The sequence below is a fragment of the Barbus barbus genome, assembly GCF_936440315.1.
Source record: "Barbus barbus genome assembly, chromosome: 13".
Taxonomy (NCBI): domain Eukaryota; kingdom Metazoa; phylum Chordata; class Actinopteri; order Cypriniformes; family Cyprinidae; genus Barbus; species Barbus barbus.
Window position 1 is genome coordinate 32,732,303 of NC_136741.1, and position 62,698 is coordinate 32,795,000.

Below are 62,698 nucleotides of genomic sequence, written 5' to 3' on the forward strand. Positions count from 1 at the left end.
CTTATGGGGGGTCCCTAATGCCTTATGGGGGGTCCCGGATCCCCCCAGCCCCCCTTCAATTCGAGCAGTGGTTTCGCCTCAGGACTAAATAAAGCAGTCGCAGTAAAGAACAGATTCTATAAGAGCTGAACTGAACACACATCATTCCGGCCCTTAACCCAAACTGACTTAGATCGCATGTCAAACCGGGGTTTTTTTTTTGATAAATGTTTAAGTGTTACAGAAAATAATTATAACAGACATACATCAATAAGAACAAATTACACCTTCCACTCCCTCTGCATCACATAGGTACAATCACAAATAGTCTAATAAAAATAATTACAAAAACTCCACAAAGCAAATATAGTGTAAAGACATTAATCATGTCACTTTAAGAAGTCCTTAATTTTAGATATTGCCCTTATCCAAGCTGAAATAGTTTTTTGAGTGGCACCGTGCATCCTAGCCACTGATAGCTCCATGTTTACAATGTCCAGGAAGGAATACATCCAGTGTGACCAAGCTAAAGAATGTGGAGGTTGCCAACGCAGGGCAAGCATTTTCTTAGCTGCAGTTAATCCAGAGAATAACATTTTTTTTCTGAGACCTAGAGAAACTGAAAGATGAGTCATCATTTAAAAGCAAAAGCTTAGGACAGCATGATATATCGACTTCCAGTATGTCCTTCAGAGTCTTAGATACCTGTTTCCAGAAATGATTGACTTCAGGGCAATCCCAAAACATATGTCTATAAGTGCCTATAGAGTTTCCTGAGCAGAAATTACAATTGGAAGATGAAGAAAGCTTCAATCGTTTCCTAGGAGTGAGAAGCATCCTATGAACCATTTTGTAGTGAATTAATTGATAATTAGTATTTTTTTTAAACAATTTTAAGATTGGCCCATATTGAATCCCAACAGATATTATCAATGCTGTCTTCTGTATCCGTAGGATATAAATCTCTGTGCCAGATGTCCAAAATTGGTAAGGGTTTAGGAGGCTTCCAAAAACAACAAATACAATGAAGACACTATACCTTTCGTGCTTGCTTCTATTGTCAGGGTTTTGTGCACACTAAGACAAGAAATATTAGTTCCCCGTGGAACCCCATATGCTCTCATTGCAGATCTCGGGCGCAAATAAAAGAAAAAGGAGGTCCCTGGTAGATTATAGAGAGGGCCAGGATTCAACCAAGCTATAAGAGGTCATAAAATAAATGCCCATTGATAAAACTTAAAAGTTCGGTACCGCAAGACCACCCGCATCTTTGCAACGTTGTAGTTGCATATTTTATACGAGGAGATTTGCCATTCTAAATGAATTTAGATGTTAATGTTTGAAGTTTGGACCAGTAATCTGTGGGTGGTGAAAGCGGTATAGAAGAGAAAAAATTAATGCGAGGTAGAACGTCCATTTTAATAACAGAATTTCAAGCTTGTAAAGATAATGGTAGCATTGACCAACGAGTCATGCTAATTTTTTAAAGCTATTGTGTGCAAAGACAAAGAAATCGCAACACCCAGATATCTAAAGCTAGATACTCCCGGTATACCAGTTGGGAGAGTAGACTGAGAGGATAGATTATTTAAATGCATTCATGCAGATTTAGTCCAATTAATCGTATATCCAGAGAGTAAGCTAAAAGAATTAAACACAGAAAGAACATGTGGAATTGAGTTAGCTGCGTCACTGACATACAGTAGGATGTCGTCTGCGTATAAAGATATCCAATGTGAAGTATTACAAAAAGTAATAGGTCTCACCATAGTGTTTTGACAGATTTTCTGTGCAAGAGGCTCAAGACATAAGGCGAACAACAATGGAGAGAGAGGGCATCCCTGACGAGTGCCATGTGAGATGAAAAATTGTGAAGAACAAATGCCACCTGTCATAACCATTGCAGAAGGATTAGCATATAGAGCTTTAATCATATTAATATAGTCACTACCTGAGCTAAAGTGTTCCAGTACTGTCCAAAGATATTGCCACTCCAGCTTGTCGAAGGCTTTTTCAGCATCTAAAGTGTGACACATGGTAAGTCAAGTCCACTAGCTGCATGTATAATATGCAATAAACAACAGACATTATCTGCTGCCAGTCATGATCTGATGAAACCAGTTTGATCATTGTGCACCAGTTTAGTCATAAGTATCTAAACAGGAAGCTAAAACTTTGGCATACAGTTTAACATCACTGTTTAGAAGAGACAATGGTCTATGATTTCCACATTGAGTTAAATCTTTGTCAGCTTTCGGTAACAGAGTGATAATGGCCATATTATCACTATTATTGAAAGAACCCTTACCAACAGAATGAAGAATCATATTTAACAACGGCTGTCCAAGTTCATCCCATAGTTCAGGAGGCGGCATTCATTAGCATTCTGGTGCTGGTTAATAGATTAAAATGTGAGTGGGAGATGAAGAAAGAATGTGTCGCTCCACGCTTCAGACTGCATGGGAGGAGGACTAGTCAACTTAGACTCGCTTTTAAATAATTACCAGCAACCCTGATAATGGGAGAGTGACTCGCACCACGCAGGCAGAGCTTTCAGATGAGAAGACGGACAATATAAGAGCAGAAAGTGGGAAGGGATCTGTCATCTCTCCATCTTCACGTACACTAGCATAGACTGCTCTCTGAGTGTGATTTCTATAGATTGTTCCTGTGAGATTCTGGTTTTGCTGCTGTGATGGACACAGGGCTCCTAACACGGCTGAAGTGTGTGTGTGTGTGTGTGTGTGTGTGTGTGTGTGTGGGTGAGTGTTTGCGTGCATACGGCCCGTGGGTGTCTGCGTGGGCGACTGTGTAGGCATCATGTGAACCTGACTCACGGTTCAGTCTGCTGTAGAGGCAAAACAACACAATAAACACACAATCGCTGAAGCATTGCTCTGATTGGACCAGAAAAACAACTCAACAAATTTTTGAGTGACACAATTACAATAAACATGCTAGCCACAAAAACGGGCAAATACATATTTTATTTCATGTTTTGCGTGATTGTTTTAAAGTTATGACCAAAATTAACATTCCTTAGAAAAGAATGAAGAAAAAGACATTGCTTCTTTCGTTATCATTCCTATTAGTAGTAGATGTGCTAGCAATGTAATGTTACTTCTGTTTTACTCAAATTAACAATTTAATAATTATTATTTTTTATAACTGATTCGTACTGATATTAATGACTTGAATGCTTGGTGTTTTTTAATATGACCCTGTTTTGTATTTTTTGCGGGGTCTGACAGTGGCAGCTTTGTCGGTTTGGGTGAGTGTGTTTGAGTGAGGAATTATACAGGATTGTGTGGGCGTTCACTGGCTGGAAGCCCATCGCTGCCTCGCTGTAGAGAATGAGAGCTGGCGATGCTCTTGCTTTATTCATCCCAACAAACTACTGACACGCAGAGAACAGGAGAAACGATGTTCAGAATTCACCTCGCTGACACGAGCTGCCGGTTTACATCGGCTGGAGACTGAATCTGTCCCTCTGCTGGTGCGGTCTGTGAGGCTCAGAGCTGTTTTCACTGCTTTCACAGCTCAGAGGGGCTGCTGTGCTGAGTGGGAGGCTTGTCGTCTCGTGCCTTTGTCGCACCGTGACCTTGACTGGCAGAAAGCTTCAGGATCTAAAAGATTCCTGCAGAAACCATGGCAACCCGAGTAGAGTAAATGATGAGATGCAGCTCAGGAGGACAAACGCTGGTCCAAAACCCGTCCAGACCCAGTGCTGGGCTTCCTTCAGAGTGGCTGCGTCCTTGCCCGTCACTGATCCCAAAAAGAAAGCTCTAGAGCTCATGAGCGAGAAACTTGCGCAGTGTGGAATCAATCAGGTCAGAAAATAACGGCTCGGGAACTTTCCCTGCCGTCGGTCAGAACCGCAAGTCCGTTTGGAGACGTTCGACCTCTCTGTCGCCAGGCAACTGCTTACTGATACAAACGTGCTTACGGAGATTCCCTGTCGTTATGTTTCTAAATGTCATATCTGGTGACGGCCCAAATTCAGCATGACACTGATCAGATGCTGACGGTCAGCTGCAACCGCTCTGGAGCGATTTAGTGTCTGTACGACTCGCATATTGCTGATTGTAAAAGAGCTTTTCTGGTGTGTTTTCCCCTCAAGGTTACTGGATTGAGGGCAGCAGCGAGCGTCTCTCCGGTGGAGTGTGTGGTCTGTGAGGAGACTCTGACTGTAATGGAGGCCTTGACATCATTCTCTCACTTTCACCGTTCTTTCTAGTCACAGCGTTTGTGAGCTTCGCCTGTGCTGCAGCAGCTGCATCTGCGTCTCTTCTTCTGACTCACGCACGAGTGGGCGTCTCTCTCTTCTGCCGGTCTCCCTGCTGTGCACACACCTCCTCACACCGCGCTCCTCCTCACACCACGCACCTCCTCACACTTCATACCTCTGCATGCCGCATACCACACTCCTCCTCATGCTGCTCACCTCCTCATGCCGCACACTTCCTCACACTATGCACCTCTTCACTCCACACACCTCCTCACACCATGCACCTCTTCACTCCACACACCTCCTCACACCATGCACCTCCACACACCTCCTCACACCATGCACCCTTTCACATCGCACACCTCGTCACACCACGCACCTCCTCACACCGCACACCTCCTCACACCATGCACCTCTTCACGCCACACACCTCCTCACACCATGCATCTCTTCACGCCGTACACATCCTCACACCATGCACCTTTTCATGCCACACACATCCTCATACTATGCACCCTTTCACACCGCACACCTCCTCACATCGCACACCTCCTCACACCGCACACCTCACACCGCGCACCTCTTCACACTGCAAACCTTCTCACACCTCCTCACATCGCACACCTCCTCACACCGCAAACCTCCTCACACCACGCACCTCCTCACATCGCACACCTCCTCACACCACGCACCTCCTCACACCGCACACCTCCTCACACTATGCACCTCTTCACTCCACACACCTCACACCATGCACCTCTTCACGCCACACACCTCCTCACACCATGCACCTCTTCACGCCACACACCTCCTCACACCATGCACCTCTTCACGCCGTACACATCCTCACACCATGCACCTTTTCATGCCACACACATCCTCATACTATGCACCCTTTCACACCGCACACCTCCTCACATCGCACACCTCCTCACACCGCACACCTCACACCGCGCACCTCTTCACACTGCAAACCTTCTCACACCTCCTCACATCGCACACCTCCTCACACCGCACACCTCACATCGCGCACCTCTTCACACTGCAAACCTTCTCACACCTCCTCACATCGCACACCTCCTCACACCACGCACCTCTTCACGCTGCACACTTCCTCACGCCGCACACCTCCTCACACCGCACACCTCCTCACGCCACACACCTCCTCACATCACATCACACCACACCTCACATCGCACACCTCCTCACACCACGCACCTCCTCACATCACACCACACACCTCCTCACACCACGCACCTCCTCACATCACACCACACACCTTCTCACATCGCACACCTCCTCACACCACGCACCTCCTCACATCACATCTCCTCACATTGCACACCTCCTCACATCGCACGCCACCTCATGCCACACACCTCCACACACCACGCACCTCCTCATGCCACGTCCTGTTCCGGCATTGACAGAGAAGGAGGACAGCAGCTGGAGCTCTCTCCATCTTTCTTTATTCTGTATCTCTCACTCACTCAGAAGCATCCACGAGCACGGTGAGATTGGTGCGCTGAAGAGGGTTGTGAATATCAGCGTGTCATTTGAATATTCCGGCAAGATCCGATGCTGATGAATAGTCATGATTTACCACATCTGCAAACTGAAACACAGACACCATCAAAGCCACTGTGGAGCGAATCGCTCGTGTGTGCATCTGGGTTTGCGTGTTCGGATGCTCTCGTGAAACACAGAAACTTGATGTTTAATGTCTTGAAAACAGTTGAGAAGGATGATGCGTTTGAAATAAAAACAGACCCCAGCGTCCGTCCTGTTGACCAAGTTCATGTTCAGTGCTGTTTCTCTCAAGGGTCTTTTCCTGTCAAACCATTGTGCGTTTGTTGTTCCTTCATTTCTTCAGAGTGTCTCAGGCTTAACCCACATCACAAGAAGCACAAACTTCATTTCCTGGTAGCTTTTATTTGTTACCGTGAAGCACAATCCATCTGTTGTGTCTGTTGAAGTTTACAGGTAATAAACTGCTACTGGATTGAGTAACGGGGGCTGGAGCCCTAAAACCCTCTCAGGACCTGATTGAGACCAGCGGCTGTCCTGGAGCAGTGAACACTTATTAGTGAATGACAGATGTAAAAGAGCTTACAGTGAACACTAGATCATTTCATAGTCAATCATTTAATCATTTTAAATAGAATTTGAATGTTCATCTCTCGCTCTCGATGTGCCTTCTGCTGCGATACGAATCGATAAACACTCGTATATATGCTGACATGCCCCGCTAAATTGATTTGTGTTTATTTTTACTGGCAGTAGAGTGACCTCATGAAGGGTCAGCTGTTGCATCTTGGGATTGCTGTGTTTTTAGTTTCGTATGTTAAACGAATGGAGGCTGAGAGCGGTTTGAGCCAGAACTTTTGCCAGGAATGGTGCTGTTACCACGGCAACAAATGGAGCGCTTAAGCAAAGAGAGCTTGAAGAGTTCTTCACTAACCCATCCAGAACCAGATCCTGTGTGTGTGTGTGTGTGTTAGCTGCAGTTTGGGTCCAAATGTGTTTCCAGTTAAATCTGACCTTACCCCCTCCAGGGTCTTCTGTTGGAACATTAAAAATGCAGAAAGTTAGTGTTTGAGTTCGCCTGTGGTGTGTCTTCATTTAGATAGGTGTGTGTGTGTGTGTGTATGTGTGTGTCTGTCATTAATTAGCAGTGTGAAATGAGTGTGGGCAGTAAATTGTGTGTTAGGGAGGTCGCACTGGCACTCAGCGGTGAGTTGGGTTGTAATGCGCGCTGACACACATCTGGATTGTTTGTTTAGACTAATTGGACAGAAAAAAAACACTGATCTGGAGAGAGTAATTTGACTGATTGTTCATCATTTGTTGTTTGTCTTTTAATTTCAGCAATGAGCTCTGAGGCCTTTGAGTGGTTCTTTTTTCACCTTTTCGGAAACTTTAGCAGATATTTATTTCTGAGAAAGCTCTTGAAGATGATGATGATGAGTCATTGGTAAATCATCGGCGAGGTCATTAATGGCCTATTTGAGATGCAACAGCTTCATAAAAACAGGACAAATATATGACGAATATGAAGTGAAATTAAATATATGATAATATATATGAACTGAATGTGGAAAGTTGCAAAATTTTTCTTTTAGTGTTATTTTTCAGTCTGCGGTCATTGTGTTATGTGCTCATTTGTAACGTTTTGTCTCCACTGAAATACTAACCATAGACTAAAGGTGTGTTATGAGGACACTTTTGGTGTCCCTGTAATTCAAAAGGCTTATAATTCATTGTTTGTTTTTTTTATCTAAAAATGCACAAAGTTTCCTGTAAGGGGTAGGTTTAGGTGTAGGGTGATAGAAAATACAGTTTGTATAGTATAAAAACAGTTACGCCTATGGAGATGTAGAAGAGGCCAGCGGGTAAGCGCTGTGCAGGTAAAACCTCACTCCCCTGATCTCAAGAGGCACTCTAGCGACTGATGCTAGAGGCCGTGGCCTTTACCCTCCTTGTCAAGTCAAGTCACCTTTATTTATATAGCGCTTTTAACAATGTAAATTGTGTCAAAGCAACTGCACAATATCAAAAAAGGAAAATAGTGTGTCAATAATGTAAAATTAAAAGATTTAAAAAAAAGATTTTCAGTTAAAAGCATTTCATTATTGAACTCAGTGATGTCATCATCCAGCTCATTTCAGTTTAAATAGTGTCTTTGCAATCAGGTCGACGATATCGCTGCAAATGAAGTGTCCCCAACTAAGCAAGCCAGAGGCGACAGCAGCAAGGAACCAAAACTCCTTCGGTGACAGAATGGAGAAAAAAACCTTGGGAGAAACCAGGCTCAGTCGGGGGGCCAGTTCTCCTCTGGCCAAATTCCAGTGGTCTTTCCCGATGGCTGTCTAAGTGGCGAGGTCCTCACTGGGGATCTGTCTCTGGCGCTCATCTCGGTGTCCTGGTCTCCGCTGACGTTCAGGGCTGTAGAGGTTGTCTCTGGGTGCGGATCCACCATCTGATCCGGACATGGACTGAGAAACGGAATAGAAACAGACAAATATTAGCGTAGATGCCATTCTTCTTATGATGTAACGAGTACATCGTGTTATGGGGAGTGTTCCCGGTTCCGGTTGATCTAATTAATGCAGCCTAACAATCCTTTAATGGATTTGAATAATAGAAGTGTATTAGTGTGTTATGTGTAAACCCGGTTAAAGAAATGTGTCTTTAATCTAGATTTAAACTGACAAAGTGTGTCTGCCTCCTGAACAGTGTTAGGTAGATTGTTCCAGAGTTCGGGTGCTAAATAAGAAAAGGATCTGCCGCCCGCAGGCGATTTTGATATTCTAGGTATTATCAAATGGCCAGAGTTTTGAGATCGCAGCAGACGTGAAGGACTATAATGTGATAAGAGCTCGCTCAAGTACTGAGGAGCTAAGCCATTCAGGGCTTTATAAGTAATTAACAAGATTTTAAAATCTATACGATGTTTGATAGGGAGCCAGTGCAGTGTTGACAGAACCGGGCTAATATGGTCGTACTTCCTGGTTCTAGTAAGAACTCTAGCTGCTGCATTTTGGACCAGCTGTAGTTTGTTGATCAAGCGTGCAGAACAACCACCCAATGAAGCATTACAATAGTCTAACCTTGAGGTCATAAACGCATTAATTAGTATTTCTGCATTTGACGTTGAGAGCATAGGTCGCAATTTAGATATGTTTGAGATGGAAAAACGCAGTTTTTCAGATGCTAGAAACATGGCTTTCAAATGAAAGATTGCTATCAGACAGCACACCTAGGTTCCTAACTGATGAAGAAGAATTGACAGAGCAGCCGTCAAGTGTTAGATAGTGTTCTAGGTTATTACGTGGGGTTTTTAGGTCTGATAATTAACACCTGTTTTTTCAGAATTTAGCAGTAAGAAGTTACTCGTCATCCAGTTTTTTATATCGACTATGCATTCCGTTAGTTTCTCAATTTGGTGTGTTTCACCGGGCCACGAAGAAATATAGAGCTGAGTATCATCAGCATAACAGTGAAAGCTAACACTATGTCTCCTGATAATATCTCCCAAGGGTAACATGTAAAGCGTGAAAAGAGCCTTGAGGTACTCCGTACTGCACTTGTGATCGATATGATACCTCTTCATTCACTGCTACGAACTGATGGTGTTCAGATAAGTACGATTTGAACCATGCTAAGGCACTTGCACTAATGCCAACAAAGTGTTCTAGTCTATTTAAAAGACTGTTGTGGTCGATAGTGTCGAATGCAGCGCTAAGATCCAGTAGCACTAATAAAGAGATACAACCACGATCAGATGATAGAAGCAGGTCATTAGTAACTCTAATGAGAGCAGTCTCAGTACTGTGATACGGTCTAAATCCTGACTAGAATTCCTCACAAATACTATTTTTCTCTAAGAAGGAATATAATTGCCAGGATACTACATTTTCTACTATCTTTGACAGAAAAGGGAGATTTGAGCTCGGTCTGTAATTAACTAAATCTTTGGGGTCAAGTTGTGTTTTTTTAATGAGAGGCTTAAATTAAGAGCTGGGGGTGAAAACCTTTGAACAGAATGAAGATGTCCAAATTTTTCTTATTTTGTAGAAATATAATTTTTTTTCCATTTAGTTCTGCCCTTCGGAAGCAACAGAAGCTACTTGCATGTTTCCTGGAAGACAAATGAAGTACAATTTACCTTGATCTTCAAATTCAAAAAGTTTTCACCCCCGGCTCTTAATGCATCGTGTTTCCTTCTGGAGCATCAGTGAATGTTTGAACCTTTTTTAATTGTTGTGTTTGAGTCCCTCAATCATCCTCAGTGTGAAAAGGTGGATCTCAAAATTGGATTGGATTGGATTCAATTTATTGTCATTGCACATGTAGGTACAAGGCAACGAAATGCAATAGAGAAGAAGAGATACAGCATAACATGAGGAAAGAGAGGAGAAAAAAAGTGTCTTCCCACTACGTCCTTGGAAGAGGGTGCAGTGAGAGAACAGACAAAAAACCTCAGCATAAAGCACAGTCAACACAGAAACATAACTTGCATAGTAATCCTAGTTCAGACGAAACAGCCATCCGGCCAGCAGCCATTGCAGCACCAATCCACGGACCCGTTAACACCTGACAGGATGAAGCGACGAAGGCGTGGGATGGGGGTAGGGAGGTGTATGAGTGTGTGTATGTGTAAGTTCGTGTGTATGTGTAAGTTCGTGTGCCTAGAGATCCGCCACGCTGGCACTCCAGACAAGTTGTCTCAGTCCGCAGATTGTATTGCCATGGAAACGACCTTGGCCGGAACCCAAACGCTCGAGGGGGGAGGGAAGAAAGAGCGTCTCTCTGCAGTATTCATCCGGGGAGTTAGATTCCAGAACAACCTTGCCAAGCTGTCTGTTGTTTTGGGAAGCCGAAAGAGATAAGATTGTTTGGTCTTTGGGCGAAAAGCTGCCTTTTAATTTCACAGCTTATTCTCATTGTCCATTCTGATCTCCTTGTCCATCAATTTTACTTTCCAAAGCCGAGAGCTTATCTGTGATCGAATCCATATTGCGGTTAATAGTCTCTGTTTCAGAGTTGACCGCTGCCAACTGCTTCAATCATGACGGGCAGCCTTGTGAGGTTTTGGACAGCTTTTCCCGTCTCCTGAATTCTCCGATAACAGGGTAACACCTAATCCAAACAGCAGAAACCCAGTTATCATGGTTCCGAATAGGTAGATGTCTTCAATGTCCTCCACGGAAAGAGCCGCCAGACACACGACCCGCCACCTCTCCCATGCGTCCATCGTGTAGCCAGCTGCGAAAGTCCCAGCAGGACACTTGGGTTCTCCCGATCCCAAGATGGTGTCAATTGCATTAAGAGACCAGTTGATCAGATCCATAATTTCGGTTTTGTAGAATATTGCGGAGAAAGTCTCTTCAGTGTCAGACAAGGACAAGACAGGAGAGAGCAAGCAGGGGTGATAAGGGCAGGGAGGGAAGAAAAATGCGACCGCCTTCGATGAGAGCCAAACGAGAAAAAATCATACAATTACTGCTGGAAAGGGTTCAAATATGCAAAAGATGCTGGAAAACTGAAGATTCTGCAGGACCTGGAGGATTTTTCTGAAGAACAGTGCTTAGTTGAACTGTTCAGAACAAACAAGGGACTCAAACACAACCATCACAAAACAAAAACACAGTCGTAGATCATCCAGGTAACCACACACAGTAGTAAGAACCAAGGGTTCCCAAACTTTTGAAGGGGGTTATTTTAATAATTTCAAAATAACATGCATTTTGTATGATCTCTCTTATTTTGTTAAAATTATTCACATTTTCACAGATTCTGCAAGGGGTTCCCAAACGTTTGCATGCCACTGTAGAAGGAATGTGCAAAACGTTGTACTGGGTATTCACATAGCAGCAATACGAGGTAGGAAAAAATTATGAATAACTTATTGATATAGTGATATTTACATGGAGTCAAGTGATGTTATGACACAGAGTTAGAGTTTAGGAGCCTGATGGCCTGGGGGAAGAAGCTCCTCCTAAGTCTCTCAGTTTTTGCCATCAGGCTACGGAAGCGCTTACCAGATGGAAGCAAAGTGAATAGCTGGTTACCAGGGTGATTAGAGTCCTTGATGATTTTAACAGCTCTATTTTTGCAGCGTTTGAGGTAGATGTCCTGTAGAGAGGGGAGAGCAGACCCTGAGATGCGCTCAGCTAAGCGCACAACTCTCTGTAGTGCTTTGCAGTCCTGATTGGAGCTGTTTCCATACCACACTGAGATGCACTGAGTCAATACACTTTCTATGGTCCCTGAATAGAAAGTTTTCAGGATTGCTGGTGAGACCCTGAATTTCCTCAGCTGTCGCAGATGGTACAGTCTTTGCCTGGCTTTCTTAACCTGTGTTTGGATGTGTGTAGTCCAAGTCAGGTTCTCAGAGATGTTTACACCGAGGTACTTGAAGTTACTCACCCTCTCCACAGGGGTCCCACTGATCATAAGAGGAGTGTAGGGCTGCTGCTGTCTCTTCCTAAAGTCCACAATCAGCTCTTTAGTTTTGCTCACATTCAGAGAGAGACAGTTGTCCTGGCACCATGATGTGAGTCTCTCTACCTCATCCAAGTATGTGGTCTCATCATTGTTGGAAATGAGGCCCAGAACCACAGTATCATCAGCGAATTTGATAATAGATGTGGAGCTGTGAGAGGACAGAGTAGCTGTTCTAAATAAACTGTTAATGATCTGTCAATCATTGCAAGCCACAGGTGTTACAGTTTCAAGCTCCAGTGTTTCATAATTTTGGTCTATAGAATTTTTTACGTGGAGTTCAGGGCCTTACAGATGGTGGAGATGCTTTGAGTCCTGAAGTTTCTGTTCATTTGACATGAATGTGCGTTTGTTCATTGCTTCCAGGCGAGGGCAGCAGAGTTTTTCTAAAAGCCTGATTAAACAGTGGAGTCCACAATGTCATGACTGGCTGCATTAACAATGGCTTATACACCTCTCAGTAATTATAATCCAGAAAGAACGTGGACAGTCTCTTTATTGACATGTTTATAGTTGTTAATCCATCATTTGAGTCCATGTAAACCCTGGCTAGAAAAGAGAAAAATAATAAAGCCTGCCAGTGTTGGTGTGATGGAGATGTGGCACGTCCACATTAGTTTGAAGTGATTATGACTGAATTACATTATTATTATGACGATGAACCCTGACAGCAGTCAGGAGAATCTGCATCTCTGTCAGGAAAGCCATTTAGACAGGTTTCACTGCTTCTTCAGTAATTATCCTGTTGATTTTAAATTGTATAAATTGCTTTAAGGAATCATGTTTCAGCCGTTACCTGTTCAGATATTTTAACTATTTATTGACGTGATTTTGAAGTTCTTTGTCTTCGTACATTTATGAAGAACAATAACTTCATCCACCGAGTGTCCTGCAGCCGCGACGTCAAAAACCAGAAGACTAATTCTCCACAGGTTCCTCTGGATCATCTTATGGGTTTTTCAGTTTTCTAGTAAAACAAGGTCTGTGGTAAATCTAAATGGACAATATTTCGATGTCGTTCTCTATGATGTAAAATTATACATCCGTAAAGAAATGTTAATCTTTAAAAAAACTTATATTTGTAATAAGTGACTTTGGAGTGTGTGTGTGCAGTTTTACCACAGACCTTGTTTTAATAAGAAAATCTCAAGGGAACAAAGAGAATAAGTTTTCTGGTGTTTGATGTCACGGCTGCGTCGCTCTATTTGGTGAAAAGTTTTTATTTGTTTTGAAGTTTCACACATTCTGTTCTCCTGCATTTGTTTTAACCCATATACAGTTATTTATTAACCCATATGAAGTTATTAAGTTAGTTGAATCTACTTGTCTGTAATGCATCTATGACAGTACTATGACAGTACTCAACTCTTTTCTGTTTGCAGGGCACAAGAATGAAGTCTACATCACGAGAACAGCGGTGCCACATCCAAAGCAGACAGAACTGATACAAATCTGCAGAATATTTTATTTCCTTGATCATTCTGAAAAACTTTTTTTTTTTTAATGGGCCTTTAATTACGTGTATATCATGTGATTACTTGAACATAGTTTTTAAAATCTTCACACTGATCCTCAGTGTCAGCTGTGTCACGTCTGTTTAGTTTCCTAATTCGCCGATTAGTCACCAGAAGAGACGGACGGCAGCTCGCGTAAGTGTTTTGAATAGCTTGGTCGCAGTTCTGTTGTATAGAAGAGACTGTAGATGGTTCGCACTCTGAAAAACTAGACAAAGTCTTTTACAAAAAGAATCAAATATTTTAATAGAGCAAGAGCAGACGTTTCAGCCATCCAGCTATTCTCAATGCTCATAATGAATCAACACCAGACATGCAGTCAATTAGTACTCAGTAGGTAATCAGGGAACAAGTAACATGTGCAATGTGAGGAGCTTCAGCCCAGACCCAGAGAGCAGGTAGAAACACAATCCCTTTTATAGAAAAGTTAACAATGTTAATCTCTTAAAAAGGAAATATTTACAGAAAACATGAATAGTTTATCTCTTCATTCATCCCTTTCGGGAAAAGACTGTTGAGTTCAAAAATCCAAAAAGATTCTCTCTGTAGCAGTTTTTTATCTAAATCACCACCTCTCCTTTTAGACAAAACTCTTTCAATGCCCAGGAATTTCAGGTCAGAAATTGCATGCTTAGCTAGTTGAAAATGTTGGGAAACAGACGAAGTTGCATCACATCTCCTAATTGCACTCAAATGTTCCAAAATTCTCGTTCGTAAAGCCCTGATGGTTTTGCCTACATACAACAAAGGGCAAGGGCATATCAAAATGTACACCACGTGAGTAGATTTACATGTGATCAATTGCTTGATTTTATATATCTTACGTGTGTGTGGATGTGTGAAAGACTGGAGTTTAAGGTAATGTGAACAAGAAGTGCATCTTTTGCATGGGAAATTACCCTGGGCATTAGAAAGAGTACTAGAGGGAGGCGTGGCAATATCAGCATGGACCAGCCTATCTCTTAGGTTAGGGCTTCTAGAAAAGACACAAAGAGGCACATTTTGAAAAAGCCCATTCAGTTGATGATCACTTTTAATTATATGCCAGTGAGAATTAACAATATTTCTAATTTCTCTGCTCAAAGGACTATAAGTCAGTTTTAGAATGCAGCGGCTCTCATTTTGTTTGGAAACCACATTGGACGAATGTGTACCAGAGGCACGTACTTTGTTTAGTGCTGTATCAAGCCAACTGTTGGGATATCCCCTAGAGTTAAAATCTCTGTATAGAAGTCTTGCTTTTACCTCAAAGTCATTTTTGTCAGAACAGATACGATGCAATCTGGTGAACTGACTGAAAGGCAGACCACGTTTCAGAGATGTAGGGTGAGCACTTGTGGCATAAAGTAAGCTGTTTTTCTCTGTGTCTTTCCTATATAAAGAAGAAACAATATGTCCATCAATAACAGAAATACAGGTGTCTAAAAAGTTCACACTAGTGGCACTCACTGTATAGGTGTACTTAATAGAAGGTCTTAAGCAATTCATGTATAAGACAAAAAGTTCAAATTCAGATAAAGAACCATGAAAAATCACAAAACAGTCATCAATGTATCTCTTGAACAAAATTATCTTCTCCAAGAAAGGATTGTTATTGAACACATACTGTTCTTCCAAAAAACCAAGGTATAGATTGGCATAGTCAGGGGCCATAGTGGCACCCATAGCTGTGCCACTGATCTGAAGGTAATATTGATGTTCAAACAAGAAATAGTTTTTAGTGAGCACTAATTCAGACATATCTACAATGAATTTAGTAGGTAGACCATCATCATTAGTCCGAAGATCAAGAAAATACTTTAAGGCAGTCAAACCATCAGTGTGAGGAATGTTAGTATACAAAGAAGTTACATCCATAGTAGCAAGCAAAACATCCTGACCTAGATGACCAATCTGAGACAGACATTTAAGAAAGTCAGATGTGTCCTTGAGATAACTAGGAAGTAAAGTAACCAAAGGTCTGAGAATAAAGTCTACATAGTTAGAAAGAGGTTCAGTAAGACTATTATTACCTGCAACAATTGGGCGACCTGGTGGATTAGATAAATTTTTATGAACCTTAGGCAAAATATAGAAAGCTGGTCTAGTTGGGGTACGATTGAACAAGTATTGGAATTCTCGTTCAGAGATAAGAGAAGAGGAGTGAGCTTGCTGGAGGAATAGTTCTATTTCCTTTTGAAATCTACTAGTAGGATCAGTGAGCAAAGTTCTATAAGTCAGATCTTGTAATTGTCTTAGAACCTCCTGATCGTACAGAGTTTTAGGCATAATTACTAGACCACCTCCCTTATCAGCTGGCTTTACCACAATGTTTTTATCTTTACAAAGTTTGTCAAGGGCCTGTCTTTCAGAAAATGTCAAATTATTAATACCATAGTGAGGATGAGGATTGCTAAAAAGCTGCTCAACATCACGTTCAACAAGTCTACAGAAAGTATCCAATGAGGGGTTAAAGGTGGGAGGGCAAAAAGTACTTGTTGGTTTAAATTTACCTCGCTCATGTTTGTTATAAATCTGAGAAGAGGTAGTGGTAGTGTCCTTATAATAGGTCTTCAATCTCAGATTGCGAAAAAATTTAAACAGTTCTATTTTGGTAACAAAAGAATCAGCAGGTTTACTAGGGACAAAACTCAAACCCTTATTGAGAAGGCTTACTTCGTCTGGATGTAGGGTGTTGCCTGTGAGGTTGAAGATTAAGTTATCTTTTTCCGGCTCTGCTTCCTCACCATAGATATGGGTTTGCTGCCTGGTCTTGCTGCCTCGTCGACCTCGACGCGTCTTCTTAGGTGTGAGCGTGTGACACTTTGGAGGCTGTCGGTGTCGCTGGACTGTCCTCCTAAAAAATCACCCTCAACACTAGACGCTGAGGTTCTGTTCAGCGTTCTAGTTGTTTAAATTATTTACTTGCTATTAGGAAGGAATAGTTAGTTTCCTGCCTATTTCTACTCTGCATTTTCGTTGGTTTCTGTTTGATTGCACTTACTGGTAATTAGAATAATTTGCGCCTCAGCTGAGAACGAGCCTGTGTGATTGTGCAAAGTGTTAGTTTCGTCTTGAGCTATTAGCAATCCTACCTTATTGGCTGTGGGCTGATCAGAAGCCGGCCATAGCTGTTTTCACTCTAGTTTCTTAGACTGTATTTATTTGATGTCAGAGCGCTAACGCGGAAAAGTCAGCGGAAACGTTCAGCGTCCTTGTGTGAAGACCAACGAGTGTAAAGACAGACGACTTTTTCCTGCGCGACTTTGACCGAGCAACGACACCGAGCACACACTTAAGTATCGTTTTTATCTTCCCTCACACTTTCCTATCCTCTATCCTTCCACCTCTATCATGTTTCCAAACCATTCCGGTTCTCTCACAACCTCGCTCTAAAAACACACGCAGAAGGTTACGTAACCCTGCTAACCTGCGCACTCTACATCTTCCACTGCACCTCTTTCTTTCTCTGTAGGTCTTTGGAATTGCCAGTCAGCTGTCAACAAAGCCGACTTCATTTCTGCATTTTCCTTACATTCCACACTTAGCATCCTGGGCTTGACTGAGACCTGGATTTGTCCAGAAGACTCGGCAACCCCAGCTATAGCAAATAACGCAGTCTCTAACCCCAGAGACTGCGCTATTCTCAGTCACTGAAGCCCTGTGAACTGCAAAGGCTGATTCCAAATCGTCAGTCCTAATTCTGCTGGATCTTTCTGCTGCTTTTGACACTGTCAATCATCAGATTCTCCTGTCTTCCACTTCGCTGGTTTGAATCCTATCTCACCGGTTGATCCTTCAGGGTGGCCTGGGGAGGGGAGGTATCCAAACCACATCAACTGGTCACTGGAGTTCCTCAGGGATCGGTTCTTGGACCCTTCCTCTTCTCCACATACACTACATCGCTGGGTCCCATCATACATGCACATGGCTTCTCCTATCACTGCTACGCCGATGACACACAGCTCTATCTCTCTTTTCAACCAGATGACCCAACGGTAGCTGCACGGATCTCAGGCTGCCTGGCGGACATCTCGGCATGGATGAAAGAACATCACTTACAGCTCAACCTGGCAAAGACGGAACTACTGGTCTTCCCTGCCACTCCGACTCTACGGCATGACTTCACGATTCAGTTAGGCTCATCAATGATTACCTCATCAACTTCGGTCAGAAATCTTGGTGTAATCTTTGATGACCAGCTGACCTTCAAAGAGCACATTGCAAAGACTGCTCGATCCTGCAGGTTTGCACTACACAACATCAGAAAGATCAGGCCCTTTCTGACAGAGCATGCTGTGCAACTTCTTGTCCAGGCCCTTGTTGTTTCTAGACTGGACTACTGCAATGCTCTTCTGGCTGGTCTGCCATCAAACACAATCAAACCTCTACAAATGATACAGAATGCAGCGGCACGACTGATCTTCAACGAGCCCAAAAGAGCGCATGTTACACCTCTCTTCATCTCCTTGCACTGGCTACCAGTGGCAGCTCGCATCCAGTTCAAGACACTGATGCTTGCGTACAGAACTACCACAGGCTCTGCACCCTCCTACTTCCACTCACTATTACGAACCTACATCCCCTCCAGAAGTTTGAGATCTGCTAGTGAGCGACGCCTTGTGGTACCATCACAGAGAGGCTCAAAATCACTCTCCAGAACATTCTCGTTCACCATTCCTGGCTGGTGGAATAATCTTCCCACCCCTATCCGGAACGCCGGATCCCTGGCAATCTTCAAGCAACAACTGAAAACTCATCTCTTTCGGCAGTACTTGACTTCATCCTAAACTTACAATTTTCCCTCTATCTTTCTATCCACTTACTAGCTTGTACTTATTTGAACAATGACTGAGACTTGGTGTTACGAGCACTTCCTCTGTCTGACTGCCTCTTCAAGATTAATCGCTTTTTGTATTCCCCAATTGTAAGTCGCTTTGGATAAAAGCATCTGCCAAATGTCTAAATGTAAATGTACTTCGTTCACTTCGGCCCTGTGTGTTTCTGCTCTTTATCGTCACACACCGAAGCGCTTTAGTGCTGCTGTCTCACATCATGTGTGTTTACATACTGTCCTTGTGTGTGTAACGGAAGCCTAATCAGAGACGGAGGTAAACAAACAGGTATTTACTGAACTATATGGATACTGGCATAAGAGGTGAGTAGAAAAGAAGATGATCAGCACAGTTTAGCTGAGAGGAGACGCTCGAGGAGCACAGGAGGAGAAGGGGAATCCACAGAAGACGTCTAGCCTCCAAAGATCAGGTGAGAGAATGAGTCCTCGACACACTGGAGACCAGACATGATGGTGTGGGAAGTGTGAGGAGATGAGGAACAGGTGTGGCGTTAGAACTCGTGAGATTCTGATCTTTGTTGGTGATTCCGTGACAAGTTGTATATTACAGTAATAATAATAACAGGCATCTAAAAATGTGGTTCACATGATTTACACGTGAGATGGAGGTTCTGCTTTAGGGGCTTTTGTGTCTTTGGTGTCTAATGCTTTCATTTGATTGATTGATGTGATGGAGGTACATTCATCAGCACTGATCTGATTATCGCCTTATTTCATGAAATCATTCACAGAACCCACAGATGTGTGATTGAGATTAAAACTGAATTAGATGCCAGACTAGAACAGGGTTTAACATAAACCCTACAACACATTTGTCAATCAGTGGGACTGAACTCAAGACTTTTGTAATCCTGATTGCTTCAGGCGTGAAGGTTGTGATCCTAAATTCTTTGGATTGGATGATTAGGCTCAGTCTAAACTTTACAACGTTCCAGGGGCCTCATTTATAAAGTGTGCGTACGCTTAAATCCACACTGGCACTCATATTTATAAAGACAGTCTTTGACGTGGAAAAGTGCTTAGCGTCACGTCAGGGTCTGAGCAGACGTACGCACTTTTAATTGTCAGAGTATTGCATTTTTTTTTTAAAATATAAGCTGCTGTTGCAGCTCGCTGTTCTGAATTATGATGATTGGTGATATTTTTTGTTAATGACATTAATTAGGAGTCGTTTACAAGCAGAGAGCTGAAACCATTGTTGCGTGCAAGTTCAAGACTGTTTGCGGGTCATAGATTTCACATCTGAAAGAGACACGTACACGCTTTTCCTGTTCGTACGTTCATTCTATGAATCAAACGTACACATATTTGAGATATGATCATAAGATCAAATTTAGGATGGTTTCTGCGCAAAATTTGATAAATGAGGCCCCTGGTGTAAGGTTCACCCAACGAAGATATCCAATGGTGGCTGAAGGTTTCAGTCTTTTCAGTGCGCAAATTTAGGTTAAAATGCTAATTATTATTGATCATTCATAGGATCATTTATCTAAACATTTGATTATTCTCTTTAACTCTTTAATCTTATTCCTATAACACTTTGAGTCTTGTCCTGGCCAGTATACGAATCTCATACTCTCAAACTCGTCAGTCTTGGTCATTAGAGGCGATTGAGTAATTTTCCAGACGTGCCATACTTTGCTCATTATAAAATATATTATCTGGCTACAGAATCACACTGATCGTCTTGCAAGATTTCCTTAAGAACTCAGACCAAGACAAACATCTTCCAAATGGAGACAGGAACTAACAATTGGAATTTGCATTGATCAAGTAGAGTTTACACCTTTTAAAGGACAGATGGTAATTTGCATAAAAGACACTGGGAAATGGCACACCTGCTAAAGTAAACAAATTATCTCTAAACTCTTAGGATCTGTATTCCCTTTCAGTCTACTTCTAGTAAGATTGAGACCATTGTAGCAGTCGTCCTGAGACAATTCAAATGTTGCCAAACATGACTGAATATCACTTGCATTCATGTAACCTAACCCTGTATAATTCTATTGACCATTCTGAGTGAAGAGCGATGGGTGCGAGGGAAGGACTGGTGAGAAGGGACTTTTCTTACTACATCTCTCAGTGAGATGTCGAAACGAATGGCCATATCTCAGATCATCAAAGTGTCTTAGGCTCTTCAAGTCTTACACTGTTGCCTGTTAAACCTTTCATTTCATGGCACGTTTAGTCTGAAATTACAGCTTCAACTAGACTGAGGTCATGAACAGAATAGATTGAGTAAATGAAGATACCTGAGCTCATGAATCAGACCACTGCCAGTTTCAAAGTCCTCCAAATGAGCCCAGTCAAAAATAAATGACGTCAATAGACAAATTAAATAGTTAAAAATATAATTCCAAATCAATTACAAAAATTAGCTAAAGCAACAAACTTTGTGAACATTGTCACAGCTTTATTTTATTTAAATTTGTAAATGAAGGTTAACATCTGTTTGTGTTGAGGAGCATGCTTGGTTTGTCACGCTGAACCCGTGTCGTGATGAACTACGATTGCCTTTGTTTCTCCATCTACAACTTTACTCAAAACTGACAAAATTGTGGGACTTTTAGTATTTAGTGAAGTGTGTGAATAAAATAACACTAAAACAAACCATGCGTATTAAAGTTTTTTTTTTTTTTTTTGCAGATGGAAACAATTGAAATGCTTTGGATTAATTTGTTTTATTTCAATTACAGTCATGAAAATAACTTTCACCAAAAAAAAAAAACTGAAAATCACTGACCATCAATCAAGTGCATTTAGCAGGTTAGTTCCACAGACAGCTGATTGTTATATACTCCTAAACTGTCATAAAAAACAGGTTTTGTATATTTGAGACCAGCGTGTGCTGCTTAGAAATATTACATCCATGCACACAGAACAGACGTGAATGACAGATTTTCATATTCATATATTTAGGTTTCCTTTCATATACAAATCTGCTATGAACAAAAAATGGAAATACACAATCAGTCATCGTGATTGAATGGTTGAAAACCCATGAACGTCATAAAGTGTTCATGTTTAAAGTACATGGTACCAAATATAACGCAAATAATGGAACTCAAATCCACTAGCACAAATAATAAGCAAAGTCAAGTGAAACGTGCAAATATCTGAAATTTCAGGTCAAAAGAAAAAAGTAAAACTGTACAAAACAGGAATGACTAAATTGCTAAAATCTCAAAAATAATCAGTAACTGAACTAAAAAATCTGAGGATTTTAACAGTTGACAAGAGTTGCCAAGTAAGACGAACTAACTGGATTCTTTTAGAGATGAAGCTGTTGTGGTGAGATGAGGCTCAAGGTTCGTTAGAGAAGGCAAATAAAAAAGATTTTGCATGCATATTTGTATTGATCTTGTAGGTACCGCCTCATGCTTAGGGGTTACCAACATTAGCAAGATGCAACTTCCTTTTTACAAGGTGTGTTTGGCTCAAGAGGAACACAAGCTCATTTGGTACACGGTCGTCTCTTGTCTGGTTCTTTCCCATTCAGTGCACAAAACCCGTTCACATCCACCCTGGTCTTGTAATCCGTATCAAACGCCGTGGTTAAAGGAAGGTGAAATAAGATGCAAACTCATGCTTTGGTCAGACCTTCTGATCTCCGGTTCAGTCTGGGTTTCCTGTAAAGCACATGCCAGTCAGTAACCCTGCCTTCAGCTACACTGCGTGATGAGCCACTGTTACACATCACGGGAGCATCAGACCGTTTCTGCTGTGTTTGTACAGCACATTGGACAAAAAAAACCAAACCAAAGGAGAGTCGGTCATCTCAAGACAATGTGTGTTTAGGACTAAAGCATGAACGCTGTCCAAGTAAACATGCTGAAAAGGTTTTCTCTTCTCCAAACAGTCGACCCACTGGAATTATGGGACATTACTGACTTAAGGCAAAGTTCCTCAGAGTTCATTCGTAGTTCAAGTGGTCTCCAAGGCACTCCCTCTCTGAGAAACATCTGTAAAGTGGCGCTGTTGAGTCAAACGCTTCAGTGCTCAAGGTGTGAAGTACTAAACAAACAGGGTTTCCGGAGCCTGTGGAGGGTTTGTTGGACCCCGGTTTTCCATCCGTCCCTCTGTCAGAACGATCCGGCTGACGTCTGCGACGAGGTGCGAGCATCGAGCCAATGGGACAGAAATCTCCAGAAACAAACGTCTCAAGCGACTTCAGCACGAGCGCGTTGCGTTGGGGCCACAGTGCTAGCGGGCTACAGTGCTAACGTGGGGAGTTAGCCTTTGCCCTGACGTCTCTCTCTGCTCAGCGAGGATCTCCGTCAGACGAGACCAAGGCAAACAGACGCAGAGACCCAGAAGAGCTCAGAGCTCTGGGAAAACGCTCGTCCCCTACATCGGCGGCTCCTCTTCCATGGGTTCATCCTCCGTTCTGAGCAGAAACACAGCAAAGCTGCTCACAAAACTGAACCAAAGGAAAGACGGAGCATAGAAAGAAGGGAAAGCGGCTGTACCTTTTCTCCATGGCTGCGACAGATAAAGAAGCCATTGCCGTCACCGTCTCGTTCTCCTCAGAGTCGCCCCTCTGAGCTTCCAGCAGAGACAAACCTGTGCTGGACGCGAACCGCTGGACGGAGCACCAGTACTGACCTAAACACAGAGAACAGGACACACAATCAGCTCCACAGGACCCTTCCAGCGTCAGTTCAGCTCGACTGACATCGTCCTGAAGTTTGTATAACAAGCCAAATTCAGAGTTCAGCATGGCGTCGATCACGGCTCTGATTCCCAGGGTTCTGAGAACATGTACAGCATATCTCAACCTCAAACTGTTCCGGATAATGGGGTCTGAACATAAAATAAAAAATATTCACACAGAGAAGAGGTCAGTAAGTGATTCTATCACACTAGCGCTAACGGTCAAACCGTATTTTATAGGGAGGCAGGGATATTGGATTTCTGCTGATAATTTTCAACTCATTTTGGCCGATGCCGACATAATATATTAACAACATATTTATCATTACATTTATTTAACAACATATACATCGTTATATATTAACCACATTAACCAAAATTACAAATAATTATTTATAGTTTTTAACAATAACTTATTTGTTAGAATTAAATAAACAATAATAATGTTTTTTTATAATGGCAGTACATTGGAGCTTTGAAAATAACTATAAATAAACTATATTTTAAATAACTGCATTTTTTTTTCCAGAAAGATGGAGTGGTAATCTTAACATTTTATTTTAAGATTTAACATTTGTAGATGGTCTAAAGCAAAAGAGTTGTAAAATTCTGAAAATAATTTTGAGCTCATTTGTTTAAAAAATATAATATTACACATTAATGAATAAATCCGTATATAAAATTTAAGTGTCATGTTTGTGATTTTTTTTGTTTTGTTTGTTCATAGAAGCTATAGCTTCTGACCTTTAAATCAAAACATACTCATGATTTTATGACATCAATTACTGCTTTATTTAATCAGAAACAGTCTAAATATTATTTGTGTATTATGCTTTCATTTTATTAGAAGTAGGCCAACAGCGCCCCCTACGACTCCTTACCAAACGGGCGTTAGGACCCAGGGGAGGCTATTACTGTTTACTCTATCACACACCGAACACATTCTGTTCTGCATTCTCAGTTTAAATGCAGCGACCCCAAACAGTGAATCTAGTCATCATTCAGGCAAAACTTTGCTTCAAGAATGAGCCACACTGCTGACGTGATCTAATCACTAGCACACCCTGAGCACATGTGAGTTACCTTATTCCTCTTACCTTATTCCGCTCTCATTTACATTTAAAGCCATTATCGACTGATTCCGATATCGGTTCGATATTATCGTGCATCCCTAGTATTTTAATTTAGTTTGTTTTGCCCTGTAGACGTCCACTCTTGAGACATACTGAACCTGGAACAATATTTGACAGGAGTAAATGACTCTTCTTGAAAAGAAATGAAGATCTGAATGACTCACTGTGATTTTCTAGGACTTTCTCTATGGAGCTCACAGCGTTTTCATTGGGTCTCTGCTTCAGGACGTCTGCAGAAAGCGGCTCTAGCTGTTCAACACACAAACACAAGCAATCAAACTCCACTCTATCGGTAACAATAAGTCGCCTTATGCAAATGAAAACTTACAACGCAAGGGATGATGGGAACTCATTTACCTCTATCCCCAGCAGTGCTGAGACACAGGCCTCTGACGCGTCACATATGGCCCTGAGGTCATGACCTCCCTCCAGCGCCAGCACCACTCGACCCCCGGCCAACCCCATCAGCTGTTTAGTCAGGTGACCCAAACCTGTCACAACCCCATGGCTTTTACTGAAACCCTCCAAATAACGAATACAGCCGGACACAAGTGAGTTCATAGTAAAGAGGCGGCGCTTACATTTGGAGGTGAGTTTATATCCTCCCAGTGGAGGAGTGTGTCCTTCCACAGCATCAAACCCTGCAGACACCAGCACCAGATCTGGAGCAAACTCGTTAGCGATCGGCATAACCACCGTCCTGTGAGACACAAACCTTCACTTTAAACTCTATATCACCTCCTGAAGTCTTAATGCATCCGTCACACTCACAAACAACTGATGAATAGATCTGAAGAGCAAATGAAGAGCGAGCAAAACGTGTTTGAGGCTCTTACCTGAAGGCAGCGAGGTATTCTGCGTCTCCCATCGGTGGATCCAGTCCTCCAGTAAACGCCACGTTGATGTTGAAACCGACTCCCGGCCCACTGCCCACCTGTTCAGAGGAAGTGCTGCAGGAGTGAGCAAACAAAACACCTTCCCACAATCCACTCACTCGCATCGTGTCATTACCTCTTCAGGAGCGCCGCTTCCCGGGAAGAAATTGCCATCGTCGTATCGATGAAGCGAAACGTACAGAACTCTGGGATCGTCGTAGAACGCTTGTTGAGTTCCGTTGCCATGATGAACGTCCTGAATGTGGTTTAACAACAACGATTACATGCTAAACAGACAGAAAAGAAAACACAGAAGTGCCAAATAATTCTTCAAAATGAACTTACCCAATCAACAATCAGAATTTTGCTGACATCGAGTCTTTGCAGTAGGAGTTTAGCTGCTATGGCAACAGAGTTAAAGTAACAGAAGCCCCTGTGATTGGACGAGAGCACCAGTGTTACAGGAGTAAAGGCAGAAAGCACAGAAGGACAAATACAGAGACGCGTCTCACATGGGAGTGCTCTCCTCTGCGTGGTGTCCCGGCGGTCGGACCACAGCGAAACCGTTCTGCAATGAAGCCAGAGACACACCGCTCCACGTCAATCAAATAATACAGACAGAAACACAGACACACACAAAGAGGGAAAGACGATGGCAGATGATGACCTTCAGCTCTCCTGATGCCACTTTGAAGACGAGTTCGACCACAGAACCGACGGCCAGACGCGCTGCGCTCGACGAGTGAACTTCATTCCAGACCGTGTCACTGTCCACCTTCACAGACAAAGCAGAAACTCTCCTTACATGCTGCACAAATGAAGACATGGTTGAGACGGACTTTGTCTCTACTCACCCCAATACCGCCACACGGCAGCCTGACGAACATGGAGATGAGAGAACCTGAGCCAGACAGAGAGAAGACGACTCAGAGATGCATTCACACCGCAGAATCTGATTAAATGATAAGGGGATCTTCGTTTTGGATTGTAAAAGTCTTACTGTCTAGTTTCTGCCGTAGTGGGTTGGTCCCGTACAACATGACATGAGCTTCAGAATGAACCGTCTGCAGTTCCTCTAATGTGGCTTTTCTCCCGCGGATACACTGAAAGTAAAGTACAGCTAGATTGACTCTAGTGCGAGAGCGCCCCCTGCTGACATCATGAGAAGTGCTGCGGTAAACAAAACAACAGCAGCCTCCAAAACCCAACACTCACCAGCGAAACAGCTCTATTATCAGGAAGCACAACTCGATGCACCGTTTCAGTCAAATTTTAAGGACCACAACTTTCAATTATACGTGAGTGATTCACACTAACCCGCTCGAGAGAAATATGGGACTCCCGTCTGTTTCTCAGTGGAAAATTGAGCATCAGCATCGATTTTTTTGGGAATATTTCTCTCATTAAAATGGCAAAACAAAAATCAATCATGTTTGTGTCACATGCAGAGTTTCAGTGATAGAGATCAATTCACCCAGTGCATCAGAAACAAATAACCAGTATTCATGTCCCACCTCACACTGGCTGCGCAGGCCCGTCTCCTGCAGCCGAGACCAGATGCTCTGGATGCGTCCGGCGTGTTCAGGGTGTGTGTTGGTGTTTCCACACATGCACTGGTGCTTCTGCATGAGAGAGTCGTACACCAGACCTAGAGAGAGAAACTTTAACTGGAGCGCACAACCTTGTGAATTCTGTTTTGATGTCACCGAGAGGACAGGTGTGACGCACCTGTGGTAAAATGGGGTTTGGAAGGCTGCTCCTGTGAGCTGATGAAGGAGGCGGACGCAGGAGATGACTGGGCTCTGGACAGAGGACGGTGCCCTGGGAAACTGACCGATGCACCGGACGCCTCCATGGACGCCTGGTAGTTTCTGAGCTGATGGATCCTCTGCTGCTCCAGTAGAAGGGCCTGCTGCTAACACACACACACACTATAGGTGCTGTGCACTGACAACAACCACAAGAGGACGACAAACCTTGAGCTCTCCTTGAGCTCTAGGTGTCTCTCACCTGTTTGAAGAGCTGCTCTTGTTCTTCCTGTCTCTGCTCCTCTGTGAGATCAGGAGGTTCCTGTTTAATGGGGAGGCTCATGGGAAGCATTTCCGTTTGTGTGGCATCCTGCTGCTCTCGGAGCTCTTCCTCCGTCTCTTCTGGGTGGCTCTGGTGCTGCCGATCACCGGGTTTAATCAACATCTAACAGACATACAGAGAAAAGACCATAAATCATAACACATTTTTTCAGGGTACACTGTTGTTGCCAAAAACGTACGTTGATTTTATCAGTCATTTCGCTGATGCTTTTATCCAAAAGTAACTCACATTGCATGTTATCATTCCCTGGGAATCAAACCCATGACCCTGGCATTGTTAGCAACACACTCTATTTTATACCATTTAACACTTGCTTTCTTGAACCATATTCAGGTGTTTGCCTCATTTACATAGACAAAACAGCTGCTCTTCATTCAGGATTGCATGGACTGTAGGAAAGCAAGTCTTTTCTCAAACTCTGACTGAATGGACTTGCTTTGGTTCAAGCTAGAGCAGGGGTGTCCAAACTTTTCCTAAAGGGAGCCGGATTCGACGATGTGGAAACACTGGGGGGCCCAATGCTTCTCGCATGAGATATATATATATATATAAAAATATAAATAACAGTAGCTTGAGTTTTGTTGAGGACTTAAAAATCTGTAAATATCTTGTTTTTAAAGCTTTAATAATTATAACATAGAATGACTTTATGGTATTTAGTCTATTAACATTTATTTTGTATAAATAGAAAGCACAAAACTGCTTATATCAACATTTCTGGCCTATATTTCATAACTCCCTTACCTTACATTCAATTGGCCTATATGTCTACATTAGGATAATATAAGAAGATTCTGTATAAATATGCAACATTTCTGCCACAATACCACAGTTACTGTTACTACAGTAAATCAATTGTAAATGTTGGTGATTTGTGGATTGAAAAGTATTCTTACTGCATTGTTGTCGCACAATGTTTCTCCTATTTTCCGCATTAGTGTTGTTTAGAATGTCAGCGCTGTTTCATCTGCTTTTGACATCTGGTTTGTATGGAAACCTCTGCTCCAAACTCAAATGCTTTTCACAGCGCTGTTTAGTGGTCTCGTGATCGAGATCAGTCAGCGACTAAACGCATTTGTTCTGAGCTTATTAGCTCTTTATGCAGAGCTTATAAGGGCCGTGCGGCGCGGTTCTAATGAGTCGCGTTTAGGAATTCGCGTGCGCTTACTACGCTAAAGAACTGAGAGCGCATATGAGTTATCAAATTGTTATCACTCGCGTTTTACTGCTACGTCTGGTCTACAATTTATTGCTGTCATCTTGTGTTGACATTGTGAAACTGCATAGGTGTATTTTGTAAATTATGCTTGGCGGGCCATATATAATATAGGCCATTTAAGACAGCTGCGGGCCGCTTAAAATCCATCTATGGGCCAAATACCGTAGTTTGGACACCCCTGAGCTAGAGCAACTGGGACTGATGTGAGATTAAATTTAATTTGATGCTTTTATACAAAGTGACCTACAGTGCACTGCACTCAAGGTGCCAAAGCTGAGCTGAAGTACAGTCTGTAGCGAGGCGGCAAACACCTGTTGGCCAGGTGCCAGAGGAACATTACTGATATCACAGCTTCTTTTGTTGCCTCATCTTTATATTTCTTCCAAACAAGCTTTTCTTTTTTTTCCCTTCTTGAACGTGAGGAACTCCAGAGTGAGCAGCTCTCAGCTGAAAGACTGATGCTCAGTGGTGTGATTAAACACACAGAGACTCCAATCACACTCCAGTTCCTTATTCTGCACACAAAATCTCGTTCTAATGATGCTGAAGAGCAGGAGCGCAAAGCTCAGTTCCTGGAGGGCCGCAGCCCAGCAGAGTTTAGCTTCAACCCTAATTAAAGCACCTGATCCAACTAATCCAGTCCTTCAGGCTTATTTGAAAACTACATGGTACGTGTGTTGGAGCAGGACTGGAACAAAACCCCTGCTGTAGAGCGAAACTGAACAAGCCCATCCTGCTGATATAAAACCTTGACCTTACATGACCTCATCTGGCCACGTCTCATGAGGATCACTGAAGTTCAGTAGAACTCAAAACTTGAGTGTGTAAACTCAGCCCAGACCCTATCATCATGTGCTGCTGAGCTATCGGTTTCCTTGCAGCATTCACCATGAACCGTAACGGCAGAGAGAACAGACATTATTCCTGCCCACCTGAGAGTCGCTCTCTGCTACAGCTAGTTATTACAGTCATCTCATCTGTCATGATAGGTTGAGAAGACTAATGTCTGACCTTGTTGATGTGGAGCTGCTGGAAGTGCTGCTTGTGCTTCTCCAGGAACTGCTGGTGCTGTTGTTGAACCACGAGCTGCTGCAGCGCCTGTCCGCTCTGAGGCAGAGGAGACGACTGTGTTCGGCCCAGCGTCCGGTGCTGATGCAGCTTCTGCAGTGCTCCTGCAACGCATGCACACACACACACTCCTCATGAACACACACTCGTACAGACACACACACTCCTCCCCATGAACACACACTCGTATAGAATCTGATTAACCAGACGGACTCCTGACTCGGGCCGCACCTCAGCACCACTGTGAACGGCGGACAGTTCACACATTCCAGGTTTATGTAACGCTTTGACAGAGGCCCTGGGAAACGCTCAGCGATCCGGGCCAGTAGATATTACGCAAATAAAGAGGTTTGTAATGACTGCATCATTGTTACTAAACCAAGACAGAAACTCAGAACTCTGAGCTCTACTAACCTGCGGCCAAAGGACTCGGTGGGGCTGATTGCTCCAGAAGGACCATGTGCTGCAGCAGTGTTTTGTGGGAGTTTGCAGCATCCGAATTGCCAAGAAATGACGGCAGGTGAGAGGTGACCAGGAATGGAGTGCTTATGGGTAAACCGGTCACAGACAAACATTCGCTTTCAGGCTGGGTAGACGTCACCTTGTTGAAGAAGCAACAAAATAAAACTCAGCCTTTTTCAAAGCATCACATGACGAAGCAAAATGAAGATGAGTGCTGACCAAACGCTCCTAACCGGGTGGACAAATACACGTTTCAGGTTGATGATGACGGTTTCTCACACACAGATCAGATCAGTACAGTATTAACTGTGAATAATATTTATTCATTAAAGGTCGAGCTGCTGCGTTACACACTAATTACTGTTTATGTTCCGGTAGAAATATCTAAACCTCCTTAAAAAACTAATTTACTTGAAAGGCAACACTTACTCAAATCAGAGGATCTGTCCTGAGTTAAGTGAACGTTTCTAACTCATTGTGAAAACAGCACAAGCTTCGTTAGATCTGAACACTCACGTTGGTGGCAGCGGCCGGCAGACCCAGGGTGATGTTGGGTAGTGAAGGAGACGTGTAGAGCGACAGCTGACTGACCGACCCATCCTGACCAGCCGGCCTGTGAGACGACTGGAGCACATTCACATTTACACATTAGCTTTTATCTAGGGATGTAACGATTCACTCAACACACGATGCGATACAATTATAAGTCTTTGGCTTTGTCTGTGCTCTTTCCATTTGATATAAGAGGCAACCACTGTATTTTAATCACGATCCAAACAAAGATGCTGCATACATGCAGCATGAGCAGATTTGAATCTAAATTGGATTGTACATTTTTGAAAGTTGACGCAAAAACAGAATGGTCTGACCTAAGTTTAGTGAAACTATACTACATAAAACATCTGAACGAAACCGAAACAGCAGACGACTCTAGCTGAATGAGACGCAGATTCTCTCTCTGCCAGCAGGTGGCGCTTATGAACAGCGATTCCTTGGTTACCGCTATAAACAAAGCAGCCCTGCGCTTATGATCACTATTTTAATGTGTTACACAAAGACGACATGAAAAGAAAACACCATCTAAACTTTTCTAAAGACAGTCAGTTCCCTTCAGAGATACATTCATATAAACTCAGTCCCACCTGCGAGTCATTTAACATCTCAACTGATTCATTACATATTTCTATTTTCAGCTGACTCTGAGTGCATCGTTACTAGGGCTGCGACAATAAATCGATGCAAATTCAATTCTGAGACCTTCCCAATGCATGGCGATTCTCTCTGGAATGGATCCTGAGCTTATATTTTAACAGCAGATGGCGCTCTACTCTAGTTTTTATCCACACACTCAAATGCTGATGAAGAAGAGCGCTGAAGAGCACCGAGTCTGTAATCTCACCTGAATGCTTTATGAAGCCAGGTTAATGTAAGCAAAGCCCAATGTGAAATACCCTTGTAATTCGCTTCAACCTTTTCGAATTTTATGAATGATTATTTTAGGATAGATTTTAGGTTTAGGTATAAGGATGTGGAAACAAGCAGAGTACGGCTGTTTCTGAAGCATGCAGCACCATCTGCTGTTCAAAACTAAGCTCAGAATCCACTCCAGAAACAATCGGCATGCATTCGGGAAATCTCAGAATCGATGCAGAATCACTTCTCGATTCACGATTCATTGATTAATTTTCCCAACCCTAATCGTTACATCCTACTTCTATCCAAAGCGACTTATAATAGACAAACATAAGCAATTCACCACAAAGCCAACAGTATTTGTAGTGTAGAGTGCCAGCTTTATTAGAAAGCTAGACTGGGAACAAGCTAGAGCAGAGGTGAAATGTAGAGAAAAAGAGGAATTTTGTTGTGTAATAAAATCCAATCTTCCACGAGTTTATGAAACAACTCTTCTTCTGTGTGACAACACACACACAGACACACACACATTGATGCAGTAAACCAGCCTCACCTCAGTCACGCTGATGCCGTTCTCGCACAGGTTTCCGTGTGAGCTGTTGTTTGGGGAACTGGGTCCAGATCCAGGAGCGCTGCTACATGCTGAATCTACAGAACGAGAGACAGAGTTTTCTGTGTGAAAACAGTTGCAAATCCACACCAGCACATGTGAGCGCGTCTCGAGCATCACCTGCCATGTCCAGAGAGTGTTTCTTGAGCGTGCTGATGGGACTGTTTTTGCGGCGCAGTAACGGGCTGCTCCTCCGCTCTGACACCTTCTGCTTCAGCCGCGAACGCAGCTTCAGGTTCGGTTCAGACGCTGCAATAACAGACACAACAACAAGCTGTTTTCACGCTGCTTCACTTTATGCAGAAACTGAACAGAGAGTATGTTTCATTCAGAGTGAGGTTTGGTCAACCGCTCCGGGACATCTAATAACACTAGTGTCCTAACTACACGCAATGCAACAAGATTCCAGCGACAAGCAATTTGTGTGTCCACACCAGACGCAGGGAGTTCACAGTTTTAACGTAATGTTTGCTTAAATTTAATTTCAAGATCTGAGGTAAACTATCTATTGTTGCCATGTATGGCTCAGTATGGCTATAAATGTCAGGCAAAATGATATTCAAACTCACTTAGACACAATCAACTTTGAATAAAGCACATAATAAGTACGAGAGATTATCACTGTCATATAGCTTGTATGTTGTTTCAGCCACAACATTGCGGAAATAGAAACCGTTTCTAAAATAGAAATTTTGCATGTCGCCGTCGCAGCTAGTTAAGACAAAAACTCAGAATAACATGAGTCTCTGTGCATTTATCAGAGACTCGCTGTGCTGCCTTTCACTACATGAGCTTTGGCAAGTTACTATGAGCACCGTGAAAACCGTGGCTGCTGCAGCATCAACTAACTGCTTTTCTTCAGCACACGTGTGTCTCGTGGCAAATTCTCTCATTTGATTTTCATTTAAGATGATGATTAAACGCACACGTCAGGCGTAACTGAGCACTCTCCACCCTCCATCCTTCGATTTCCTTCCATTTGACTTCTTAAATCAAGACAGAATCTCAGCATTGGAAGAAAAGGTTGATTCATCCTGTTCTCTATTCATTCGGTCGTTACTGGAAATGATGCTCATGGCTCATGCTCACTAGACAGAAAAAGTACAGAGAATGAATCAGGATATTGAGGAGAGCCGCTGCTCAGGGACGAGGCATCCGATCGTTCACTCATTCTCTTTAACCTATATTTAATTGACTGAAGTACAAAGAAAAATCTCCAATGTTTTTACTGGCCAAATTTTATTTTGTAAATATAAACTAATTTTGATGGCTGCAACACACTCCAAAATAGTTGGGACACTGTCACATCAACTTTCCCTTTAATTACAATGTTTAATTGTTTGGAAATTGAGGATACTAATTCTTAAAAGTTTTGTGAGCAAAATTTTGCCCAATCTCACTAGATACAAGACTTCAGATACCTATCAATCTGTGGACATCGTTGTCTGATTCTCTTTTTCATGATGGGCCGTACATGTTCAATAGGAGACAGATCTGCAGGCCAATCAGTCACATGCACATGTGTCTATATTGTTGTAGCACATGCAAAATGAGAGCTGGCATTGATCTAATAACCATGGACTTCCCACGAAAGAAGTCATCTTGATGGCAGTATACGTCTCTGTACAATACCAGTATATTCCTCCATGTCAATGGCACCTTAACACATAAGCCAGTCACCCATGCTGTTTGCTCTGCTGCACTCATATACCATGACAGATGTGTGCTTTTGCATCTATCACTGATGAAAAGTCTGGATGGTCCCTTTGGTCTTTTGGGACTGAAAACTCGACATCCATTTTTCCCATGAAACAAGTTGAAATGTGGACTCATTTGAGCACATCACACATTTCCCCTGTCTTTGTGACTATCTGAGATGGGCTCTGGTCTTGAGAATCCAGTGTTATCACTGCATAAAATTAGGGCTGCAGCGATTCGTCGACTACGTCGATTATGAAAATAAGTCAATTAGCATGGAATGCACTGATGAGTCGCACCTTTAGCCACTCCCATTGCGCGAACCTGCAGTTATCCCTACTTAAGATTGTTTTTCTTCCATGTTTAACACAAAACAAGACTCTAGAGCAGAAGGTAAAGTCTAGTATGGCACTATCACTTCATAGAGTTGCGTTCATAGAGCATATTATACGACAGTCAGAACCGCATATAGCCGAATAAAGTAGCCAGTACAAACATTGCAGGGGATTTATCATTAACACTTGTTTCTTTGGATAACGTTATATGAAGCACCATTACTTCGAACGAATTATACTTGAAACCGTACAATAGAATCGGCAATAACTAAAGCACTTTCATCAGGTTTCTCAGTGGGTGCATTACTGAGTGGGGAGAACCTGTCTGATGTTCTGATCGGAACGGAAGAGCGGTGTTTTGACCCACGACTAGGCCGCCTCACAGTCACCCAGCTGCCCTGCTGCACGGGCTCAACCGGAACCGAACAATGTACAGGACTCCCTGAGCTAGTCGCATCCAAAGCAGCATCCTCTAATTCTGAAATCTTCTGTCAGCCTTACTATTTCCCTGCATTTATCACATGTGAATCCCTCGTCGCCGACAGAGAAAGATAAACTGCACATGTGGCAAACAGTGCAAACAACAATAGCAGGAGAAGAAGCCATTAATCACTGTGATTGAAGAATGATTCGCTTACCACTGTTGTTTGATGAACTCGTGAAAAACGGAGCGAGAAAAAAGAAAATAAGGCGAAAATAGAAACGCGAGTGACAAGCTAACCGGCGAACGAACACGCGCGGTTTTAAAAAGCGAACGATCAAATTAGTTTGACAGATAATACCAGAAATATGGTGGGAATTAAGTTACATATCACTTTAAACAACAGAGAGTGAAAGTAAGACAGAGATTCAACAGAAAAGCGAAGCTACACAGAGCTACAATCGCAAACCTCTCAGCAGCACGACAGACAGAAGCAATCGATCAGCCTCACACACCCTCACTCGCTCCCTCACACACACACTCCATCCCTCACTCACTCACACACACACACTCCCTCCCTCATTCACTCACACACACACTCCCTCACACACACACTCCATCCCTCACTCACTCACACACACACACTCCCTCCCTCATTCACTCACACACACACTCCCTCACACACACACACACACACACACTCCCTCACACACACACACACTCCCTCACACACACACACTCTCACTCATACACACCCTCACTCACTCACACACACACTTCCTCTCACACCCTTACTCCCTCACTCACTCACACACACACACACACTCCCTCCCTCATTCACACTGACTCCCTCACACACCCTCACACTCACACACTCCCTCACTCACTCACACACACTCACTCCCTCAGACACACCCTCACACTCACTCACTCCCACATTCACTCACACACACACACCCTCACTCACTCACACACACACTCCCTCACTCACACACACTCCCTCACTCACACTGACTCCCTCACTCACTCCCTCACTCACACACTCACTCATACACACCCTCACTCACTCACACACACACTCCCTCACTCACACACACTCCCTCACTCACACACACTCCCTCACTCACACTGACTCCCTCACTCACTCCCTCCCTCACACACACACACACACACACACTCCCTCACACACACACTCCCTCCCTCACACACACACTCCCTCACACACACACCCTCACACCCTTACTCCCTCACTCACTCACACACACACACACACTCCCTCCCTCATTCACACTGACTCCCTCACACACCCTCACACTCTCCCTCACTCACTCACACACACTCACTCCCTCAGACACACCCTCACACTCACTCACTCCCACACACACACTCCCTCACACACACACACCCTCACTCACTCACACACACACTCCCTCACTCACACACACTCCCTCACTCACACTCACTCCCTCACTCACACACTCACTCATACACACCCTCACTCACTCACACACACTCAGTCACACACACACACCCTCACACTCACTCCCTCACACACACACACACACACACACACACACACACACACTCCCTCACTCACTCACACACACTCACTCCCTCACACACACACACACACTCCCTCACTCACTCACACACACTCACTCCCTCACACACACACACTGACTCCCTCACACACTCACACACTCCCTCACTCACACCCTCACTCACTCACTCACACACACTTCCTCTCACACCCTTACTCCCTCACTCACTCTCACTCACACACACACACACACACACTCCCTCACTCACACTGACTCCCTCACACATCCTCACACTCACACACTCCCTCACTCACTCACACACACACACTCACTCACTCACTCCCTCAGACACACCCTCACACTCACTCACTCCCACGCACACACTCCCTCACTCACACTGACTCCCTCACACATCCTCACACTCACTCACTCCCTCAGACACACCCTCACACTCACTCACTCCCACACACACACTCCCACACACACACCCTCACTCACTCCCACACACACACCCTCACTCACACACACACACACACACACACACACACACACACACACACACCCTCACTCACTCACACCCTCACTCACTCACACACACACACTCACTCACACACACACACTCACTCCCTCACTCACACACTCACTCATACACACCCTCACTCACTCACATACCCTCACTCACTCATACACACCCTCACTCACTCACACACCCTCACACTCACTCACTCCCTCACACAAACACACTCCCTCACTCACTCACACATACTCACTCCCTCACACACACCCTCACACAAACACACTCCCTCACTCACTCACACATACTCACTCCCTCACACACACACCCACAAACACACTCCCTCACACACACCCACAAACACACTCCCTCACTCACTCACACACACTCACTCCCTCACACACACCCACAAACACACTCCCTCACACACACCCACAAACACACTCCCTCACTCACTCACACACACTCACTCCCTCACACACACCCACAAACTCACTCCCTCACACACACACACTCCCTCACACACACACACACACACACACACACACTCCCTCACTCACTCACTCACACAGACAGAGAGACAGACACACACATACACACACACACACACAGAAATGCGCTCCTGCAGGCCAGAGTAAACTGTGGCTCATATCCAGTGCCGGGCTCGAGTCAACAGCATCACACCGGCTTCACCACTAAGTGAATAATTATACGCTACAAGCAGCGCCGGCTTCCTCTGAAAGGTTAGGATCCTTTCACGCCAAAAGTCACGCAACACAAGAACCTCACCAAAACAGAGTCGCTATTTCTTATTGCCTTCTTCTTCTCCAGCGTCACTTCAAATACTTCAAAGATGGGGAGTGTGAAGCACCTGTTTTGCGCAGTGGAAAGTCGTCTCTGGAGTCGTAGACGCCCATGGCAGGATGGTTGTAGGTACTGACGGCGGTCTGAGGAGGGGAGCTGTGATCCAAAGAACTGTGCTGAGATTTCCTGCAAAGAAAGAGCAGACAGACAGTGAGACAGAGGAAAACGCGATGGGAAAAACAAACAATGTACGGACACTGATACAGTCTCTCCAGCTTTATCATCAGAATAAAGCTCAGCCGTGTGAATCACTGTAGTTATGCACTGCTGAGTTAGGATTATGGTTATGCAGCATCGGCTGCAGGTTCAAATCCCATTTTCCCTGCACTTTTCCCATCTTTATGAACTGCCTGACACATTAAAGCAGTAAGCCCATGTGTCGGTGTATTTTGACAACACAAATGTTGCTGGATTCCTCTTCAATGTCTTCCAAAATGTAATTGTTTAGAATTCTGTTTAGAATTGATTTATCTAGTCGTCAAGCAGATACAGTTATTCAAGCACAAACGGATGAAAACATTGATCTGAATGACAAACAGTTCAGCAGACCTAAGACTAAATGTTCTTAGACATGTGACACTTCTTACCCGTACCAGTAGCGTGGGTTGCTGGAGATGCAGTGGTTGAGACTGCGCTGAGCAAGCGCTTTCTTTTTATTCAGAACAAACTCCTGCAGACGCATCTTCACCTCTGTGCTGGCCACCGCACCTGTTCAGATTTACCAAAGCTCGCCGTCAAAGAGAGTCAAACCAAACTGCTGATCACAGCTTTCTTAATATTTCAGTGTAACTGACGTCTATTATTAGTGGCATCACAAGGATTTTCTTACTTCGACGTAGCAGTGAAAAACTGATAATGAACTCACTCTCCTGGCCGCGTTCTTTGTTCTTGAGGAGCTGGATCTTCTGCTCGCGCTGCTGTTTCTCCAGCTCCTGCTCAAGCCGGTGCTGCTCCACCTTCCTCTGATGCTCCAGCAGCTCCTGCTGATGCTTGAGGGCCAGAAGCTCCTGCTGATGCTGGTGAGAGGAACAAGCACACAGGTTAACAGCTGGCTGATGTGGGGTAGCGGTTAAAGCTGAAGGACAATATTTGTCAGGTGTCAGATTCAAACCCAGCGAGCAGCAACTCATGACACATCACCATTGAGCAGATCAGCTCAGGTTACTCCAGACTGAACCTGCGATCTATGACATGACTACAAATCCATACGACTAGCTCTTGATTTTAACCATCATCTGATCACAAGATTAACGGCCGATAACGATCGCCTGGTACTTCCATATTATACACAATACAATTATTTGGAAGTTTATTGCATTGCTTCCTCATTTTCTTCTGCAGAGTTTTGCTGTCTGTGTCTAGATGCCCCACAAACGGCTAACCTAACCCTAACCAGCAGAACCCACAGCTGGGTCAATACACTAATAAACACTAATGTGTGTACAATGGACCTAGAACATGACTGCAGGCCGCCCAACTGCTTCCCAGCTCACAGAGTCAACAAAATGGAGCGTCCACCACGTTCTAGGGCTGTGTATTGGCAAGAATCTGGCGATACGATACGCATCACGATACAGGGGTTGCGATACAATATATTGCGATACATTGCGATACTGTAAGCAAGGCGATATATTGGGATATTTCTTATTTTAGGAATAGGATATATATATTTTTAGGAAAGCGGTCATTAAGAACACACCACCATATGCAAATCTTAGCAAAAATTAAATAAATAAAAATAGTTTAACCAGAACACACTGCAGAACACACTGGGATCAGCATTTGCAATAATCAGTCTCTATAACATTCAACATTACTGAAGCACTTTTTGTGCAGTACGAGTAAAGGGGGAAATATTCAAGTGCTTGCATGATTCTTTAGTTAAATGTATGTATCAAATGTATTTTATAAAAAGATAAAAATATATATTTATAGACTCTACTTTAAAGTTTCACAGTTTAAGTTTACAATTGTGACATACAATGTCATAAGATTTGATCTGAACAAAAAATGACATCTGCTTAATATCAATGAAAAATAAAGTGCTTGCAGGATTCCTAAAGAAAACAAAACAAGTGTAAAACAATCAAATAAATACAGACGTTAAACATTCTCAGAACTTTTCAACTTGGATTTCACAGGTTTTTCAGTTTGTATTTATGTTCCGCATGGAATCGACATTACCACAAAAGCCCAAATGGCGCCACACCGAAACGAGAACTGGAACAATTCTTTCATCCTCCATTACTGGCAGCGAACTATATTAACGCTAACATTAGTGGAGTGCCCTGATGCTAGTATTTCCTGTCACTGTTTAAGTTCATCAGGGATGAAGACTGATATCTAGCGGCCGGGATATGAACTCAAAACGAAACAACTGCCATGAATCTTGTATGATTTTTTTAATTTTTATATCGATATTCTATTTTGGAGAATCGATACAGTATCGCCAAACAAAATATCGCGATACTCACGTGTATCAATATTTTCTTACACCCCTACCACGTTCAGCACAAGATTTGATTTATTTAACTGGACATCGGCCATGTTTTCTCTTCTTTCAGGGCATTTTGTGCTCAGTGGCAGTGAACCGAATGACTGAAAGCGGCAGTAACGTTTACAGTAAAGCCCTTCACAACCTGTGCAGCAAACCTGTAGAAATATCACACTACATATTTAAAAGATGAAGAGACCTCAGGATGTGATTGACACACACCCAGCATCACATGAAGAGCTCTAAACACACACCACATGCATGCATTACGCAGTCAGTGTGCTGTAGAGCCCGGTTCAGACTACACGGTTCAGGTTTTGTTTTTCAGTTACGATAGTCACTGTGCCAGATTATACGATTTTGACTCCTTGATGACGGAAAAAAATTAAACACGCTAGACTTTGTGTTGACGTGGCAAAGGATCGCAGACTTGGCATTGGCTGTCGTCCACTATGACACACTACACGAGATGAAACTATTGAATTGTGCGTCCCGATGCCCATTGTCCCCACGACACCCTACGTCCAAGCAGATCGTGCCGAAATCAGGGTAAAACCGTGTAGTCTGAACCAGGCTTTCGTAAGTGTGGCAGTCGATTCATAGAAGCTTTCATTAAAAGTGACGGCTGAGAAACTCTGATCAGCTTTAAGCACTGCATCCCACCAGTGCTGGGTCCTGACCTTCATGTGCTCCTGTAACTGGGCCTCGTGCTGGCGCGAGAGCTGCTCGTGCTTCCGCTGGAACTCGGCAATGAGGATCTGCCGCTGCAGCTGCTGCTTGTGTTTGAGCGCTTGTGTCTGCTCCACACGCAGGTCCATAGGGATGGCAGCAGGAGGAACCCTCACGGGCAGAGCAGAACTCAGCTCCACTGCAGAAACAAGAAAAAAACACACTGACGAGACGAGCGCAGAGACACAGACTCTAACAAGCCCAAAGACTAACATCAGATCAGACTCGGCCACAGAAAACACAACATCAGATCAGAGCCATGCAGCAGTAAACAATCCACTGCTGCTGACAGGCATCACGTAAGCAAACACACACACAAGTCCAACAAGAGTGTTGTGTTTTTGTGTCCATCTCAGAAACATCTCTGTCATGACATTTTTACTTTCAGTGCTGCTAAATTACAGAAAACTACTGATGAACAAGCAGCAGCACAATCACACAAGATTTTCAAATACACGTGGATAGAGGTTCCACACACACACACACACACACACACACACAAAGAGTAAACAAACACTAAAAACAAAAAACCAAAAAAATCATGACAAAGACATTGGCACAGGTCAGATGCAGAATGAAGTTGAGCTCACCACACGCCTCTGCAGCACGAGCACGTTTGTCTGTGTGTTATCTGTTTCGGTGTGTGTTTCTCTGTCTGTTATCCGTGTGTGTGTTTGTGGCGCAGCTCCTGTCTGCCTCCGCTGCAGTTGCTCTCTAACTAACGCTGCTCTGTCAGCGCTCACACAGTCTCTCTGACTCATGACGTCACAGAGCCGTCCCAGAGACAATGCTGACACGCTTTACTCTCATCTGGCATCCTCATCTACTGCTGACACACACGCGCACACACACACACACACAGATAGACACACGTGTACACACACACACACAGACAGACACACACACACACACACACAGAAACACACAGCGCGTTTTACATTGCCATGGGGTGTTGATGCATGGACTCAGCAGTCATGCAAATGTTTCTCTGCTACAACAGCTAAAAGTAATGCTGTCTTCACAAGCTATCAGAGTTATCGTAAATAGTTTCCTAGTTGGAAATTGGACAGGAACAGCCTCTCAAGTCGCATTTACAACTGGGAAACTCTTGAGATCATTTTGATTCTTGAGTTTACGAGTTGGGCAGCCATAAACTTTAAACATGGTGGAGGAGAGAAACATAGCCGTAGTAATGTAAGTTTTATTCCTTTTTCCCTACAACATCTACATTGCTTTCTCTTGTTGTTACAGTCATTCACATTGACATACAGTATCTCACAGAAGTGAGTACACCCCTCACATTTTTGTAAATATTTTACCTTTTCATGTGACAACACTGAAGAAATGACACTTTGCTACAGTGTAAAGTAGTGAGTGTACAGCTTGTATAACAGAGTAAATTTGCTGTCCCCTCAAAATAACTCAACACACAGCCATTAATGTCTAAACCGCTGGCCACAAAAGGGAGTACACCCCTAAGTGAAAATGTCCAAATTGGGCCCAAAGTGTCAATATTTCGAGTTCACCAGAGCTTCACAGGTTGCCACTGGAGTTCTCTTCCACTCCTCCATGATGACATCACGGAGCTGGTGGATGTTAGAGACCTTGCGCTCCTCCACCTTCCGTTTGAGGATGCCCCACAGATGCTCAGTAGGGTTTAGGTCTGGAGACATGCTTGGCCAGTCCATCACCTTTACCCTCAGCTTCTTTAGCAAGGCAGTGGTCATCTTGGAGGTGTGTTTGGGGTCGTTATCAATGTTGGAATACTACCCAGTCTCTGCTTCAGTATGTCACAGTACATGTTGGCATTCATGGTTCCCTCAATGAACTGTAGCTCCCCAGTGCCGGCAGCATTCATGCAGCCCCAGACCATGACACTACCACCACCATGCTTTACTGTAGGCAAGACACACTTGTCTTTGTACTCCTCACCTGGTTGCCGTCACACACGCTTGACACCATCTAAACCAAATAAGTTTATCTTGGTCTCATCAGACCACAGGACATGGTTCCAGTAATCCATGTCCTTAGTCTGCTTGTCTTCAGCAAACTGTTTACAGGCTTTCTTGTGCATCATCTTTAGAAGAGGCTTCCTTCTGGGACGACAGCCATGCAGACCAATTTGATGCAGTGTGCGGCGTATGGTCTGAGCACTGACAGGCTGACCCCTCACCCCTTCAACCTCTGCAGCAATGCTGGCAGCACTCATATGTCTATTTCCCAAACACAACCTCTGGATATGAGGCTGAGCACGTGCACTCAACTTCTTTGGTTGACCATGGCAAGGCCTTTTCTGAGTGGAGCCTGTCCTGTTAAACTGCTGTATGGTCTTGGAAATCTTCTTATAGCCTACGCCATCTTTATGTAGAGAAACAATTCTTTTTTTCAGATCCTCAGAGAGTTCTTTGCCATGAGGTGCCATGTTGAACTTCCAGTGACCAGTATGAGAGAGTGAGAGCGATAACACCAAATTTAACACACCTGCAACCTTGTAACACTAATGAGTCACATGACACCGGTGAGAGAAAATGGCTAATTGGGCCCAATTTGGACATTTTCACTTAGGGGTGTACTCACTTTTGTGGCCAGCAGTTTAGACATTAATGGCTGTGTGTTGAGTTATTTTGAGGGGACAGCAAATTTACACTTATACAAGCGGTACACTCACTACTTTACATTGTATCAAAGTGTAATTTCTTCAGTGTTGTCACATGAAAAGAGATAAAATATTTAGGCACTGTCAGCAAGTCTTTATATTCATGCACAGCATGTCTGTCTGAAGCAAACACACCGCTCCAGAACCCAGACAGAGACGGACAGCGAATGAATGACCGTCACACAATATCCTTCTCTTCATTCACTCAGAAAGTCCCTGAAGACACAGCAGTGTTTCATTATCAATCTCTCTGGCTGTTTACTCATCTTCTGATGGTTTATTTTCAGCTTTAAAGTGCGTGTAAAGTCAATATTAAATGTGTGTTCTGAGTTTGTCACACCACAGAAAGATGTGTTATTAACCACCCAGCCAAATTTGAATGCTAAAAAAAAAAAAAAAAAAAAAAAAAAAAAAATCACCAAGTAAATAAAATAAGGTATCAAAATCTTGAAAAAATAAGCAGGATTCTCTGCTCTCAAACGCTGGGGGCGTGTCCACTGGCAGCGCTGAAACCACGCCCACTCACGGAAAACCTGCCATCCCTCTCAACTGTCTTCCTCTAGCAGCTTTTTAATAAGGAGACCGAGCTGTTTTGTAAATGATCGCAACCAGGTATTATGCATTTACGTGACGAAGGCATAGCTAGCAAGCAAACTGTAGGCTGTAGTAACTAACGGTAATGACAGTAACTTGCGATTGAGCCATGAACCACTGATGCTAATGCGCTCTAGTTATTAGGTGTGTTCGACTTGAAGCAGCGCTGTAGAACGATCAGTGTATGACATCAAAGTACCGCGAGAGCGATTCGAAAGCATCAGGAGCGTCTGCTCTCTGTAGCTCTCACTGTACTTTGATGTCACACACACCGATCGGTCTGCAGCGCTGCTTCAAGTCGAACACACGTCTAAAGTGTTGAGGGGGAGGGGCCATGCTCGGTGGCTCGATTACATCATCGAGTCCTGATTTAGCCCCACCCAAAAAAGTCCTGATCACGAAAATGGTGAAAAACTGTTTAACGGTCTAAGGCCACAATTAAGTACAGAGCTGGGTAGATTACATACAAATTGTAATCAGTTACTGATTCCAGATTGCATGACAAAAATTGTAGTCAGTAACGTAATCTGTTACATTACACATTTTAGGTAATATAATCAGATTACTTTTAGATTACTTTTGATTTAACTCGTTTATCACATTGATTTAAATAGCATTATCTTGTACCATAATGATGTAAAAAATGCAAAGAGTAAGAAAACTTGTTCCATTCATTGTAATTTCAAGTGCATTAAACATTATATTACAGTTTCCCAAACTAGGGTTCGTAAAGGAACTGCAGGTGGGTTGTGAGTTTAATGAAAAGCTGACAATTAATTAAATCATAAAAAAAAAAAAAATTAAAATAAATCATTTTAAAACAAACTCGCTTTTTTTTTTATTTAATTTTTTTTTTTATTTGAACTCCCTTTCGAGGAAAGTCTCTTCACTTGGCGGCCATATTTGCAGCGCCTCCAGTCAGCTCATACAAGACAATCTTAATGAACGGGAATCCTGAAATCTCAAAAACTGCTCGCTGAACTCACATTATGTCAAATCAGCAACAAAAATCTGAAATTAATTGCCCCATGAATGTTGTTTCTTATACTCAAATAGCATTTAAAAAGCTTATTTCTCAGGCTAGATCAGGCAATGTTCATGCAGAATCCTAACCTGCTTATACTGTGCATGTGCATTAGCAGGTCTAGTCAGGTTTCTATGGGAAATTTGACTTTCATTTCGAAGGTGGGACTATTCCTCCATATTGCGTGTTGCAGTTTCTCCCATTCATAAGTATAGGAGTGAACAGTCTTTGTGTTTCTATAGTCTTTGTTTTAAATAAAACACTTACTAAAAAAGATTAAATATTTTTTATTTACCTGCATGCCATGTGATCATTAATCAAAGAAACCGTGAACATGCAAATGTGATACTTAATTATACAAATATTTATTTTAAAATCTCAGGGGTACTTAAATAATATATTTGGTGAATAAGGTTTATATGACAAAAAGTTTTGGAATGCCTGCATTACATGTATCTAAGAAATAACGTGAATATGTGCATTTTAATTAGTTATAATTAATAATACATGGTTAAAAAACCTACAGAGTAATAATTCAAATAAAAATGAATGTGTTCATCAGTAGTTGATGCAATGTTGAAACCCTTCTTATACCTGAAATGATTTTTGTAAATCCAGTGGTCACCCGACTAATGACTGATCTTTGTGTGAATGTCCGCAAGACTGGACTATTTATACATATATAATAAGTATATATTCAGTAGACTATTTTAGAAAGGAAAATTTAAAAGATGAAAAAGAGAAATTAGGGGGAATCAATGATTTATGAATAATTTATTGCTATTGTGTAAATAATATGTAATCATGTAATCCATAAAAAAGTAACTGTAGTCTGATTACGAGTATTTTAAAATGTAATTTACTCTGATTACAAGTACTTAATTTTTGGAATCTGATTACGTAATCCAGATTACATGTAATCAGTTACTACCCAGCTCTGAGTACTACATAGTTCACAGTCTTTGTAACATGTTTCAGCAATGCATTTCTAACATTTATAATGCGTTTACAAACAATTCTTAGAATTGACTTTACATGGACTTTAAAGCCGGGACACACCAAGCTGACTAAAGCTGACGGTGTTGTCTTCTCGCGTCAGCAGCGTCTGGATCAAAAGCAGCGCTTGAACACACGGCTCAGACTACAGCAGACTGCAAACTAACATCTGTGTTCTGCGTGAGCGGAGTTATCTGTCTATATCAGCAGCTATCAATATATTCGTCATTTAAAAGGAGAAACTGAAACGGATATACGAGATAAACACAGATATATACGAAATGCAAACAAAGCTATCTTATCTTTTTGAATATCAGTTATGTTGATAACTTTCTTCATTTTAACTGGCTCATGTTGTTATTAAAATATTGGCATATTGGAATGCCTGGGAAAGATAACGCAACATTAGAACAGCCCTCTGTCTGTGCAGCCTTCATTTACTTACTCGTTTTCATCACTTTCGTTTTAATTCTCGTTCACTGACTCTTTCGCTAAACTGAACATCCAATCAGAGTTTTCATTCGCACCGATGTGATTCAATATCTCACGAGGTGTGGAGCACACCGATCAAACAAACCAGCCCCACAGACGCTCACTGACGGCCGTCGGCTTGGTGTGTCCCGGCCTTTAGACAAAGCGTTGAAGTGTTTCCGTGAGATCAGCGACATCCAATTCAAGACTATTTCACAGATTCTCAGAGATCAGTGATTAATCAGCAGCAACAGCATCTAAAATTTTAAATAACAAAACTGATCTGAAATCAGCATGACCCTGACGCCCAAACAGGACTTCATTTGGACACAAATAACTGGAATCAGTTATTCCCTGCCGATCTTTCGGCTTTCCGGGATGTTGGTGGTCGTGTTGCGTAACAGTCTGACTGTTTCCTGCGCAGAATAATCCCTCGTGTTGTCAAACAAGCTCCACCAGACGTCTGTCAACTTAATGGCTCAATGCTGCATGTAGTCCTCCTAGTATCTGTCTCTCTCCTGGTTATGTTCGCTTCATATTACTGGGCTATTTCAGGCCCACAATGTTTAACATTTATGCATTTAACATTTATGCATTTAGCTGACACTTTTATCCAAAGCGACTTACATTGCATTCAAGTTACAGTTTCTACATTTTATCAGCTCTTGCTTTCCCTGGGAATCGAACCCATGATCTTGGCGTTGCTAGCGCCACGCTCTACTACTTGAGCTACAGGAAAGCAATGTTTAATGTCTGCAAACTGTTTTGATGTGTCTGTTCCTGATGGTTTGGTCTCTGCTCGTTAGCACTAATGGGTGTTGGGTGATGCGAGGGGCGGCCGATCTCGTTTCTGTCAGGAGATCTGTGGAGACTAAAGGCCATTGCACACGGAGTCCGAATTTTTCGTCCGAAATTTTCGCACGTTGAAAAATAAATACGACCTTACGTTTTGTCAATCACGTTTGCACACTGCCTCCGAAATGTTCGTCCGTCAAAAAAAAATTTGGATCGGGTTCGATTTTTTGCGTTTTTCGCATCCGTATAAAGCATTTTGAGATGCTTTGAGAAGGTGTTTTGACAATTCAGAGCCACCGTACAAGCGAAAGCCAAAATCCAAAATAGTGTCAGACAAATTAATACACTTCGTCTTGCAGCACAGAGCACTTTATGACAAACAAATTGCGGAATACAAAGATACAGAATATAAAGAACTGCTGTAGCCTATTTTTTTATGCCTGGCGCGCACCTTTCCGATGCCGCAGTTCGGTGTGTGTGTGTGTGTGTGTGTGTGTGTATCCATACCTCAGACAGTCTCTGTTCAGGATAAATTGGTTCACGGAAATTGGTGGTCTTCTTTTTAATATGTGGATTCAGTATCGATAGCAAAGTATCAAACTGAAGCACTGACATCCTGAAATAAACTTTGAATCTCTCGGGATAATCCCGCTGCTCTTTGATGAGGAGGTGGAACTCTCCTTCCTCTCTGCGCAATCTAAGGATTGGATGGACCTAATATTTCCTTTTTCTTTTTTTAAAAAGAGAGAGGACAACAAAATCATCCTCACTGCTTGAAGACATTTTGTATAGTTTTGCGAATTTTTTCGCAACGGATTAATTAAAACGCATCGGACTCAGTGTGCAAGGTCTCTGTGCGTGACGAATTGTTAAGATTGCGAATGCGAAAAAACGCATGCGAAAATTTCGGACTCAGTGTGCAGAGACCTAAACAAGTGGCTAAACTGTTGAGCATGTCATTAACTACATTAACAAGCCATTAGAACCAGAACAGAAAGTAACATGTTCATTTCTGCAGGACAGTGCAAAGACAGAGATCTGCAGATTGTGTTGTTTTTTTGTAATGATGAGTTGTGATACATGAGGGGCGTCTCAAAGACGTGAACCCCCTCAGCGGTGCGGCAGACTTGAACTACTTTATTGTGGTGCTGCTTTTGTTGGCAACATTAGTTACTCTGCAAATTGCAACCAAAAAATAATTGCGGTTGAGTGCAATTACACACACACTCTCACTAGGGCTGTGCGATTAATCGAAATCGAATCGCAATCGTGATTTGAGCCGTTGTGATTTGCTAACCGCAAAGCCTTGTGATGTGGACGCAATATTACTCCGTTCCAGAGTACATGCATGACTGCCAGCCTTGAGTGACGGTCTTATTAACCAATAGAGTGACCTCCGTTCTCCCCAATCAGCACTGCTCTAGCCAACTGCGTAAACGCCCACCATTTAAAAAGGGTCAGATCGATAGTTAGGCAAATTAAAACTAAAGACAAACGTTTGTAACTTTAGCTTCGAAATGACAAACAACGAATAAGAAAGGTAATTTGCAAGAGCTGCGTCACAACGCATATCAAAAGCTCCCTTATCGGTTCTGCTTTCAGTACTCGAGAATAAGAGATACATTTTTAGATGTTTTTATTAGTAGGCTACATGAACGTTATCTTACACATTTGATTTCCCCAACAGATTAATTTGAAATAAGTTTATAATGCATGTTCTCTAATTCAGAAGACTGTACACACAGCCGTGTCTCTGAATGCTTCTCATACTCGCTCCGCTCTGCCCCTCGCTGCGCGTCTCCCGCGTCTCACGGACGAGCCGTTTACACGCAACCGGTCTCGTAATGCTCTTTTATACTCTCGTCCACTCGTGCCTGGCTCCAAGTTTAAAGCGAATCTAAATTAAGTTTAACTGCTTGCCAACTTTCACAGGGATGAAATGAAACATTCAGCACATTTCCCACTTGTTCTTAAAATCCCAAATACTTAAAAATTAATAAATTAGCCCGTGTAACATGTAATACTTTAATAACTGACTAAAGAAATATAGTTCTTTATTTATAAAAAAATAAATAAATCTTTCCTGTGAAATTCAGTAATTCTGTAAAAGTAGTAATACCATTATAATCTTCCCTGCAGAAGAAAAAAAAAAAACAATAGAAAATGTAATGGATTTAAGGGTTATGATGGGAATTGTACTGGTTTTAATGTAAACTATAATGGTGTCTGCTGGTATTTGATGCATTCTATTGGTGGGATGTAATCTAGCAGATGGCAACCAATAGAACAACAGTAATTCCTATTGAAATAATCCCCAAAACAAAAAGGTTTTTATGGAAACTAAGAATTTCTGTGATGTTTCTATCGTTTTTTTTGTTTTGTTTTTTCAGCAGGGTAACGATACTCATAATGTGTTGCACATTATTGACAATATTGAGCTGAAGCTTGACTTTGCAAATTTAAAAATCGCAAATCATATCGCAATCGCAATATCGGTCAAAAAAAAAAAATCTCAATTAGATATTTTTCCCCAAATCGCAGAGCCCAAACCAGGGCTTGAAAGTGGAAAAAAAGTCAATTGGTTCACTCCGAGCAGTATTATATATTTTATATATAATACTATATTTTAACGTTTCCGTTCCTGCGTTCCTCTGTATTATTACCGTTCCGAAACTCGATCGAGTAGAACAAATAACGGTTAATACCGTTATTTTTAAAATTGTCTTTGCCTATTATTATAATAATAATAATAATAATAATAATAATAAAGTACAGTGTTTTCTTTACACAAAAATAAAAAGAAAGAAAAAAAATACAGAAAGAGATGGTATCTTAACCCGCTGCGCTTAGTCACAGCCAATACAGCATCATCTTTCCTAGATTGTTAAATGTAGGCTACTAAACAAAAGAAAAAATCTATTAATGCTTTAAAGCAGTGGTCTCCAACCCTGCTCCTGGAGAGCTACCATCCTGCAGATTTCAGCTCCAACCCCAATCAAACACACCTGAAGCAGCTAATCAAGGTGTTCAGGGATACTTGATCATTACAGACAGGTGTGTTGCAGCAGGGTTGGAACTGAAGTCTGCAGGACGGTAGCTCTCCAGGAGCAGGGTTGGAGATCCCTGCTTTAAAGGCATTAAAGTATTTAAGATATAAAAATGTTTGCTGCAAATTGTAAAAAAAATTGTATAAAATTGCGTTTTGAGGGAAAAAAAACAAAGGCTAAGCTGCGTCGCATTTTATTAGGCTATTATTCAGAAATGAAGAAGGCTAAAATGCCGGTAAATCAAAAATGTTTACAAACATTATAAACACAGTTATTAGTTTCTCTCCACAACAAATCCTCTAAACTTAAGGATATAGCCTATAGGCTATAAAAACGTCATTCCAAAAACAAATTAAAGGTGAAACTGATGCCTATCTCTCTCACTCGACACGAATCCCAATGTGTCCATATTCTTGACGTATAATAAAATATTATTCATTGGCTTTGACTTTCATCGACGTAAAACATCATCCTTCACTTCGGCAATATCAGCACAGTGGTCACGCTGAATGCAACAGATTGGACAACGGAGCACTGTAACTTTTTACACGTTTTTTTAACTGTATTAATAATGTGTATTAATAATGTTTAATAATGAAAAGGCTGCAATGTCACAAAAAAATGTGTCTTTATGCGTGTGAGGCGCCAGCGCGATACAGATGCAAGACATCGTTCAAAACTGTCAAGCTATTGCAAAACAAATAAAACTGTAAAATAAAACTGTAAAGCTTTTGCAAAATAAAGAAAACTACTTTCTGCCGTCTCGTTTTCCTTTCCGAGAATGTTGGAATGCGTCAAAATGAACCGTGGGCCTAACTCAGCATATTTATTTTTTCTTTCGTTTTGTTAATCTGTCAATGATTTACGTGAAATATATTTAGTGTATAGGCATATATATTCCTTTTTATGTAAGCCTATAGTTTTCTTGTGTTTTCTCCATTCACAGAAGCGCTGCAGCTGTGTAAGATCTGTTGAAACTCTAACGATTTGTGACGATTTGTGCTAACCTGTCAGATTTTGCTACCTACCATTAAATCAGATGGTAGCAGAATTCATTGGCATTGCGACTAGAGTTCACAGCTGAGCGCGGGCGGGCATTTCACTCGCTGGATGCGTCAGCATCACATTTGCATAGTCTGTACTACTTGAATTCCTGATTGGTTAACAGCAAATTTCAAATATTAAATAACGATAAAATAACGTTATTAACCGGTTAATGGCCATTTCAAATTTTCGATTCTGTTCGGAACTATAAAATTTGATTTAGTTTCTGTTTCCGGTTCTGTTCCAGTAAAAATTTCATTCGTTTCCGGTTTTCGTTTTCGTTCCTTGAACCGGTTCAGAGCCCTGGCCCTAATACACACTCTCTCTCTCACACACACACACACACACACACACACACACTCTCAAATACACACCCTCACACACACACACACTCTCTCTCACACACACACACACTCTCTCTCTCACACACACACACGCTCACATACACACCTTCACACACACACACACACACACACACACACACTCTCTCTCTCTCACACACACACACACGCTCACATACACACCTTCACACACACACACACACACACCCTCACACACACACACACACACTCTCTCTCTCTCACACACACACACACACACACACACAAGAAGAGCTGGTTTAATTTCACTAAGCGTTATGGTAATTTTCACGCTGCTGTTTTGTAACGCTAATGCACATCTGTCTCCATCTCTGTTCGCTACTTAAGACCTCATCTATAATTCAGTGCGCTAAATCTAGGCGTTACTCTGGGATGAAATTAATATATCATAGAGAGCTGAGAAAACAATGATAAATTACAAACCGACAGACAAAAATAACAGATAAAGATGACAGACAATAATCCAGATACATCACAGCTCCTACATTTATGCAAAAAAGAAATGTAAACAAAATAAATATCTTCACACATTGGCAGTTGGTGCAGGAACACTGGAGATGACGGACGGCAGATGATGCTGATGTTTGACCAACATGATGAACAAACAGGTTCATTTTTACAGGTCAAAGTGTCAGATTTTGTCCCCAGTGGTGACTCGGTACCAAAATGTAAAAAGAAACAAAAATGTCCTTAACATCTGTCTAATTGAAATATCGATGTGGTTTGACTGGACAAATATTTGACAATGAACAACTAGAAATATAGGCTGTTTCCTTCAGTTAAAAAAGTTAATTTATATGGCTATTCTAACAATCCACAATATTTAGTAGTATTTTATTTGTTTTGTCTCTGCTGTCTGTGACAAGCAAGCACTGCTCTACGCCGCAGCATTCCTGCTGGAGAATCGTCATGAAGCGGTAGACAGTTACCTGTGGGAATGTGGTCAAACGCCGACGGCTTCAGAAGCTCCACAGTCTGGTCCATCTGAGAGTCTGAGACAGAGACAGAACGTGACTCAATGGCAAAATATTCTCTCCAGAGTCATTCTGTGGAAATACATGTTTTGCAATCAACACACAAATCGTAAATACTTCATATTTTCAGTAAATTATCAAGCAGTGAAGGAAAAACTGGATTTCTCCCGCTCTAACAGTGACAGCTGGTGATTTAGTTTCTCCTTCGTTGTTTGTTACACTGTGGCATGTTAAACTGTTCTCAACAATCATGCAGGTTTTTAAAGTATGGAGACCTTTACAGTGAGTCCAGTGACAGCAGCAGTGCGGTAAATAACAGTGTAAGTGAACAGTACACTCCTGCAGCAGATGGTAATTACAGAGAACATGAAAAGGCTTTTCACTTCTTCACAGCAGCCCAACACAGCAAGACACAGCTATAAATAACCAGAGAGAGAGAGAGAGAGAGAGAGAGAGAGAGAGAGAGAGAGAGAGAGAGAGAGAGAGAGAGAGAGAGAGAGAGAGAGAGAGAGAGAGAGAGAGAGAGAGAGAGAGAGAGAGAGAGAGAGAGAGAGAGAGAGAGAGAGAGAGAGGGGAGAGGGGAGAGGGGGGGGATGGAGTAAAGGCTTGAACCAGTGCAGCGGGCATCATCAGTATGCAAGCAGATGCGCAGACGACATTGTCCTTCCAATGAGACGCTCAACACAACATTCTGAGCTGAACGCCTGCTCAATCTCCGTTCAATCTCTGGCTCTTTTTACCAGCGATCATTAGCTTGATATTTACCACACAGCTTTTTCCCTTTGTAACGCAACAACAGAAGCACTGGCTCGGGTTTCCACCCAGAAAGGGAGAAAAATAACAGGCGATTTCCCCAGGGCAGCAAATCCTCCACAAGCTTCTATTTTTGGGAAATTTCTAAGGACTAGACAACCCCGGGAAACTGCTTTGATGTTCATCTAATTAGGCCCGATCGCAGCGAACGCAGAGGCATGCTCATCAGGGAATTCTGTTTATATGCGTGCGTCTATTTTTAGCAGGACGCAGCCCAGGTGCTCAGATCCGCTGCTGTTTACACGACGGATTGTGTTTGCTCTCTGACACACAGTACAGTTCTTAACAAGTCTGCTGATGAACCGAAGCGGTTAGGGTGAGCAGAGAGTTCAATATTACGAGACATGTTAGCATTTACAATGTAAAACTCCAACCCAGCCCACTTCATCTACTGCAGCTTAGTGTACGAAAGTGCACAGTGAGAAAAAGCATTTTATACAGCAGTCTGAACAAATGAGTCACTCATGCAGGTTTTAGTGAGTGACGTTACATGTGACCAAAACCAAAGCCTCATTATGCTAAGGTTAAAAAAAATGTTTACCACATTATTCCAGAAATGAGTGTATTTTTCCATTCATGAGGTGAAGCCCCAGACCAAGAACATGCTAAATCTGCTACTTTGTTCCTAAAGACCATACAGACTCAGTGAAAACATTGAAAACACTTGTGGACGTGTGATTTGCATGGGTTTAAGCTTGAATGAGAAACACGCATAGCCTGAAATTGATACGTGAAACTGATATGCTGTGGTTTTTTTAAACCAAGATAACTAAATGGATCACTTTGCATGCCAATGCGTTGGACTACTAACTCCATAAGAGAGCTGTGGTCAGGCATCGCCCCGTAGAGTAACAAGTATGAAACCTGAGCTCGGTTTCATGGAGCAAAGCACATTCAGAAAACCACAAGACAATAAAACTACATGTCAGCCTTGTTGTAGTCAAGAAAATGACAGCAGAACAGAACAGAGTTTCCAAAGTGGCATGCAAAACCGCAATTCCCAAAGCAAACATTCAGCCATCTACTGAGAGCTGCTTCTGTCCACAGCAACATCACTTCAACCAAAGGCTTTGACTGCAACAATAAATTATGTTTGCTGGTGGAGAAAGTACTGAAAACGGCCTAATGTGCTGATGCTGTGGTTTAGGGTGGATGTCCCTAGGTAATACCGATGCGATAAACACACACACAACCTTGACGCTAACACGCATTTTAGTCCAAATGTCAGGGTGTCACTGTGGGCAAACCCAGCTGATATGACCTTACGAAACACAGCTCACGAAGGCCGACGACGGCCTCCTCGACACTTAGACATTCTCTATGGCAAACAAAGACTTTGTTCTCTGTTAGAGTTTAAGTTTAACCCCCTACAGTTTTTCCTGACCAACAAAGACTAGCTTATAGACTAGAGACAACAGGTCTATAATAAAAAAAAAAGACTAAAGAACTCAACATGCTGAAGTTAAGCCTAACCCCGCTGTTGGTCACTCTGTACAGTCTCTCACACGAAAAACACTAACATCTGCAAAGACACACTATTCACGAGTGGCCACGTTCATGTGAAAAGGTAAATAATTGTTTTATTTTTTTCATACAAGTGCTTTAACTTAATCGGTGTACGTTAGCAGGCTAGAATGAGAGAGTGAAAGCATGTCAAGTTGATTAAACTCTGGCGAAGGCTTCAGCTCTGACAGAGCACTTTTGAGAGAAGAAAGCAGTGGCCAACATCCATTTACTTCCCAAATATACATTCAAAGGCCATCATGCATTCTGAGCTCAAAGTCCCTTCATCAGGCCTCTGGAACAGCTCCACATTCTGTAATGAAGACGCCAGTCACAAGAACAAAACTCTCATGCCAATAATAAACATGACTCACTATAACATTTTTAGAGGCCATTTCATCTGGTAAATGTTTGCTGTATTAATGCACGCTCACAAAGAGATACCATATGCAGATTTCGCTCTTGAAAATAATGAGATGTGAATAAATTGTGTTATATATGATGTTTTGATTATACATGGCAGGATTAAAAAGATCCTGGAAACACATGGCAGTGACATTAATGGTAATATATGAGAACATCCTCACTGATCTGGGTCAGATCCTGATTTAGCATCTGTGCTGTTCACTTTCTGTCAAAGGGGGCAGTTTTCTATTCTGCTAATAATCAGACAGACCTTAACAAGCCTTTCTAGCCCCACAAAAAGGAGAAAGAAACAGAACATCCAGCAGCTTTAAACACCATCCTGTGCATCAGTACTGATCGTCTGTTCACAGCACATTATACACAGCAGAGCCTCCGCAAAAATGTCAATCAACACCACAAAAAATGCACAATATATACAACAAATATTATGAATTATATTGCCACTGAGACTGACGTTTTTCTAAAGTAACACGGTACAAAAGCACCAATACAATATAAGAAAATGTTTCTGTGAATTTATAGTATTTACTTGTCATTGGTTGCTGTACTGTCACAATAATAGTTGCAGCATCTTAAACTGCTTGATCAGTGTGTAAAGAAGATCTGTTATTCATTTATTACCAGATAGCAACCATTATGTGTACAGGAAAATGAGCTGATATCATTAGGATCTTTACATCAGTGTCTTAGACAAATGACTGAAATGTCAAAAGGTAGGATGGCAGCGACGGTTCGGTGTAGATTGTAATTGGACCGGTCAGTTGTTGGCAGAACATCCAGTCTCCGTTCCTCCCTCCCTTCGGTCTTGTTTGTCCAGGCCGACCGCAATTAAAATCAGCACGCTTCCATGCGTGATCTGCAAACGAGGCTGGGGCGCTGGGAAGCCTTCCTTTGTTCAGAGTCTTACAGAGGAGCAAATAGCTGCTGGACAGAGCGCTGCGAGTCAGATGGACGGATCTGCTGTCTTCTGGAGGGACAGAAACAATCGGCACACTTGTTTGTTCTGCGCATGAGCGGGATCCGCGCGGATCTATAAATAGCAGCGAGTTAAGCTGCTGCAGCGTGGAGCAGGCTTTCAGTCCTCAGATAAATATGAACATGAGAAACGGATCAGAAGAGGGATGGAACTAATAAAACACGACAATCAGAGAGCTGCAGTTACGCCTGTCGCTTTTCATCGGCTCGCAGTCTGTCCTCACGACGCTGACAGAGCCACAGTCTGACCAACCCTGACGGATGATGGGAGTCCACATCACACGCTCAACCATGTATGCTAGAGATTATCAAAATCATGCAATTCATTAAATGTCCTTCATACAGGATCTTAAGCACCTGAATTGGCGAGAAGCAAAACTATTTCTGTTAAACATATAATAAAGAACATTCTTAGAAAAAGGAAAATTATGAACAGAGAGGACAAAATAAGAGAAAACACATTTAATTCATAAATTATTCCTTAATTTAAAAAATGCTCATTAAATCTTCATTGATTGAAAGGATGCTAATGCTAACCGCAGGCCATAATCATGCTAAAACAAAGCTACTGGACAAATCAAAACAACTGACCCAATGACATTCCTAATAAACACACTCTAACGTGCTTCATTATTATCACTATAAAACTACAGCAGGATTTCTGTAGCGTAACTGGCGCTTGAGATTGCTCCGCTGTGTTTGATTGGAAAACCCATTACATCATTAAACGAATCCGGGATTACCGGCTCAGGCCAGAAGATGAAACTCATACACAAACACAGATCTCCTACTTACATCAGTGAAGAGGCTTTGACCACTTCTGCTCCTTTTCTAACCCTAACAGCTTGAAGCCTCTTCATCTGCTCACAGATCTTATTACACACTGAGACACATACCTGAATGATTCTGGGAAGTCATGATGTTTGGAGCGGCTGACGCGTTATCAAAACTTCAGATCTAGTTCCAGCACAGCAGTGGTTTCTGCTCCTCGTCTCGACAAATCCAGCCAGTAGCTGTTAGAAAACAGAGATCCATGAACTAAAGCTCTTATTTACAGACTGGACTCACAACATCAAACACAAACCATCAATGAGAGAGAGCATCACACGTATGCCATCATTTGATTCTGTGAACAGCGAGATTAGCATCAGACACTGCTGTTAAAGTCCTCCAATACATTAAGATGAAGCTCTGCATCTCTAATGGAATTTATTAATGGTTTCTCATCTTCAGAAGGGACCTTTCACATGGACACATTCTGGAGCAGCTGTACAACAACCGCATTCGACAGTGGAAGAGAAAATAGCAGGGCTAACTTCCTCAGTTCAAAGGGCAATGCAAACAAATGAACGTGCACACACACACACACACACACTCGCTCACACACACACACACACACACTCGCTCACACACACACACACTCGCTCACTCACACACACACACACACACACACACACTCGCTCTCTCACACACACACACGCACAGAGACACAGACAGTGCTAATAAAGCTATTTGAATCTGAAGTGATCTCAAGGTCTTCCGGACCATCAGGTCTTGTGTGTTTCTTTCTCCTCCAGAAGTGACCTGTGTTTCTGCCCTCACCAGACGGACACCGGGGGGGTGGTTTGGGGCGCTGGGCTGTTTGGTGAAAGTCGGTCATGGAGCACATGTCTACTAATCTCCTGACAGTCTGAGGAGGGATCATAAAGCCTAAACAGATCATAAAGCCATCTGCCATCTCCTGAATCAACACCTAAACAAACAAGACACATCTAACAGAAGATTACTTATAGCAGCATATGACCCACACACTGAACATTAGCTAGAGCTTTGTTTTGATCTTCCATCTATTTTAAATATACGTTAGCTGCTGTTCCTTCAGTCAGGCATCTGATCCTAAAACAACCGCCAGTGCATCTGAACATCTCCTTAACACACTACATGAGTGAGTGTGTGTGTGCGTGTGTGAGAGAGAGAGTATGTGTGTGTGTGTGTGTGTGTGTGTGAGAGAGAGAGTATGTGTGTGTGTGTGTGTGTGTGTGTGTGCGTGTGAGAGAGAGAGTATGTGTGTGTGTGTGTGTGTGTGTGTGTCTGTGTGTGAGAGAGAGAGTATGTGTGTGTGTGTGTGTCTGTGTGTGAGAGAGAGAGTATGTGTGTGTGTGTGTGTGTGTGTGTGTGTGTGTGTGTGTGTGTGTGAGAGAGAGAGAGTATGTGTGTGTGTGTGTGTGTGTGTGTGTGTGTCTGTGTGTGAGAGAGAGAGTATGTGTGTGTGTGTGTGTGTGTGTGTGTGTGTGTCTGTGTGTGAGAGAGAGAGTATGTGTGTGTGTGTGTGTGTGTGTGTGTGTGTGTGTGAGAGAGAGAGAGTATGTGTGTGTGTGAGAGAGAGAGTATGTGTGGGCGTGTGTGTGTGTGTGTGTGTGAGAGTGTGTGAGAGAGAGTATGTGTGTGTGTGTGTGAGTGTGTGAGAGAGAGAGAGAGCATGTGTGTGTGTGTGTGTGTGTCTGTGTGTGTGTGTGGTTTTATGAGGACACAAATGTGTATAATGACATGGGTATGACAGAGGTATTACAATATGAAGGTGGTTTATGAGGACACTGCCTATGTCCCCGTAATTCAAAAGACTTAAAAAACATACTAAATGGTGTTTTTTTGAAAATCTAAAAATGCACAAAGTCTCCTGTGAGGGCTAAGTTTAGGTGTAGGGTTGGTGTAGGGCAATAGCACACACAGTTTGTTCAGTATAAAAACCATTATGCCTATGGAGAGTCCCCATAAACCACAAAAACCAACATGTGTGTGTGTGTGTGTGTGTGTGTGTGTGTGTGTTGAGTCATGGCAGTACTCCCTCAAGCTCATTCACAAAAACGGGCTGCTCGTGTCTAACCCGCCCATCTCGATCCGCCTCATCATTGGCCATCGCTCATTTAACCACAACAATCACACAAAACCAGTCCAAGCTGCTTCCGTCCTAACAGCTGATATCGATAGAAGAGGTTTTCTGAATCTGTTCGGTCGTCGTTAACGGAAGCTGCTGTAGAACCTCAGCGACCGAACAGCAGCAGCAGCGGCTCGTGATGCCGTCGGTGTGTCCGGTGTTCGCTCACCTGATTAACGGCAGTCACCTGCATTCCCCCGAACCGCGCAGAAGCGACAGAAACCCCGTCTGACAGACTCCGCCATACTGGATCTTTGATTCGGGAATCACGTGTGGCGGGGACTGAGAGGCGGGAACGTCTGACTGCGCGCGCGGTGACGTCACACTGATCAGCGCGTGCTGCAGATGTTTATTCAGGAGACAACATCTGTATTTGATGTGATGGATTATGGAATGTTTCTAGCCCTCATGATGTTGATTTATGTATATTATACTCTTCTTCTCTGATCCTGTGGCTTCACAAACTCTTCTCATCAGGAATCTCTGTAGACATAAACGATCCAAAACATTACAATATTATACAGTCATCATCTTCAGATCTGGAACAGCCTGTATTTTATTGAAGTAGAGACTTTTGTCTTTCGCTTGACATTCATTAATTTAAGGCTTGAACTGCTGGTTCTCCAGAGGAGACTGAGCTGGTTTCTCACAGGTGCTCTTAGTCTTGAGACACTGTTTAACCTGAACTGAGCTGGATGATGACATCACTGCATTCAATAATCAAATGCCTTTAACTGAAAATCTTTTTTTTTCATCTTTCATTTTACATTATTGACGCACTATTTTCCTTTTTTGATATTGTGCAGTTGCTTTGACACAATTTACATTGTTAAAAGTGCTATATAAATAAAGGTGACTTGACTTGACAACAGCAGCAAAGCAATAGATTTGAGTGATTTTCTTCTGCACTCCTAATGAAATAAGTGAAGAGTTCAGATGCAAAGCCTTTATTATTATTAAATACTTTATTAATCCTTCACAGGAAATTGTATTGTTACAGCAGCAACCACAATTCAGTCACAGATCTAACTAAGAACACATTTAAAAAAAAAAAAAAGAAAGAAAGAAAATCTTTGTGCTGTTTGAAATTTTCTTCTAAAATGAGCATTTGCTAAGGTCACAAAACTCTGGACTTTTGGTAGTACCTAGGATAGCAAAGTCCACTAAAGGAGGTAGAGCTTTTTCACATTTGGCTCCCAAACTCTGGAATAGCCTTCCTGATAACGTTCGGGGTTCAGACACACTCTCTCTGTTTAAATCTAGATTAAAGACACATCTCTTTAGCCAAGCATTCACATAATGCATCTTATAATCTTGTACTGCAGTTATATCTGATCAAATGTACATTATTATTATTCTTTAGCTTGGGTTGAACAAATAATTTCTGCTTAGATGGAACAGCAGCTACGCTAATTATGTCTCTATTTGTTTCTCTGTTGATTAACATCCCGTGGTAACTAGGAATGACAGAAGCTTCAGTCTGGATCCAACCCTTAAATGATCTGAGATGACCGAACACCTGAGAAAAGATGATGCCAACCCCTCAGAGGATGCCAACGCTCAGACAACATACACAATTAACAAATTTTGCCATAATTTAAATATATTAAGGTTCTGCAATATCTAAATATATTGTGGAAACTTAAATTCCTGTAGAGCTGCTTTGTAACGATTTGTATCATAAAAAGCGCTATACAAATAAACTTCAACTTGAAGTGAAGTGACATTCAGCCAAGTGTGGTGACCCATACTCGGAATTCGTGCTCTGCATTTAACCCATCCAACGTGTACACACACACACACACACACACACAGACACACACACACACACACACACACACACACACACACACACACACACACACACACACACACACACACACACACACACACACACACACACACACACACACACACACACACACACACACACACACACGGAGCAGTGGGCAGCATTTATGCTGCGGCGCCCGGGGAGCAGTTGGGGGTTCGGTGTCTTGCTCAAGGGCACCTCAGTCGTGGTATTGAGGGTGGAGAGAGCGCTGGACATTCAGTCCCCCCACCTACAATCCCTGCCGGCCCGAGACTCGAACCCACAACCTTTGGATTACAAGTCCGACTCTCTAACCATTAGGCCACGACTTCCCCTTAATCTTAATCTCTTTAAACTGTTTTGCTCTGTTTTGTTTTGAATGTTGTTTATATGTGTCTATATGTAAAGTGCGTTGGTCAACTTCAAGTTGTTGTTGTGCTCTAGAAATAAATTGACATTGACCTCTAACCCTCAGCTAAATCAGATGAATGTCATGAAGAGCCTTCAAAAAGCACTCATAGAAGGACTAAAGTGGGGCAGAAGTTAGTAATTTTGCCACTGAAATATCTGAAGAAGCTTTCACAGAGAGCAACAGAGGCAACAGGCAAAGTGTTAACGGAAGGATTAGTAACAGATTGAATAACTGAAAACAAAACCTTAGGTTTAGAGTGATTAGTTTAAATTAAATTAGAAAAATATGCAGCTTTCGCAGACTTAGCTGCAGTCTGGTAAGATGTAAGAGAGTCTCTGAACATTTGAAGAGAGATATGCAGCCTGTCCTTTTTCCAATTTCGTTCTGCCTTTCTACAGTTTTGTCTTATGCCACAGTTCTGATTTTGGTTTGTGCTTGTGAGGCTTAAGGGGAGCAGTTGCATTTGCTACCTTAAGCCAGGCAGAATTCATGGGGCTAAGATGTTGATCGGCATCCAAGTCAGATAATCGGCATCCAAGTCCAAGTCAGATTGATCCAAGTGCAACTGTGAGCAGCATTCAGCGAAGCACAAGTTGAAATTTGTGCTAAACTGAGGAGAGTAGAACTGAGACAGAATTACAGGTGTAGTAGAAAAATGAGAGCGATCTGGAAGAGATCCCCTTCAGATGGTAATATTTGTATATTTGTTTGATCTCAACCTCTATTGTTCCAGTTCACTCTTTTAAGAACCAAATACAATTTTGACATGATGATTTTTGCAAACCATCGGTTCTGTATTAATCTCTTCTGCATTAGTGAGGCACTCATCATGACATTTCTTCAGCAGATTGAGCACATCATTCAGATACCGGTCGGATGTTCAGTTCAGGGTCATTTCCGCTCATCAACACCTGTTTATATGCCAGTCAAATTAAATAACGCAGCGTTTTAATTTCTCTTATTTGATTCCAGATCGTAGACACCTACATTAAGAATGAACATGGATTTGTACAATTGGCACTGAGGAAGAATTACAATTCAGCTCCAACCAAAAACAAAAACCTTCATCTGAACATCTATATTTTGTGCAGAGAGAAGTGGATTCCTTGTTTATTGTATAATAATTTATTAGATTAGTTTAATTTATTGTGAAAGTTT

At 42.5% G+C, this 62,698-nt stretch overlaps 1 protein-coding gene across 3 annotated transcripts; it reads right to left on the minus strand.

Moving 5' to 3' along the window:
• Positions 1-21,204: 21,204 nt before the first annotated feature.
• On the minus strand, positions 21,205-59,592 carry LOC306879614 (histone deacetylase 4-like). 3 transcript variants are annotated; one of them, XM_079432710.1, is made up of 27 exons: positions 59,485-59,592; positions 57,277-57,393; positions 52,619-52,681; positions 40,634-40,821; positions 38,325-38,475; positions 38,053-38,167; positions 37,467-37,585; positions 32,207-32,335; positions 32,030-32,124; positions 30,580-30,687; positions 30,016-30,202; positions 29,545-29,705; positions 27,234-27,416; positions 26,952-27,135; positions 26,738-26,871; positions 26,224-26,326; positions 26,078-26,124; positions 25,891-25,998; positions 25,736-25,791; positions 25,569-25,656; positions 25,360-25,479; positions 25,185-25,282; positions 24,930-25,048; positions 24,706-24,839; positions 24,513-24,597; positions 23,032-23,167; positions 21,205-22,949 (listed from the first exon to the last, which is right to left on the minus strand). In XM_079432710.1, exons 2-27 carry the CDS (start codon positions 57,296-57,298, stop codon positions 22,910-22,912), a joined length of 2,973 nt encoding a protein of 990 aa, XP_079288836.1. In that variant the 5' UTR covers positions 57,299-57,393; positions 59,485-59,592; the 3' UTR covers positions 21,205-22,909. The 3 variants fall into 3 exon arrangements, with proteins under 3 accessions (XP_079288836.1, XP_079288835.1, XP_079288834.1); XM_079432709.1 differs by having other exon boundaries at positions 26,952-27,138; XM_079432708.1 differs by having other exon boundaries at positions 26,952-27,138; positions 38,047-38,167.
• Between the last annotated feature and the right edge of the window lie 3,106 nt (positions 59,593-62,698).

Coding starts and splice junctions, on each gene's coding strand:
- LOC306879614 (XM_079432708.1), bottom strand. CDS start 57,298: ATGACTTCCCAGAATCATTCAG. Junction 32,336..37,466: donor CTTTCCACTGCGCAAAACAG/GTGCTTCACACT, acceptor CTGTTATTGCAG/CGTCTGAACCGAACCTGAAG. Junction 27,417..29,544: donor AGCAGCTCCACATCAACAAG/GTCAGACATTAG, acceptor TATGTCTGTTAG/ATGTTGATTAAACCCGGTGA.